Below are 72089 nucleotides of genomic sequence, written 5' to 3' on the forward strand. Positions count from 1 at the left end.
TACTCTCGTTGCTGCTGGTTGGGGTGTTTGTACTTTGTTTAGTTAGTATATCAACTAATTAGGATCTAAGTTTGGGAACAGCTCATTCTGTTGTCCTATTTCCATTGTTTTTGACGCCTATTTAAAAGGGTGTTTAATAAAGCAGACATTTATCCTCAATGGGCCTTTTTAGGAAATTAGGTCGGGATGTTATTTCTTTTGTATATCTTTTCTCTTTTATATCGTAAATTTTTATTCCCATACATTAATTTAACAGATGACTCAAAATTTAAGAATAATGAATGACTCAAAATGAATTTATGAGATAATTCAGCATGCTTGTAGATTTGCCGGTATTCTATGCGGTTGTCATTTCTACCCCTTTAGCTTGAAATTTAGCACAGAGTTAAGGTCTGTCGGACCTTCGCTAGAGCTCTGAACCTTCGGATGCAGATACACCTGTTAATTAGTTCGTTTAGGTACGAAAACGTACCTAAAGTACTATTATTATCTTTAAGCTAGAGCTCTGTTTTTTGGGATGCATGTACTATATACGTAGGGCGACTTGAAGTTTTTTTTTCGTAATGCGTACATTTATGCGCTGGAGTGAACGTCTGAAAATTTTCAGCGGTGGTTATCCCCTTACTAACTCTGGCTACATTTGTGAGGTACTCCGCCATATGTACAAAGAATTCAGCTGCAGCTGTACATATTAATACGGAGTAATTACAACATACCTCCTCAGCATAATGGATTTTATAACTATAATCACTTTAAACATATTAAAAATTAAATTACTTAATTTTAAAGTTAATTCCAACATTTTTTGAACAAAAATAATGTTTTGGCGCTGGCACAGGTTTTATGAAAAAATCGGCCACCTTTTGGTCTGTTAAAATGTGTTGTAGTTCAACAAATCTTCGTTAAACAATGTCCTTTATGAAATGGTGCTTGTAATGAATGTGTTTAGTTCTAGAACGATGAGCACCAAACTTAGCCATTTGTTGTGCACTATGTGAATTAGTAATTAGTTCTTCTTTTAAAAATCCTAGTTCTTCAAGGAAGTATAAAAAATAAAATATGATGCTTCTTTTGTGGATTCCGTTACAGCAATATACTCTGCTTTAGCGCTAGAAGCCGCAACAACTTTTTGTTTTTTAGATTTCCAGGATACTACACTATTTGCGAATACAAGACAATATCCAGATTAAGATTTTCGATCATTTTCGTCTTGAGCCCAACTGGCATCACAAAATCCGGCTTTGATGTTTTCTTATACGTTATAATTGCGTGGCTTGTCGTATTAAAATATTTTAGTACTTGAAAAGCTGCGTTTCAATGTTGCTTCCGTGGATTTTTGGAAAACTGTGATAGCTTGCTAAAAGCACACGCGATATCTGGCCTACTGTGGAGGGATATGTAAAGCAAATATCCAATCTAACCAAAATGTGTCACAATTCATAATAGAATTTGACATTTGTGAGTCGTCAATTATTAAAATGGGTGTCGAACTTGATGAAGATTTGCTGGCTGTTGTTTTGGTTGGTTCGTTGCCATAAAACTTTTCGAAGTTAAAAACTGCGGTGGATAAAACTAAATAATTTCCAAAAATGTCCATTCTGAAGTCGAGATTGCTTGAAATCGTATCACGATTCACACGACGAAACCAATCAAGATTCTTCAATGAAGAAAAATAAGCAATATACATCCACAAGCAATAAAAGAAATGGAGAAGAAGGTATATTCAAGAATGTGATTAAATGTTATCGTTGTAACAAAAAAGGGACATAAGGCCATAGACTTTACAACAAATTTATTCGCTGTGAAAACATGAATATGATTTAAATAGTTTAGGAGCCGTAGAAAAGATTGTTTCTACAAGATCTTGTCACGATTGGACAATAGATAGATAATAGTCGCAGTAAATCAATTTACTTAGAAAATTTGTACCGGACTTGAAACATAGTCTTATATCAACAAGTAAAGCAACTGACCTAGGCTGTGAAATAAAGACAAAAGGTTCCAAAGCGATTATTTCCAGAAATGCAAACATTTTGATAGCAGGATATAAGCGAGAAAAAATCTATATATTTCACATGAGTAACGAAGTAACCAAATCAGTGCAAACATCCAGAGAAAATATTTTTAAATTGTGGCAAAGGCGTTTTGAACATTTAAATGCTAAAGATTTAATTAAATTGTGGTCTATGAAATGGTCTTCGGATTACCAAATATAAGGAACTAGCTGACCCGGGTCCGCTCCGCTGCGCCTTCTTTTACTTAATATGGAACAAAAGTTTCCTTGGAATATTTTTTTTTCGACAATTAAAGAGTTTTTAGTGAAATACCATTCTACGAATATAGTATATCGATTGACTAATTGTTTAACAATATAAGTGCCTTTGTCCGAATCCCATATGATCTTTATAGGTCTACGAATTTAAGTTTAGATGTAAGGTGTACCCCATTCTTAAAATACCTTATTTCAGCCCGATATTCTCATGATATCTGATTTAGTGGTGTTTTCGGTGGTGGGGTGGTCCCCCAGCCACTTGGCCCTAAAAAACTACCAGCAACTTCTTTCAAATACCATTTATTTAAACCCCATATTGCCATTGGTTTTAGGGAGTTTACACGATGAGGCGTCCCCCAAGCACATGACCCAAAATAGGTTATCAAATTCGTTTTCTAATCTTAAATACCACATATTGGCATGTTCGAAACATTTTTTCACTTTTCGGGGTGTTTTGGAGAAGGGGTGATGTCCTAAATACATGGTCCTAAATTTGGATATCAAATTCATATTCTACTCCCAAATACCTTTATTTAAGCCCCATTTTGCGATGGTCACAAAAAAATTGCTGCTTGTGGGGTATTTTGGGAAAGAGGCTGATCCCCAGAAAATTGGTTCCGAAGTGGGTATCAATTCCTGCTCTACCCCCCAATACCTTTTATTTAATCTCCACGTTGACATGGTCGGTAAATATGGCCGATTTAGGGGTGTTTTGGGGATTGGGGTGGTGCCCCAAACACTAAGCCCGGAAAATATATCAGCAACGTGCTCTATTCTCATATATCTATATATCATTTATTTGAACCCCATATTTCCATTGGTAATATGGGGTTCAAATTGGATATCAAATTCGTTTTCAAATCTCATTTAAACTCCTTATTGCAAAAGTCAGCAAATATGTCCGGTATTGGCCCTTAAAACAAAAAATATTTAGTTCCACTCTCTTTACGACCCAAATTGTCTTGGTGAGCAAATACGTCCTATTTGAGAGTTGTTGTGGTGGTGGGACGTCCCCTAGACAGTTGGTCCCTAATGCTGATATCAGATACGTTGTCTATCCCAACTCGTGTTACACTCTAAAAACCCTCTTATTTGAGTCTCATATTGCAAAGTTACCAAATACTTAATATTTGGGTAGTGTTGTGGTTGTGGGGTGGCCCCATTGACACTTTTCCCAAATATTGATGTCAGATTCGTGCTTTACTCCCAAAGACCTTTCATTTGAGACCCATATGGCTATGGTCGTAAATTTGTCACCTTCGGGGGATGTTTTTGGGGAGAGGCGGCCCCCCAAACACTTGGTCCCATATTTGGATATCAGATTCTAATTCTATACTAAAATACCTTTTATTTAGGCCCCATAGACACTTTTCCCGAATATTGATATGAGATTTGTGCTTCACTCCCAAAAACATTTCATTTGAGCCCCATGTGGCTATGGCCGTAAATGTGTCCTCTTTGAGGGAGCTTTTTGGGGAGAGGCGGCCCCCCCAAACCCTTGGTCTCATATTTGGATATCAGATTCTAATTCTACACTCAAATACCTTTTAGTTAAGCCCCATATTCCTATGGTCAGTAAATAAATCCTGTTTGGGGGTTGTTTTGGGGAAGGGGTGGACCTCCAGAAACGTGGTCCCACATTTGGATATCAGATTCGTATTCTACTCGCAAATACCTTTCATTTGAGTCCCATATTGCCATGGTCGGTAATAATCGGATAATAATTGCGACGTCTAGAGGCTCAAGAAGTTGAGATCCCAGATCGGTTTAATGGCAGCTATATTATGTTATGAACCGATTTAACCTTATTTGACACAATTGTTGAAAATAAGAATAAAATACGTCTTGCAAAGTTTCAGCCGAATCGGATAAGAATGGCGCATTCTAGAAGCTCAAGAAATCAAATCCCCATATGACAGCTTTATCAGGTTATGAACCGATTTGAACCATACGTGGCACAGTTGTTGGATATCATAACAAAACACGTCGTGCAAAATTTCAATCCAATCGGTTAAAAATTGCGCACTCTAGAGGCTCAAGAAGTCAAGACCCAAGATCGGTTTATAAGGCAGCTATATCAAAACATGGACCGTTATGGCCCATTTACAATACCAACCGACCTACACTAATAAGAAGTATTTGTGCAAAATTTCAAGAGGCTACCTTTACTCCGTCGGAAGTTAGCGTTCTATCGACAGACAGACGGACGGACGGACGGACAGACGGACGGACATGGCTAGATCGACATAAAATGTCACGACGATCAAGAATATATATATACTTTATGGGGTCTCAGACAAATATTTCGAGTAGTTACAAACAGAGTGACGAAATTAGTATACCCCCCATCCTATGGTGGAGGGTATAAAAAAAAGCAAGCAAAAGCGTGCTAAGTTCGGCCGGGCTGAATCTTATATACCCTTCACCATGGATCGCATTTATCGAGTTCTTTTCCCGGCATCTCTTGTTGGGCAAAACAAGTAAAAAGGCGTTAAGTTCGGCCGGGCCGAACTTTGGATACCCACCACCTCGGGTATATATGTAAACCACATTTCATAACAATCCTGTGAAAATTGCATACTTTATGTCCCAAAACAGTTATATCGAAATATGTTCCGATTTAGACCAAATACTAATAATAACGAGTCATTGTTCAATTGTGTACAACAAAATATTAGTCTTTTTAGTAGCTACAACTAAAAATAAACCGATCTGAACCATATAGGACACGGATGTCGAAGAGCCTAACATAAGTCACTGTATCAAATTTCAGTGAAATCGAATTATAAATGCGCCTTTTATGGGGCCAAGATTTTAAATAGATATATCGGTCTACATGGCAGCTATATCCAAATGTGGACCGATCTGGGCCATATTGCAGAAGAGTTTAACTTAACTCACTGTCCCAAATTACGGCGACATAGGACAATAAATGCGGCTTTTATGGGCATAAGACCCTAAATCGGAGGATCGGTCAATATGGCAGCTATATCCAAATCTGGACCGATCTGAGCCAAATTGACGAAGGATATCGAAGGGCCTAACACAACCCACTGTCCTAAATTTCAGCAAAATCGGATAACAAATATAACTTTCATGGGCCTAAGATCCTAAATCGAAGGATCGGTCTACATGGCAGCTATATCCAAATCTGGACCGATCTGAGCCAAATGGACGAAGGATGTCGAAGGGCCTAACACAACTCTCTGTCCTACATTTCAGCAAAATCGGCTAATGAATGTGGCTTTTATGGACTCAGACCCTAAATCGGAGGATCGGTCAATATGGCAGCTATATCCAAACCGGCACCGATTAGAGCCAAATTGACAAAGGATGTCGAAGGGCCTAACACAACTCTCTGTCCTACATTTCAGCTAAATCGGCTAATGAATGTGGCTTTTATGGACCTAAGACCCTAAATCGGAGGATCGGTCTATATGGCAGCTATATCCAAACCTGCACCGATTTGAGCCAAATTGACGAAGGATGGCGAAGGGCCTAACACAACTCTCTGTCCTACATTTCAGCAAAATCGGCTAATGAATGTGGCTTTTATGGACCCAAGACCCTAAATCGGAGGATCGGTCTATATGGCAGCTATATCCAAATCTGGACCGATCTGAGCCAAATTGACGAAGTATGTCGAAGGGCCTGACACAACTCACTGTCCCAAATTTCAGCAAAATCGGATAATAAATGCGTCTTTATGGGCCTTAGATCCTAAATCGTCCAATCGTCCGATTTAACCCATCTTCGAACTTGACCTGCTTATGGACAAAAAACAGTCTGTGCAAAGTTTCAGCTCAATATCTTAATTTTTAAGGATTGTAGCGTGATTTCAACAGACAGACGGACGGACATGTCTAGATCGTCTTAGATTTTTACGCTGATCAAGAATATATATACTTTATACGGTCGGAAATGGATATTTCGATGTGTTGCAAATGGAATGACAAAATGAATATACCCCATCCTTTGGTGGTGGGTATAAAAAGGATATCAGAAAATATTTGCTCTGTTATTAGAGCGATATTAAGATATGGTCCGATTCGGACCACAATTAAATTATATGTTGGAGACCTGTGTAAAATGTCAGCCAATTCGAATAAGAATTGCGCCTTTGGGGGCTCAAGAAGTAAAATAGAGAGATCGATTTATATAACGAAATACTACGTGCAAAATTTCAGCCAAATCGGATAAGAATTGCGCCCTCTAGAGGCTCAAGAAGTCAAGATTCAAGATCGGTTTATATGGAAGGTACATCATGGTATGGACCAATTAAAACCATACATGGCACAGTTATTAAATGCCATAGCGAAACACGTCGTGCAAAATTTCATTCAAATCCGATAAGAATTGCGTCCTCTAGAAGCTCAAGAAGTCAAGACCCAAGAATGGTTTATATGGCAGCTAATCAGGTTATGGACCGATTTAAACCACACTGGGCAAAGTTGTTGGATATCATAACAAAACAAGTCGTGCAAAACTTCATTTTAATCGGATAAGAATTGCGCCGTCTAAAGGCTCAAGATGTCAAGATCCAAGATTGGTTTATATGACAGCTATATCAAGTTATGGACCGATTTGAACCATACTTAGCACAGTTGTTGGATATCATAACAAAACACGTCGTGCAAAATTTCATTCCAATCGGATCGGAATTGCGCACTCTAGAGGCTCAAGAAGTCAATACCCAAGATCGATTTATATGGCAGCTATATCAAAACATGGACCGATATGGCCCGTTTACAATACCAACCGACCTACACTAATAAGAAGTATTTGTGCAAAATTTTAAGCGGCTAGCTTTACTCCTTCGGAAGTGAGCGTGCTTTCGACAGACAGGCGGACGGACGGATCGACGGACGGACGGACAGACCGACGGACATGGCTAGATCGACATAAAATTTCATGAAGATCAAGAATATATATACTTTATGGGGTCTCAGACGAATATTTAGAGTAGTTACAAACAGAATGACGAAATTAGTATACCCCCACTCCCTACTTTGGAGCGTATAACAAGTTAATATGTATGTAATATGTAGACCACCTTTCGTCAAAATCCAATGAAAAATGCATACCTTTTGCCCCATAGCAGCTATATCGAAATATGTTCCGATTTGGACCAAATACTAATAAGTACAAGTCATTGTTCAATTGTGTATAACAAGCTATTGATTTTTAGTAGCTATATCTAAAAATAAACCGATCTGAACCATATACGATGCAGATGTCGAAAAAATTAACGTAAGTCACTGTGTCAATTTCAGTGTAATCGGTTTATAAATGCGCCTTTTATGTGGCCAAGCATTTAAATCGAGATATTGGTCTATATGGGGGCTATTTCCAAATCTGGACCGATTTTGGCCAAGTTGCAAAAAACTGTCGAAGAGCTTAACATAACTCAATGTCCTAAATTTCGCCGAAATCGGACAATAAATGCGCCTATTATGGCCCAAAATCTTAAACCGAGAGATCAGTTTATATGGCAGCTATATCCAATCCTAGAACCCTTAGTCCAAATCTGGACCGATCAATTGAAGAAGTATAACGAGGGGCTTAACTTAACTCGCTATTCCAAATTTCAGCGATATCGGACAATAAGTGCGCCTTTTACAGGCCCAAAATCTTAAATAGGGAGATCGGTCTATATGGCAGCTATATCCAAATCTGGGCCGATCTGCGTCATGTTGTAGAAGTATGTCGACTGGCTTAACTAAACTCACTTTCCCAAATTTCGGCGACATCGGACAATCTGGCAGATCTATGCCAAAGTGAAGATGAATGTCGAAGGGCCTAACACAACGCACTGTCCCAAATTTCAGCATAATATAATAATAATATCTAAATAATAATATAATAAGTGTGGCTTTTAATGACCTAAGACCCTAAACCGGCGGATCGGTATATGTGGTAGCTATATCCAAGTCTATACCGATCTGCGCCAAATTGAAGAAGGATTTCGAGTGGCCTAACACAACGCACTGTCCCAAATTTCAGCAAAATCGGATAATAAATGTGGCTTTTATGGGGCTAAGACCCTAAACCGGCAGATCGATCTTTATGAGGCTATATCAAGATATAGTCCGATATAGCCCATCTTCGAATTTAACCTGTTTATAGACAAAAAAAGAAACTGTGCAAAGTTTCAGCTCAATATCTCTATTTTTAAAGACTGTAGCGTGATTTCAACAGACAGACCGTCCGTCTGTTCAACATAGCTAGATCGTTTTAGATGTTTACGCTGATCAAGAATATATGTACTTTGTAGGGTCGGTAATGGTTATTTCGATGTGTTGCAAACGGAATGACAAAATGAATATACCCCCATCCTTCGGTGGTGAGTTTAAAAATAGAAGAAAATATTTGCTGTTTATAGCCTACAGCCTTAGCTCCCCTATAATCCGATCTCCCTATATTATTTCTTCAGCCCTAAACTGCACAATTCTTACTAAATTTGGCTGAAATTTTACACAATAACTTCTACTATGGTCTCCAATATTCAGTTCAATTATGGTCCGAAATGAACCATAACTTGCTTTAAGTTAAATTTCATATTGTTCTTTCAATAACTGTGAAGTAATCACCTTAGTAAATCAGAGGTATAAACCTCTATACAAAGTGGAGTCGTTGCGCCGCACGACGCACTATCGTTTAATTAACAAGTAAAAAGGTGTTAAGTTCAGCCGGGCCGAACTTTGGATACCCACCACCTCGGGTATATAGGTAAACCACCTTTCGTCAAATTGCGGTGAAAAATGCATACCTTATATATACCAAAAAAATGTCGAACACAACTCACTGTCCCAAATTTCGGCGACATCGGATAATAAATGTGTCTTTCATGGGCCAAAAACCTTAAATCGAGAGATCGGTCTATATGGCAACAATATCCAAATTTCTTTAAAATCTCTTCTTTGACAGAAAATATTTTTTTTCCCAATTCTTTAATAACATTGCTAATATTAAATTTCATGTTGTCCTTAGAACAAAGTTTTTTTAATATTGCACACTTGCTTTATTATCTATAGGAAATGTTAAGGTATTTCCTTTTAAACATGCACGCATCCTACCTTTTTTAATCTTTTAATCCTTTTAAATTCAGAAATTATCAAGAAATTGTTTTGGACTCTGATAAAATCACACCTGAGAAACATGCTTAATCCTTTGCCTTATTGAAATAAGAACACAAGTCAATTTCGAACCTTTGTCACTTACTGCAAACATTTTTTTCTTGTTTCTTCAATCCAGATCAAATCACAATCAAATTCTTTGCTAGCTTAGCACAAAAGCATACACTTACATATCCCTGTGGTATTTGATGTGTGGTTTTGTGTGTTTGACCTTTATCAACACTTGAACTAAACAAGCGCGCCAAAAGTCTCAATTTTCGCCCTTTTTGCTTATGCTTTTGGCATATCAATATCATGCGGCAGACTCAATACAAGATAAGTGTTTCAATGGGTTAACACATTCAGTGAGACGGGTAAGCTTATAACCTGACAAAACTTTAGCATCTGTTTTGTTGTTCTTTTTCTTTTCCTAGCGACATATGTATGTACATATACATAGCATTCATTGTGTTTTTATACCCACCACCATAGGATGGCGGTATACTAAAACAGTTATTCCGTTTGTAACACCTTGAAATATTGATCTGCGACCCCATAAAGAGTATATATTCTTGATCGTCCGTACATTTCGTGTCGATCTAGCCATGCCCGTCAGTTCGTCTGTCCCTGGAAGCCACAAATTTTTGTCCAATTTTTTAACATTTTGCACATAGTGTTATGTTACGACTACCAACAAACTGTTTCAAACACCTTCGATCAGTCTTTAACCGAATGTAGAACCCATATAAACCGATATTTCGGTAATCCTTGTTAAGTTTCAAGAAGCTTTCATTTTTGCCTGGTTTGGCAAAAAATTAGTACGTAGAGTAAACTTATGCCTTTCAACAAATTTTATTTGTGCCAATTTTATGCACCATCCATGTTGGTAGGTTGCAAAGATTCGTACCGGAAGAACTTAACGCTTTTTTACATGTTCCTTTTTATACTCTTCACCATAGAATCAAAGTACCCATATTCTTCATCGCTATGACACTTTATTATTATTATTATTATTATTATTATAGCAGCAGAGGAGATGGAATCGATCTTTGGAAGAAGATCGAAAGTACATCGATCACCGGTAAATTCTCCACTAGCCTCCGGGCCCAGTGCCGAGAAAGAGAAGGAGGTAAGAAGTATAGCGTTAGACTGTACCCCAGCGGAGAACAACGCGGAGACATGCGAGAACAGCACCAGTTCTCCTAGACAAGAGTTCATCTTGAAGATGCGACTTTCGGAGGAGGAGGCGCTTGGAAAGTGCAAGAAAGTCCTTCGCCAGATGCGACTAGCTAAAGGTAGGCAGAAGAACATTAGCAGGGATGTCCAAAATGGTGTGTCTGAGATAGAGGAAATCTTGGACATTATTGGGAGCTACCGCAAAAACTGGAAGGCCGCGGAGAAGCAGAAACAGCAAAGCAGGCCAATAATAGCGGAGACTCCCACGACATCAACCAACATGTCGACGCCTTCTACGGCGCAAAACAAGAGGAGCGCGCCGAGTCCAGTCGAAGAAAATCCTGGCAAAAAGAAGAAGGATAAAGCTGTAGAGGTGAGACCACCGGCGAAAACAGCCGGAAAGAGGAAGCCCGACAAAGAGGCTGAGAAGAAGAAGCCCGAAGAAGAGGCAAGAACGTCAAGGAGGAACCCGCGGCGAAAACCGCGCGCTCGGAGACCACGGAAACCCAGGCAGCGACCAGAGGCCGTGTTAATCAAGCCGAAGGAGGGGCATAGTTACGCGGACGTGCTCAGGGACCTCAGGCGAAACGCGAAACCGGAGGAAGCCGAGGTCGCCATCCGCTCCGTCCAGAAAACGAGAACGGGTGCAGTTCTTCTCGTGATGGGCAGAGGAGGAAACAAGGAGGTGTTCTGCGAGTCCCTCAAAGGCGTCCTTAAGGAGGCTGCAGTCGTGCAGGACATGAAACCGAAGGCGACAATTGAGATCCGTGACTTGGACTCCCTCTCGACCGCCGACGAGATCACTGAAGCAGTGATCAAGGCAACGGGAACGACAGCTGGAGAAGTGACTGTGCAGCTGACAGCACTTAATTCGAAGGAGCAGAGGAGGGCCTTCGTTTCTCTGCCAACTAGCTGCGTCAATATTTTGTTGAAGACCAGCAGGCTCCTGATAGGAATGACGAATTGTCGGCTAAACTATCGGGATGAAAGAAAGCGCTGCTTCAGATGTTTTGGAGCCGGCCACCTACAGTGGGAGTGCAAGGGACCCGACAGGAAAGGAATGGGACTATGCATTAGATGCGGCGAGAGTGGGCACAAGATGAAGGAGTGCCATAACCCTCGGAAATGCTGTATTTGCTCGCAGAGGGGAAAAGGCCCGACGGATCATCTTCCTGGGTCAGAGAGATGTAAAGGAGGCAAACAGCAGGCATGCTGAGAATACTGCAGGCCAACATGCACAGGTGTAAAGTCGCACATGATCTCCTATCACAGATAGTCGCAGAACAACGTGCTGACATCGTGATTATAAGCGAGCAATATGGAAGGAGAGATCAAGGGTCCTGGCTGGAGGATCCCACAAAAACAGCTGCTATCTGGATCCCATACCGCAATGGCATCTCACCAGTAAAGAGCGGAAGTGGAGACGGTTACGTCTGGGTGCAGTTAAACCACTTTACGCTGTTTAGCTGCTACCTCACTCCTAGTGACAGCATCGACGCCTACGAGGCAAAACTCGATGAGATCGAGGACACAATGCGTGGATTAGACGGCCATCACGTAGTAGCTGGCGATTTCAACTCTCGAGCGGTGGAATGGGGCATGCCAACAACCAACCCAAGAGGGAGACGAGTTCTAGACATGGCCGCAAGAACCGGTTTACTCGTTGTAAACACTGGAGACGTGCCAACCTTTAGGCGACCCGGCTGCGAAGGCACTATACCGGACATCACCCTTGCGTCCGAGGAAATCATCGGAAAAATAACAGAGTGGAGCGTACTGGAAACTTACACGGCAAGCGATCACCAGTACATTATGTTCTCCTTCAATACTGGAGGGAACACAGTTAACGAGGAAAGGAGCACCAGTACACGAAAGTGGAACGTGAGCAAGCTCGACTCCTCAAAACTCCTGGCGGAAATCGACCGGCAAGCCGTGTGGTCAGAGCTGGATGAACTAGACGTTCCGTCGACAGTGGAACGGGTGATGGAAATCATAGAGTACGGATGTAAGAAATCCATGCCAAAACTCAAAAGGCCGAGGGGAAATAAAACCGCAGTGCACTGGTGGAATGATGCCATAGCTGAGCAACGAAGCAACTGCATCAAACTAAGACGCAGATACACGAGAGCTCGTCGCAGGGGCACGGCTGAGACAGAACACGCTCTTTACAAGGAGGCAAAAAAGATACTCGCTGCCGAAATAGAAAGGAGCAAGAAAGAAAAGTGGGAGGAACTAAGAGAAGATATTAACCGAAATCCTTGGGGCCTCGGATACAAAATTGTGATGGAGAAGCTCGGCACACGGAGCCCAACAGCGGTGATGGACGGGAGAACAATGGAGAATATAGTCCATACACTCTTTCCCCGACACGACCGTATAGAAGACGAAGTTAATGAAGAGCCAACGGAAAACATAAACCCGTTCACGAAAGAGGAGCTAAAGAATGCAGCCCGCAGCCTCCAGAGCAGAAAAGCCCCCGGCCCCGACGGAATACCGTCCGAGGTAATCAGGCTGATAGCCGAGAATAGACCCGAATTTCTTCTTGAAATGCTTAATCGGTGTCTAATGGCAGGTGTTTTTCCGGAAGTATGGAAGCGACAAAAGCTGGTGCTCATAAGCAAAGGCAAAGGTGATCCAATATCCCCATCCACATACAGACCACTATGTATGCTGGATACGGCCGGCAAGCTTTTGGAGAGACTACTGAAGCCACGGCTCCAGGACGCCATCATCGAGGGAGGTGGACTCTCAATGAGACAACATGGCTTCCGGACAGGAATGTCCACGATCGGAGCCCTCAGAGATGTGGTGGAGATAGTAGAGGTGGCTAGGCAAAGGAACCACTACTCCAGGCCAATTGTCCTCTTGGCCACACTGGATGTGAAGAACGCTTTCAACAGCCTTAGATGGTCTGACGTCCTCAAATCGCTCAGAGAGGACTTTAATATCCCGGCGTACCTGATGAAAATAATGAGAAGTTACTTGAGTGACAGGGTACTTATCTATAATTCTCAAGATGGAACGAGTGAATATGAGGTCACATCAGGAGCGGCGCAGGGCTCCATACTCGGACCGGACCTCTGGAATGCCAGTTATGATGGAATACTGCGAATGGAAATGCCAGACGGAACCTTTCTAGTAGGATATGCTGATGACATTGCTGCAGTCATCACGGCAAGAGACACGGAAGGCGCTGAGCGCAAATTACGGCAGGTGATGCTAAGGGCAAGGGACTGGCTAGATTCCCATGGCCTACAACTTGCGATGCAGAAAACGGAACTACTTCTCCTAACGAGAAAAAATATCCCAGTGGAAGTGGATATGCGTATAGACGATATACTGGTGAAGACCAAGAGATCGATCAAATATCTAGGAATCCGACTAGATACAAAGCTGACCTACGCAGAGCAAATACGGCACGCGACAACAAAAGCCTCAAAGATAACGGCGCAACTTAGTCGACTGATGGCAAACATAGGTGGGCCTCTCCCAAGCAGGCGCAGACTCTTAATGGAGACATGCAATAGCATCCTCCTCTATGGAAGCGAAATATGGGGCCAGACACTGCAGACGGCATACCGAGCGAAATCCCTGCTCTCGGTACAGAGGACGGCGGCACTTAGAGTCATATCATCCTACCGGACAGTGTCGGAGCCCGCAGCCCTTGTAATAGCCGGAATGGTTCCGATAGACCTGCAGGCCATGCAGCGCGCCAGGCTCTACACCGAGAGGTCCAACACTCAAAGAATACAGGACGGGGCCCAAATGGATCATACACAGGCCATACGAGAGGAGACTACCGAGAGATGGCAACAAAGGTGGACTAGCGAAAATCGGGCCAGATGGACGCGACGATTAATACCCGATGTACGGATATGGAAAGAAAGGAAGCACGGCGACGTCAACTATTACGTCACACAGATGTTAACAGGACATGGTTACTTCCGGAAATACCTGCATAAAATGGGCAAATGCTCCTCAAGCAAGTGTATTTATGAGGAGGTTGAAGTTGAAGACGATGTGGAGCACACTTTTTTCCACTGCGAGCGCTGGGTTGAAAGACGCAGCGAGTTGGAAGCAGCGATTGGCGACGTTACGCCTGAGACAATAGTCCAAAAAATGCTGGAGGACGAGAGAAAGTGGGAGGCGGTGAAGAGATATGCCGAACAAGTACTGCGCAGGAAGAAAGCTGACCTGGACGCAGCGGCGTAGAGTATAAATGCGGAGGTCTGGACGCAGACACAATGAAGACGAAATGGATAATCACCAGATATGGGGTCCACCTCGAAGTAATGCGAAAGCGGTTCCGAGGTGGAATTAACTCCCAGGGGTGTCACAGGGTGGGTTTTTAGCCGGTACCGTTGACTACGGAGCCCGGCATAAGGCGAGAGACGTACTCGTCACATGCGTAAAGCATTTTCCCATCCTGACCCGCAAAAAAAAAAAAAAAAAAAAAAAAAAATTATTATTATTATTAGAGTCATATCATCATATATCATTATTATTATTATTATTATTATTATTATTATTATTATTATTATTATTATTATTATTATTATTATTATTATTATTATTATTATTATTATTATTATTATTATTATTATTATTATTATTATTATTATTATTATTATTATTATTATTATTATTATTATTATTATTATTATTATTATTATTATTATTATTATTATTATTATTATTATTATTATTATTATTATTATTATTATTATTATTATTATTATTATTATTATTATTATTATTATTATTATTATTATTATTATGGCATCTCACCAGTAAAGAGCGGAAGTGGAGACGGTTACGTCTGGGTGCAGTTAAACCACTTTACGCTGTTTAGCTGCTACCTCACTCCTAGTGACAGCATCGACGCCTACGAGGCAAAACTCGATGAGATCGAGGACACAATGCGTGGATTAGACGGCCATCACGTAGTAGCTGGCGATTTCAACTCTCGAGCGGTGGAATGGGGCATGCCAACAACCAACCCAAGAGGGAGACGAGTTCTAGACATGGCCGCAAGAACCGGTTTACTCGTTGTAAACACTGGAGACGTGCCAACCTTTAAGCGACCCGGCTGCGAAGGCACTATACCGGACATCACCCTTGCGTCCGAGGAAATCATCGGAAAAATAACAGAGTGGAGCGTACTGGAAACTTACACGGCAAGCGATCACCAGTACATTATGTTCTCCTTCAATACTGGAGGGAACACAGTTAACGAGGAAAGGAGCACCAGTACACGAAAGTGGAACGTGAGCAAGCTCGACTCCTCAAAACTCCTGGCGGAAATCGACCGGCAAGCCGTGTGGTCAGAGCTGGATGAACTAGACGTTCCGTCGACAGTGGAACGGGTGATGGAAATCATAGAGTACGGATGTAAGAAATCCATGCCAAAACTCAAAAGGCCGAGGGGAAATAAAACCGCAGTGCACTGGTGGAATGATGCCATAGCTGAGAAACGAAGCAACTGCATCAAACTAAGACGCAGATACACGAGAGCTCGTCGCAGGGGCACGGCTGAGACAGAACACGCTCTTTACAAGGAGGCAAAAAAGACACTCGCTGCCGAAATAGAAAGGAGCAAGAAAGAAAAGTGGGAGGAACTAAGAGAAGATATTAACCGAAATCCTTGGGGCCTCGGATACAAAATTGTGATGGAGAAGCTCGGCATACGGAGCCCAACAGCGGTGATGGACGGGAGAACAATGGAGAATATAGTCCATACACTCTTTCCCCGACACGACCGTATAGAAGACGAAGTTAATGAAGAGCCAACGGAAAACATAAACCCGTTCACGATAGAGGAGCTAAAGAATGCAGCCCGCAGCCTCCAGAGCAGAAAAGCCCCCGGCCCCGACGGAATACCGTCCGAGGTAATTGTAGTGGGAAATATTCGACTTTAGAGCTCAATTTTCTTTGATCTTTATATATACTTTGCTGCAGATGGGTTATGAAGTTTTGAAATTTAACGGTCGACCTCTGTTAAGAATATCCAAATAAGGCGCATAACATTCATTGGGTGAGAAGAGTAATCAGCTGTAAGCATTGTTTATTGATCTGCCGATTGTGAGCTTTGAATAATTGATTGATGTTATCCGATAGCAAGTAGTTTTTTTTTCGTGTTTTTTTTTCTTGTGGTGTTGTTGTTAACGGAGATATTGGACATCACACAGTAAGAAGTATGCCATGCTTGGCGACAAAATTCTTCCACATTTCAATTGTGATTTCAAAGTCTTAAGAAGTGGTTCTCAGTCGGTCTGATTAGACAGATAATCTTATAAGAGTCTTTGTACAGTAGGACAAAGAGTTCTGTGGTCGAATAGCCAAGTTGGGCAAGTGGTTTTAAACTACATCGTGTTTGGCAGAAATTTACCTAAATAAAAGAATAGTTGAAAGATCTGAGGGTAAGTTTTTCTTGGAAAGAAGGAAGAAAGAAAAAGCATTATCTTAAATAAAATTCTGTTTTTAGACGTATTGGCTGGCGGGACGGTTGATAAGACCACGTGTTACCTTGGTGTGACTGTGGTAACTGCTCCCCAGAATTCTCAAGCCATATATACTATACCCTATTTGCCTTCTGAAGAAAGTAAACTTCCCTAAATTTCTTGGGATCTGGAGAAGGAATAAGCATAATACAATAGATTTCTCCTATACTCTTCAAATTTGTACACCACCTAACCCTGACCCAAATAAAGTAATTTGATTAAGCGAGCCTCATAAAGTGCAGACCTCTGAAAATCACACTAAAACCCTAACTGGTAGAGGAAGAGCGGAACACGTGAGAGCTGAACGGTACACACCAATTGGAAACGTGATGGAATATGCCTCTAAATATTAAGATAATTCTTTAAGCTACTAAACTCCTCGGTGTGAAAAAGGAATTTTCCTGGTATAAACCTGGAAATGGTATATACATATAAAATTTGTAATCTCTTACAGCTTTAAGCAAATCTTCATCAGAAACGATATCGATGGGCCCAACGATGGAGTAAGAAACAATGTGATGAATGAAATGTGAGTAAAAGACAATTCAAATAGTTACCTTTTATGAATATATACCATTTCACCAATATAAGATACCTCGGAAATTATTCCTATAAATTTTGTGTGGGAAGCCCTATATGGCAATCTACCTTTATATTTTGGTAATTTCTTTTGGCACCATGTAGATACTTTCCCATAGATTTTGGTTAGACTCTAACATGTTTCCAATTACTAGCTTTCATTCATGAATGTCACCAAATTTCTCTCTGAGTAATAAGCCTTTCTTTTTTTTATTGAGAACTTGAATTGTAATACAAAAAAAAACAAAAAAAAAGAAGTATAACACTTTTGCTACAACTTTTTCTCATTCTTTATGATACTCTAGAATTTTTGTTTTGCTACTCTCTTACGTACTCTCTTTAGTTAGGCAATTATGATTTTAATTCAATACATACCTTAGATGAACGTACATACCTACCTATAAGTTACTATTATTTTGTTTATTTACCTTTTTCTTTCTTCATTCATTGAATAAATACTAGAAATGTACTCTCTTAAGAAATTATTTGATTTTGTTATGCGCTGGTAAATTGTTGTTAGGTCTGTCCAAGTAGTCAGCTGTCCCATAAATATGATCGGTTAAGCTAACTTGTTGTTAGTATGATTTAGGGCGATCGATGATATTTATAAACGGTCGCAAGGCAGGGAGGGTAGTGGATATTTGTACTCAATGAGATCTGGAGTACATGGAAGTGATGAAAGGTGAACGCAATTAGTATACTGGTGTCCGTTATTGAGTCCGTCCGTATGCCAATTTCGGCAGTTTGATAAGGTCTAAGAATGGCTTTGTAATTTTCTTTGAGAGTGCGGATTTATTTTGTTTTGGTTATTTTTTTTTTGTTAAGTATCCAAGTGCACCTAAAAAAATTGTGTTCGGTGGTTGTATGTTGGACTGGGCACGCGACGAACCCATGAATAAGACGAGCTAGCTAGTGCGAAGCTAGAGGTGCATAGCTGTGTTTTTGAGTCCAAATTAAATAAGGTAACATACGTTTTTTTTATGATTATCAGATTAGCCCCCCCTCTTGGGTGGATAAAACATCAACCACACCACATTAATGGCGCCCAACGTGGGGCCCAAAACTTGTAAGGTTATTTGCTCTGTTTAGGCATGGCATTTACTTTCGGTATGTTTTGGGATTCTCGTATATTGTGCAGATCATACCTCTTCACAATTCATTTGTTTGATTATTTTCCATTTTGATTTGATGAATTTGATGCTAGAAATTGTTTGTTGAATTTCTGTTAAATTTTTTTGTATGGAATAAGCGATAGCAATTCGGTTCCGGATTGGTCGACCCGAAGAATTTTCTGAGAATAAATTTACATATCTGGCCTGATTTATCTTTCAAATATTTCCTTTCGGATCTACTGATTTTGCTTAGATTTTGTTTGCTTGGATTTATCGGAAATTAGAGTAGTCTTTGATTCTCTGACCACATTACAGATTTTGGGTTTTCGGCGGGTCCTTGTAACTATAAAACTTTAACTGCAATAGAATTTAGTTCACCAAAATACTTCTTTTTAGAATATATCCAAATTTCATCATATTAGGGATTCAGCAGATTATGAGGATAGACGTTTGATTACTTATATTTATTATATTATCGTTATATTAAAATGTCTGTAAGACATAGCAATGAAGATTTGTCCAATAGCGGGTCAGCTGCTATCTGTACTATTTGCAAGGTGTCTTTAGGCAACGAAAGACCTTTGGCTGTAACCCACTGTAAACACACTTTTCATAGAACTTGTGCTCGATCTTGGCTTGGTGAGACCCAGAACTGTCCAACTTGTAAGACACCTTGCCTATTGTCGCAAGTCGATTTCCCGGATCAGTCCGCGGAGTTGCTACTAAATCTTCTATCCTCAGATGAGGGGAATCGTGATGCTCAGGGAGGGGTTGATGATGCTAATCGAAACACTGGGACTAAACCTAAGTCTAAGAGTAGTAGAGGGAAGACAACTTTCGGTCGTCCTGTTACCCGTTCCATGAATTTTCAAGGGAACTTGGCTGAAGCGGTCATGAGGGATTCTAATTGTGGCACTCAAAGAGTTAAGTTTACCGATAAAGACGATGACCGGAACCAATGTAGATCTGAGAATAGGTCTCAAGTGGATTACGATTTGATTAGAAACATAGTATGTGCAGAACAGGAGAGGAATTTCCGCGGCCTTGCAGCATCACTGAATGACATGATTGAAAGGCAAGTTAGGGCGTGTTTTGATAATATGACCATTTCGGAGTCCCCTCGGGGTTCCAATATATCTGAATATGATTGGCCCAGGGAGATGCCTAGTATGGGGGCTGGCGTTCGTAACTTTTCTTCTAATAGGGATGACCATCCTAGCGTGGATAGACGGAACACACATACCAGCAATAGGACACGATGTTCTGTTGTTCCGGAGAAGGTATCATCGCTAATTCAGAATTGGCATCTGAAGTTCGATGGCTCGAAAGACAGCATATCGACCGATGAATTCGTCTACAGGGTTGAGGCACTAACGAGGCAGAATCTTGAAGGAAATTTTGAGCTATTGTGCGATAATTTGCATGTTTTGTTGTTTGGCAAGGCAGATAGATGGTTTTGGAAGTTTCACAGAAGAAATCCTCGGTTTGATTGGGATACTTTTCGTTTTGAATTGCATAGGAAATTTGACGACAACTTATCGGACTTGGACATATGGGAAAGAATAAGGAAGCGCCGCCAGAAAGAGAGCGAGACCTTCGAGGATTACCAGACTGCTGTCGAGGAGTTGGTTGAAAAGCTCTCATCCGTCGTATGTGAACGTGACTTGGTCGAGATTCTCCTGAGAAACTCCAAACCAGGGCTAAGATACGAATTGCTTCATTTGCGGATAGACTCCTTGGCCCGTCTTCGTGAAGAAGTGGGTCGTCATGAAACATTCTTCTCTGAGTCATACCCCCAGGCTAGTCGCATGCGAGGTTTTCGGGGAAATATTTCTGCTATACAGGATTCTGACGGCGATGACATATTTGAGGACGATGTTGTGGCTGATATGCAGCACAGAAACGGGAATGTTACATGCTGGAATTGTGATTCCAAGGGTCACCGATACGATGATTGTCTTGAGCCCAGGAGGATTTTTTGCTATGGTTGCGGGACCAAGGATGTATTCAAGCCTAGATGCCGAAAGTGCAATCCTTCGGAAAACCGGAGGAGGGATGCGGCAACCAACACCAAACTGTCGCATCCGGATTGTCCTCAGTAGCAGTACAAACAGGGGAGATATCTATAGATTTGCCTGCCAGGAATTTTAGTACTAGGAACCCACTTTTGAGGACTTTATTACCATATCACGAGAGGCTTAAAAATTATTTAGAAGTAAGGCAACGAATTTTTTCCAACTCTACACCTTTGAGGAATACTCCGAAACGCTCGACAAGGCGATTGCGCAGATTTTGGAAGGATGTGATTTCTACCAGATCCCAGTTGGTTTCAGCAGTAGTTTTCGGCAATGATAGCAGGTTGTACATAGATATCGATTTATTTGGTAGAAATTTTTTAGCACTTCTTGATTCTGGTGCTACCATCAGTTGCGTTGGATTTGAGGCGGCAAAGTTTGTTTTAAATGAGAGGAAGTTCAAGAAATGTAGAGGCAATGTTAACACGGCCAATGGATCTCCTAATGAGGTCGTAGGAAAATTTACCACTGAATTGACGTACAGGAATATTTCAACGGAAATAGAATTTTTTATAGTTCCATCTTTGAGGCAAGACATATATTTGGGAACAAATTTCTGGAAGAAGTTCGGTCTTTTTGATGCTGTGGCTAATATTGGGGATGTTCCGGTGGTCTCTGAACTCGATGTAGGGAAGGATATTAAACCTGGGGGCCCGGCGATGGTGCATGACCTTACCATGGGACAGAAAGGAAGGCTTAATGAGGTGATAGCTACTTTCCCCTCGTATGAGAAGAATGGGCTTGGCAGAACGGATCTTATAACGCACACGATCGATGTGGGTGGAACTAAGCCAATCAAACAGCGGCATTGGCCCGTGTCACCGGCCGTCGAGAAGATAATGTTTGATGAAGTTGATCACATGTTGGCCTTGGGGGTCATAGAGGAGTCCACCAGCCCGTGGAGCAGCAATTGCGTGCTTGTTAGGCGAGGGGATAAGAAGAGGCTATGTTTAGACTCCCGTGAAATTAATAAACATACATTGAAGGATGCCTACCCCCTGCCACACATAGATGGCATTTTGAGTCGACTACCTCCTGCTAGATTCATTACTGGTCTGGACATGAAACACGCGTTCTGGCAGATTCCGTTGGACGAAAGGTCTCGCCAGGTGACAGCGTTCACAATTCCAAATAGGCCACTGTACCAATATACAGTAATGCCATTTGGATTGTGCAACGCGCCCCAGACGTTATGTCGCCTCATGGACCGTGTGATACCGTCACATTTGCGCAGTAGAGTTTTTGTTTATTTAGACGATTTACTCGTATTATCTGATGATTTTGATTCGCATTTGATCTTGTTGCGTGAAGTGGCTTTGTGCTTATGCAAGGCCAATCTCACCATAAATATTTCTAAGTCGAAATTTTGCATGACGGAGGTCAGGTATTTGGGCTTTATTGTGGGGAATGGGCAGATAAAGACCGATCCCGAGAAGATAAGGGCGATTATAGACTTTCCTGTACCTTCCTCTGTGAAGCAGCTAAGGAGTTTCCTAGGACTCTCAGGTTGGTACAGGAGGTTTATCAACAACTTCGCGTCCATTTCCTTCGACTTGACGGAACTTCTGAAGAAGGGTAAGACTTTTTGTTGGAATGAAAGAGCGCAGGCGTCCTTCGAAAGATTGAAGTCCATGCTGACATCGACACCCGTTTTGGTCACTCCTGACTTCAACAAGAGATTTATATTGCTGTGCGACGCGAGTTTGAATGGTCTGGGCTGTGTTTTGGCTCAGGAAAACGATGAGGGAATCGAATTACCCATAGCATTCATGTCGGTTAAACTGACCAAGGCACAACGAAATTACTCGGTAACAGAGCTTGAATGTCTCGCCGTCGTCCAGGGGATCAAAAAGTTTCGCGCATATATCGAGGGCCAGGAGTTCTGCGTCATAACTGATCACGCTAGCCTTCAGTGGCTAATGAGGCAGCGTGATCTCTCTGGCCGGTTGGCGAGATGGGCACTCAAGCTCCAAGGGTTTAGATTTACCATATTGCACAGGAAAGGATCCGCCAATGTTGTTGCCGATACACTTTCTCGTATACCCGGTGAGGAGATAGATGCAGTTGAGGATGATGGTCCTATTGTCGATTTGTCTTCGGATCAATTTAGGTCGAAGGAGTATGAGGTGCTTAAGGAAAAGGTCCTACAGGCGGGTTCTAGGTATCCCGATTTGAAGGTTGTTGACGATTTTCTCTACAAGAGGACGCAGTTTTCTAGCAGTATAGATGACCAAGGAGACTGCTGGAGATTATGGATTCCGAAAAGTCTGGTTCCTAGTGTACTTCATCGCGCCCATAATCCACCTTCGTCTGCGCACTGCGGAATAGCCAAGACCATGGAGAAGATAAAAAGGTACTTATTTTGGCCCAAAATGACCTTGCAGATTCGGGACTATGTTTCTAAATGTGAGACCTGTAGATGCACGAAAAACCCTAACGTTATTTTGAGACCGCCTATGGGTAGGCCCATGACATCTGAACGCCCATTCCAAAAGCTTTTCCTTGATCTACTCGGACCTTACCCTCGATCGAAAAGTGGTAATATTGGAGTGCTCATAATCGTTGACCATTTGACTAAGTTCTTATTTTTGCAGCCTTTGCGTAAATTCACTTCCGGATTGATTTGCGACTACTTACGAAAATTTGTTTTCCCTGTATTTGGTGTACCAGAAACCGTTCTGACGGATAATGGGAGCCAATTTAGATCTGGGATTTTCGAGTCGTTTCTCACTGGATTTGGAGTGAGACATGTTTGCACCGCAATTTACTCTCCCCAGTCTAATTCGTCTGAACGGGTGAATAGGTCGGTGCTGGCATCCATCCGGGCGTACATTGGGAACGATCACACCAATTGGGATTGCAATCTGCCAGAGATATGTGCGGCTCTTAGATCAACGGTTCATAGAAGTACAGGTTATTCGCCATACAGTCTGGTATTTGGTCAGGAGATGATTTTAAATGGTAAAGATTATGAAATGCTGCGCGGGATAGGGCTTGTTTCAGAGGACACCCGATTAAAGTACCCCGACTATCTTCAACTTATGAGGGAACAAGCCAAACGAAAGATCTCAGATTCTTACATGGAAAATGCTGTTAGATATAATCTGCGTAGTAGACCTGTCCAGTATACCAAAGGTGAAATCGTATTGTCTAGGAATTTTGTTCAAAGTAATGCAGCTAAGAAGTTTAATTCGAAACTAGCCCCTACATTCCGCAAGAGTATTGTTAGTCGCAAAATAGGCAATTCCTACTATGAGCTAAAGGATGACACTGGCAAAGAGCTCGGGGTATACCATGCCAAAGATCTTCAAAAATTGCCGAGATAACGAATTTCCCTTTTTCCAGCTAAGTCTTCTCTTGAATGTCCTTCACATCCTCATCTGTTTTGTAGTGGGAAATATTCGACTTTAGAGCTCAATTTTCTTTGATCTTTATATATACTTTGCTGCAGATGGGTTATGAAGTTTTGAAATTTAACGGTCGACCTCTGTTAAGAATATCCAAATAAGGCGCATAACATTCATTGGGTGAGAAGAGTAATCAGCTGTAAGCATTGTTTATTGATCTGCCGATTGTGAGCTTTGAATAATTGATTGATGTTATCCGATAGCAAGTAGTTTTTTTTTCGTGTTTTTTTTTCTTGTGGTGTTGTTGTTAACGGAGATATTGGACATCACACAGTAAGAAGTATGCCATGCTTGGCGACAAAATTCTTCCACATTTCAATTGTGATTTCAAAGTCTTAAGAAGTGGTTCTCAGTCGGTCTGATTAGACAGATAATCTTATAAGAGTCTTTGTACAGTAGGACAAAGAGTTCTGTGGTCGAATAGCCAAGTTGGGCAAGTGGTTTTAAACTACATCGTGTTTGGCAGAAATTTACCTAAATAAAAGAATAGTTGAAAGATCTGAGGGTAAGTTTTTCTTGGAAAGAAGGAAGAAAGAAAAAGCATTATCTTAAATAAAATTCTGTTTTTAGACGTATTGGCTGGCGGGACGGTTGATAAGACCACGTGTTACCTTGGTGTGACTGTGGTAACTGCTCCCCAGAATTCTCAAGCCATATATACTATACCCTATTTGCCTTCTGAAGAAAGTAAACTTCCCTAAATTTCTTGGGATCTGGAGAAGGAATAAGCATAATACAATAGATTTCTCCTATACTCTTCAAATTTGTACACCACCTAACCCTGACCCAAATAAAGTAATTTGATTAAGCGAGCCTCATAAAGTGCAGACCTCTGAAAATCACACTAAAACCCTAACTGGTAGAGGAAGAGCGGAACACGTGAGAGCTGAACGGTACACACCAATTGGAAACGTGATGGAATATGCCTCTAAATATTAAGATAATTCTTTAAGCTACTAAACTATTATTATTATTATTATTATTATTATTATTATTATTATTATTATTATTATTATTATTATTATTATTATTATTATTATTATTATTATTATTATTATTATTATTATTATTATTATTATTATTATTATTATTATTATTATTATTATTATTATTATTATTATTATTATTATTATTATTATTATTATTATTATTATTATTATTATTATTATTATTATTATTATTATTATTATTATTATTATTATTATTATTATTATTATTATTATTATTATTATTATTATTATTATTATTATTATTATTATTATTATTATTATTATTATTATTATTATTATTATTATTATTATTATTATTATTATTATTATTATTATTATTATTATTATTATTATTATTATTATTATTATTATTATTATTATTATTATTATTATTATTATTATTATTATTATTATTATTATTATTATTATTATTATTATTATTATTATTATTATTATTATTATTATTATTATTATTATTATTATTATTATTATTATTATTATTATTATTATTATTATTATTATTATTATTATTATTATTATTATTATTATTATTATTATTATTATTATTATTATTATTATTATTATTATTATTATTATTATTATTATTATTATTATTATTATTATTATTATTATTATTATTATTATTATTATTATTATTATTATTATTATTATTATTATTATTATTATTATTATTATTATTATTATTATTATTATTATTATTATTATTATTATTATTATTATTATTATTATTATTATTATTATTATTATTATTATTATTATTATTATTATTATTATTATTATTATTATTATTATTATTATTATTATTATTATTATTATTATTATTATTATTATTATTATTATTATTATTATTATTATTATTATTATTATTATTATTATTATTATTATTATTATTATTATTATTATTATTATTATTATTATTATTATTATTATTATTATTATTATTATTATTATTATTATTATTATTATTATTATTATTATTATTATTATTATTATTATTATTATTATTATTATTATTATTATTATTATTATTATTATTATTATTATTATTATTATTATTATTATTATTATTATTATTATTATTATTATTATTATTATTATTATTATTATTATTATTATTATTATTATTATTATTATTATTATTATTATTATTATTATTATTATTATTATTATTATTATTATTATTATTATTATTATTATTATTATTATTATTATTATTATTATTATTATTATTATTATTATTATTATTATTATTATTATTATTATTATTATTATTATTATTATTATTATTATTATTATTATTATTATTATTATTATTATTATTATTATTATTATTATTATTATTATTATTATTATTATTATTATTATTATTATTATTATTATTATTATTATTATTATTATTATTATTATTATTATTATTATTATTATTATTATTATTATTATTATTATTATTATTATTATTATTATTATTATTATTATTATTATTATTATTATTATTATTATTATTATTATTATTATTATTATTATTATTATTATTATTATTATTATTATTATTATTATTATTATTATTATTATTATTATTATTATTATTATTATTATTATTATTATTATTATTATTATTATTATTATTATTATTATTATTATTATTATTATTATTATTATTATTATTATTATTATTATTATTATTATTATTATTATTATTATTATTATTATTATTATTATTATTATTATTATTATTATTATTATTATTATTATTATTATTATTATTATTATTATTATTATTATTATTATTATTATTATTATTATTATTATTATTATTATTATTATTATTATTATTATTATTATTATTATTATTATTATTATTATTATTATTATTATTATTATTATTATTATTATTATTATTATTATTATTATTATTATTATTATTATTATTATTATTATTATTATTATTATTATTATTATTATTATTATTATTATTATTATTATTATTATTATTATTATTATTATTATTATTATTATTATTATTATTATTATTATTATTATTATTATTATTATTATTATTATTATTATTATTATTATTATTATTATTATTATTATTATTATTATTATTATTATTATTATTATTATTATTATTATTATTATTATTATTATTATTATTATTATTATTATTATTATTATTATTATTATTATTATTATTATTATTATTATTATTATTATTATTATTATTATTATTATTATTATTATTATTATTATTATTATTATTATTATTATTATTATTATTATTATTATTATTATTATTATTATTATTATTATTATTATTATTATTATTATTATTATTATTATTATTATTATTATTATTATTATTATTATTATTATTATTATTATTATTATTATTATTATTATTATTATTATTATTATTATTATTATTATTATTATTATTATTATTATTATTATTATTATTATTATTATTATTATTATTATTATTATTATTATTATTATTATTATTATTATTATTATTATTATTATTATTATTATTATTATTATTATTATTATTATTATTATTATTATTATTATTATTATTATTATTATTATTATTATTATTATTATTATTATTATTATTATTATTATTATTATTATTATTATTATTATTATTATTATTATTATTATTATTATTATTATTATTATTATTATTATTATTATTATTATTATTATTATTATTATTATTATTATTATTATTATTATTATTATTATTATTATTATTATTATTATTATTATTATTATTATTATTATTATTATTATTATTATTATTATTATTATTATTATTATTATTATTATTATTATTATTATTATTATTATTATTATTATTATTATTATTATTATTATTATTATTATTATTATTATTATTATTATTATTATTATTATTATTATTATTATTATTATTATTATTATTATTATTATTATTATTATTATTATTATTATTATTATTATTATTATTATTATTATTATTATTATTATTATTATTATTATTATTATTATTATTATTATTATTATTATTATTATTATTATTATTATTATTATTATTATTATTATTATTATTATTATTATTATTATTATTATTATTATTATTATTATTATTATTATTATTATTATTATTATTATTATTATTATTATTATTATTATTATTATTATTATTATTATTATTATTATTATTATTATTATTATTATTATTATTATTATTATTATTATTATTATTATTATTATTATTATTATTATTATTATTATTATTATTATTATTATTATTATTATTATTATTATTATTATTATTATTATTATTATTATTATTATTATTATTATTATTATTATTATTATTATTATTATTATTATTATTATTATTATTATTATTATTATTATTATTATTATTATTATTATTATTATTATTATTATTATTATTATTATTATTATTATTATTATTATTATTATTATTATTATTATTATTATTATTATTATTATTATTATTATTATTATTATTATTATTATTATTATTATTATTATTATTATTATTATTATTATTATTATTATTATTATTATTATTATTATTATTATTATTATTATTATTATTATTATTATTATTATTATTATTATTATTATTATTATTATTATTATTATTATTATTATTATTATTATTATTATTATTATTATTATTATTATTATTATTATTATTATTATTATTATTATTATTATTATTATTATTATTATTATTATTATTATTATTATTATTATTATTATTATTATTATTATTATTATTATTATTATTATTATTATTATTATTATTATTATTATTATTATTATTATTATTATTATTATTATTATTATTATTATTATTATTATTATTATTATTATTATTATTATTATTATTATTATTATTATTATTATTATTATTATTATTATTATTATTATTATTATTATTATTATTATTATTATTATTATTATTATTATTATTATTATTATTATTATTATTATTATTATTATTATTATTATTATTATTATTATTATTATTATTATTATTATTATTATTATTATTATTATTATTATTATTATTATTATTATTATTATTATTATTATTATTATTATTATTATTATTATTATTATTATTATTATTATTATTATTATTATTATTATTATTATTATTATTATTATTATTATTATTATTATTATTATTATTATTATTATTATTATTATTATTATTATTATTATTATTATTATTATTATTATTATTATTATTATTATTATTATTATTATTATTATTATTATTATTATTATTATTATTATTATTATTATTATTATTATTATTATTATTATTATTATTATTATTATTATTATTATTATTATTATTATTATTATTATTATTATTATTATTATTATTATTATTATTATTATTATTATTATTATTATTATTATTATTATTATTATTATTATTATTATTATTATTATTATTATTATTATTATTATTATTATTATTATTATTATTATTATTATTATTATTATTATTATTATTATTATTATTATTATTATTATTATTATTATTATTATTATTATTATTATTATTATTATTATTATTATTATTATTATTATTATTATTATTATTATTATTATTATTATTATTATTATTATTATTATTATTATTATTATTATTATTATTATTATTATTATTATTATTATTATTATTATTATTATTATTATTATTATTATTATTATTATTATTATTATTATTATTATTATTATTATTATTATTATTATTATTATTATTATTATTATTATTATTATTATTATTATTATTATTATTATTATTATTATTATTATTATTATTATTATTATTATTATTATTATTATTATTATTATTATTATTATTATTATTATTATTATTATTATTATTATTATTATTATTATTATTATTATTATTATTATTATTATTATTATTATTATTATTATTATTATTATTATTATTATTATTATTATTATTATTATTATTATTATTATTATTATTATTATTATTATTATTATTATTATTATTATTATTATTATTATTATTATTATTATTATTATTATTATTATTATTATTATTATTATTATTATTATTATTATTATTATTATTATTATTATTATTATTATTATTATTATTATTATTATTATTATTATTATTATTATTATTATTATTATTATTATTATTATTATTATTATTATTATTATTATTATTATTATTATTATTATTATTATTATTATTATTATTATTATTATTATTATTATTATTATTATTATTATTATTATTATTATTATTATTATTATTATTATTATTATTATTATTATTATTATTATTATTATTATTATTATTATTATTATTATTATTATTATTATTATTATTATTATTATTATTATTATTATTATTATTATTATTATTATTATTATTATTATTATTATTATTATTATTATTATTATTATTATTATTATTATTATTATTATTATTATTATTATTATTATTATTATTATTATTATTATTATTATTATTATTATTATTATTATTATTATTATTATTATTATTATTATTATTATTATTATTATTATTATTATTATTATTATTATTATTATTATTATTATTATTATTATTATTATTATTATTATTATTATTATTATTATTATTATTATTATTATTATTATTATTATTATTATTATTATTATTATTATTATTATTATTATTATTATTATTATTATTATTATTATTATTATTATTATTATTATTATTATTATTATTATTATTATTATTATTATTATTATTATTATTATTATTATTATTATTATTATTATTATTATTATTATTATTATTATTATTATTATTATTATTATTATTATTATTATTATTATTATTATTATTATTATTATTATTATTATTATTATTATTATTATTATTATTATTATTATTATTATTATTATTATTATTATTATTATTATTATTATTATTATTATTATTATTATTATTATTATTATTATTATTATTATTATTATTATTATTATTATTATTATTATTATTATTATTATTATTATTATTATTATTATTATTATTATTATTATTATTATTATTATTATTATTATTATTATTATTATTATTATTATTATTATTATTATTATTATTATTATTATTATTATTATTATTATTATTATTATTATTATTATTATTATTATTATTATTATTATTATTATTATTATTATTATTATTATTATTATTATTATTATTATTATTATTATTATTATTATTATTATTATTATTATTATTATTATTATTATTATTATTATTATTATTATTATTATTATTATTATTATTATTATTATTATTATTATTATTATTATTATTATTATTATTATTATTATTATTATTATTATTATTATTATTATTATTATTATTATTATTATTATTATTATTATTATTATTATTATTATTATTATTATTATTATTATTATTATTATTATTATTATTATTATTATTATTATTATTATTATTATTATTATTATTATTATTATTATTATTATTATTATTATTATTATTATTATTATTATTATTATTATTATTATTATTATTATTATTATTATTATTATTATTATTATTATTATTATTATTATTATTATTATTATTATTATTATTATTATTATTATTATTATTATTATTATTATTATTATTATTATTATTATTATTATTATTATTATTATTATTATTATTATTATTATTATTATTATTATTATTATTATTATTATTATTATTATTATTATTATTATTATTATTATTATTATTATTATTATTATTATTATTATTATTATTATTATTATTATTATTATTATTATTATTATTATTATTATTATTATTATTATTATTATTATTATTATTATTATTATTATTATTATTATTATTATTATTATTATTATTATTATTATTATTATTATTATTATTATTATTATTATTATTATTATTATTATTATTATTATTATTATTATTATTATTATTATTATTATTATTATTATTATTATTATTATTATTATTATTATTATTATTATTATTATTATTATTATTATTATTATTATTATTATTATTATTATTATTATTATTATTATTATTATTATTATTATTATTATTATTATTATTATTATTATTATTATTATTATTATTATTATTATTATTATTATTATTATTATTATTATTATTATTATTATTATTATTATTATTATTATTATTATTATTATTATTATTATTATTATTATTATTATTATTATTATTATTATTATTATTATTATTATTATTATTATTATTATTATTATTATTATTATTATTATTATTATTATTATTATTATTATTATTATTATTATTATTATTATTATTATTATTATTATTATTATTATTATTATTATTATTATTATTATTATTATTATTATTATTATTATTATTATTATTATTATTATTATTATTATTATTATTATTATTATTATTATTATTATTATTATTATTATTATTATTATTATTATTATTATTATTATTATTATTATTATTATTATTATTATTATTATTATTATTATTATTATTATTATTATTATTATTATTATTATTATTATTATTATTATTATTATTATTATTATTATTATTATTATTATTATTATTATTATTATTATTATTATTATTATTATTATTATTATTATTATTATTATTATTATTATTATTATTATTATTATTATTATTATTATTATTATTATTATTATTATTATTATTATTATTATTATTATTATTATTATTATTATTATTATTATTATTATTATTATTATTATTATTATTATTATTATTATTATTATTATTATTATTATTATTATTATTATTATTATTATTATTATTATTATTATTATTATTATTATTATTATTATTATTATTATTATTATTATTATTATTATTATTATTATTATTATTATTATTATTATTATTATTATTATTATTATTATTATTATTATTATTATTATTATTATTATTATTATTATTATTATTATTATTATTATTATTATTATTATTATTATTATTATTATTATTATTATTATTATTATTATTATTATTATTATTATTATTATTATTATTATTATTATTATTATTATTATTATTATTATTATTATTATTATTATTATTATTATTATTATTATTATTATTATTATTATTATTATTATTATTATTATTATTATTATTATTATTATTATTATTATTATTATTATTATTATTATTATTATTATTATTATTATTATTATTATTATTATTATTATTATTATTATTATTATTATTATTATTATTATTATTATTATTATTATTATTATTATTATTATTATTATTATTATTATTATTATTATTATTATTATTATTATTATTATTATTATTATTATTATTATTATTATTATTATTATTATTATTATTATTATTATTATTATTATTATTATTATTATTATTATTATTATTATTATTATTATTATTATTATTATTATTATTATTATTATTATTATTATTATTATTATTATTATTATTATTATTATTATTATTATTATTATTATTATTATTATTATTATTATTATTATTATTATTATTATTATTATTATTATTATTATTATTATTATTATTATTATTATTATTATTATTATTATTATTATTATTATTATTATTATTATTATTATTATTATTATTATTATTATTATTATTATTATTATTATTATTATTATTATTATTATTATTATTATTATTATTATTATTATTATTATTATTATTATTATTATTATTATTATTATTATTATTATTATTATTATTATTATTATTATTATTATTATTATTATTATTATTATTATTATTATTATTATTATTATTATTATTATTATTATTATTATTATTATTATTATTATTATTATTATTATTATTATTATTATTATTATTATTATTATTATTATTATTATTATTATTATTATTATTATTATTATTATTATTATTATTATTATTATTATTATTATTATTATTATTATTATTATTATTATTATTATTATTATTATTATTATTATTATTATTATTATTATTATTATTATTATTATTATTATTATTATTATTATTATTATTATTATTATTATTATTATTATTATTATTATTATTATTATTATTATTATTATTATTATTATTATTATTATTATTATTATTATTATTATTATTATTATTATTATTATTATTATTATTATTATTATTATTATTATTATTATTATTATTATTATTATTATTATTATTATTATTATTATTATTATTATTATTATTATTATTATTATTATTATTATTATTATTATTATTATTATTATTATTATTATTATTATTATTATTATTATTATTATTATTATTATTATTATTATTATTATTATTATTATTATTATTATTATTATTATTATTATTATTATTATTATTATTATTATTATTATTATTATTATTATTATTATTATTATTATTATTATTATTATTATTATTATTATTATTATTATTATTATTATTATTATTATTATTATTATTATTATTATTATTATTATTATTATTATTATTATTATTATTATTATTATTATTATTATTATTATTATTATTATTATTATTATTATTATTATTATTATTATTATTATTATTATTATTATTATTATTATTATTATTATTATTATTATTATTATTATTATTATTATTATTATTATTATTATTATTATTATTATTATTATTATTATTATTATTATTATTATTATTATTATTATTATTATTATTATTATTATTATTATTATTATTATTATTATTATTATTATTATTATTATTATTATTATTATTATTATTATTATTATTATTATTATTATTATTATTATTATTATTATTATTATTATTATTATTATTATTATTATTATTATTATTATTATTATTATTATTATTATTATTATTATTATTATTATTATTATTATTATTATTATTATTATTATTATTATTATTATTATTATTATTATTATTATTATTATTATTATTATTATTATTATTATTATTATTATTATTATTATTATTATTATTATTATTATTATTATTATTATTATTATTATTATTATTATTATTATTATTATTATTATTATTATTATTATTATTATTATTATTATTATTATTATTATTATTATTATTATTATTATTATTATTATTATTATTATTATTATTATTATTATTATTATTATTATTATTATTATTATTATTATTATTATTATTATTATTATTATTATTATTATTATTATTATTATTATTATTATTATTATTATTATTATTATTATTATTATTATTATTATTATTATTATTATTATTATTATTATTATTATTATTATTATTATTATTATTATTATTATTATTATTATTATTATTATTATTATTATTATTATTATTATTATTATTATTATTATTATTATTATTATTATTATTATTATTATTATTATTATTATTATTATTATTATTATTATTATTATTATTATTATTATTATTATTATTATTATTATTATTATTATTATTATTATTATTATTATTATTATTATTATTATTATTATTATTATTATTATTATTATTATTATTATTATTATTATTATTATTATTATTATTATTATTATTATTATTATTATTATTATTATTATTATTATTATTATTATTATTATTATTATTATTATTATTATTATTATTATTATTATTATTATTATTATTATTATTATTATTATTATTATTATTATTATTATTATTATTATTATTATTATTATTATTATTATTATTATTATTATTATTATTATTATTATTATTATTATTATTATTATTATTATTATTATTATTATTATTATTATTATTATTATTATTATTATTATTATTATTATTATTATTATTATTATTATTATTATTATTATTATTATTATTATTATTATTATTATTATTATTATTATTATTATTATTATTATTATTATTATTATTATTATTATTATTATTATTATTATTATTATTATTATTATTATTATTATTATTATTATTATTATTATTATTATTATTATTATTATTATTATTATTATTATTATTATTATTATTATTATTATTATTATTATTATTATTATTATTATTATTATTATTATTATTATTATTATTATTATTATTATTATTATTATTATTATTATTATTATTATTATTATTATTATTATTATTATTATTATTATTATTATTATTATTATTATTATTATTATTATTATTATTATTATTATTATTATTATTATTATTATTATTATTATTATTATTATTATTATTATTATTATTATTATTATTATTATTATTATTATTATTATTATTATTATTATTATTATTATTATTATTATTATTATTATTATTATTATTATTATTATTATTATTATTATTATTATTATTATTATTATTATTATTATTATTATTATTATTATTATTATTATTATTATTATTATTATTATTATTATTATTATTATTATTATTATTATTATTATTATTATTATTATTATTATTATTATTATTATTATTATTATTATTATTATTATTATTATTATTATTATTATTATTATTATTATTATTATTATTATTATTATTATTATTATTATTATTATTATTATTATTATTATTATTATTATTATTATTATTATTATTATTATTATTATTATTATTATAAGTACTCATAAGGTCTTGCGTCAACCCTCGCGAGGACCTCACTGCTTGCAAAGGGACCCTCGGGGTCATCGCTCTGCGAAAGGGCGACTACATTATCGGACACAGACAACGGCTCTAAGTGGGGACCCGATTAAAATGGAAACACCCATTAACATAGCAGCAGAGGAGATGGAATCGATCTTTGGAAGAAGATCGAAAGTACATCGATCACCGGTAAATTCTCCACTAGCCTCCGGGCCCAGTGTCGAGAAAGAGAAGGAGGTAAGAAGTATAGCGTTAGACTGTACCCCAGCGGAGAACAACGCGGAGACATGCGAGAACAGCACCAGTTCTCCTAGACAAGAGTTCATCTTGAAGATGCGACTTTCGGAGGAGGAGGCGCTTGAAAAGTGCAAGAAAGTCCTTCGCCAGATGCGACTAGCTATAGGAAGGCAGAAGAACATTAGCAGGGATGTCCAAAATGGTGTGTCTGAGATAGAGGAAATCTTGGACATTATTGGGAGCTACCGCAAAAACTGGAAGGCCGCGGAGAAGCAGAAACAGCAAAGCAGGCCAATAATAGCGGAGACTCCCACGACATCAACCAACATGTCGACGCCTTCTACGGCGCAAAACAAGAGGAGCGCGCCGAGTCCAGTCGAAGAAAATCCTGGCAAAAAGAAGAAGGATAAAGCTGTAGAGGTGAGACCACCGGCGAAAACAGCCGGAAAGAGGAAGCCCGACAAAGAGGCTGAGAAGAAGAAGCCCGAAGAAGAGGCAAGAACGTCAAGGAGGAACCCGCGGCGAAAACCGCGCGCTCGGAGACCACGAAAACCCAGGCAGCGACCAGAGGCCGTGTTAATCAAGCCGAAGGAGGGGCATAGTTACGCGGACGTGCTCAGGGACCTCAGGCGAAACGCGAAACCGGAGGAAGCCGAGGTCGCCATCCGCTCCGTCCAGAAAACGAGAACGGGTGCAGTTCTTCTCGTGATGGGCAGAGGAGGAAACAAGGAGGTGTTCTGCGAGTCCCTCAAAGGCGTCCTTAAGGAGGCTGCAGTCGTGCAGGACATGAAACCGAAGGCGACAATTGAGATCCGTGACTTGGACTCCCTCTCGACCGCCGACGAGATCACTGAAGCAGTGATCAAGGCAACGGGAACGACAGCTGGAGAAGTGACTGTGCAGCTGACAGCACTTAATTCGAAGGAGCAGAGGAGGGCCTTCGTTTCTCTGCCAACTAGCTGCGTCAATATTTTGTTGAAGACCAGCAGGCTCCTGATAGGAATGACGAATTGTCGGCTAAACTATCGGGATGAAAGAAAGCGCTGCTTCAGATGTTTTGGAGCCGGCCACCTACAGTGGGAGTGCAAGGGACCCGACAGGAAAGGAATGGGACTATGCATTAGATGCGGCGAGAGTGGGCACAAGATGAAGGAGTGCCATAACCCTCGGAAATGCTGTATTTGCTCGCAGAGGGGAAAAGGCCCGACGGATCATCTTCCTGGGTCAGAGAGATGTAAAGGAGGCAAACAGCAGGCATGCTGAGAATACTGCAGGCCAACATGCACAGGTGTAAAGTCGCACATGATCTCCTATCACAGATAGTCGCAGAACAACGTGCTGACATCGTGATTATAAGCGAGCAATATGGAAGGAGAGATCAAGGGTCCTGGCTGGAGGATCCCACAAAAACAGCTGCTATCTGGATCCCATACCGCAATGGCATCTCACCAGTAAAGAGCGGAAGTGGAGACGGTTACGTCTGGGCGCAGTTAAACCACTTTACGCTGTTTAGCTGCTACCTCACTCCTAGTGACAGCATCGACGCCTACGAGGCAAAACTCGATGAGATCGAGGACACAATGCGTGGATTAGACGGCCATCACGTAGTAGCTGGCGATTTCAACTCTCGAGCGGTGGAATGGGGCATGCCAACAACCAACCCAAGAGGGAGACGAGTTCTAGACATGGCCGCAAGAACCGGTTTACTCGTTGTAAACACTGGAGACGTGCCAACCTTTAGGCGACCCGGCTGCGAAGGCACTATACCGGACATCACCCTTGCGTCCGAGGAAATCATCGGAAAAATAACAGAGTGGAGCGTACTGGAAACTTACACGGCAAGCGATCACCAGTACATTATGTTCTCCTTCAATACTGGAGGGAACACAGTTAACGAGGAAAGGAGCACCAGTACACGAAAGTGGAACGTGAGCAAGCTCGACTCCTCAAAACTCCTGGCGGAAATCGACCGGCAAGCCGTGTGGTCAGAGCTGGATGAACTAGACGTTCCGTCGACAGTGGAACGGGTGATGGAAATCATAGAGTACGGATGTAAGAAATCCATGCCAAAACTCAAAAGGCCGAGGGGAAATAAAACCGCAGTGCACTGGTGGAATGATGCCATAGCTGAGCAACGAAGCAACTGCATCAAACTAAGACGCAGATACACGAGAGCTCGTCGCAGGGGCACGGCTGAGACAGAACACGCTCTTTACAAGGAGGCAAAAAAGATACTCGCTGCCGGAATAGAAAGGAGCAAGAAAGAAAAGTGGGAGGAACTAAGAGAAGATATTAACCGAAATCCTTGGGGCCTCGGATACAAAATTGTGATGGAGAAGCTCGGCACACGGAGCCCAACAGCGGTGATGGACGGGAGAACAATGGAGAATATAGTCCATACACTCTTTCCCCGACACGACCGTATAGAAGACGAAGTTAATGAAGAGCCAACGGAAAACATAAACCCGTTCACGATAGAGGAGCTAAAGAATGCAGCCCGCAGCCTCCAGAGCAGAAAAGCCCCGGCCCCGACGGAATACCGTCCGAGGTAATCAGGCTGATAGCCGAGAATAGACCCGAATTTCTTCTTGAAATGTTTAATCGGTGTCTAATGGCAGGTGTTTTTCCGGAAGTATGGAAGCGACAAAAGCTGGTGCTCATAAGCAAAGGCAAAGGTGATCCAATATCCCCATCCACATACAGACCACTATGTATGCTGGATACGGCCGGCAAGCTTTTGGAGAGACTACTGAAGCCACGGCTCCAGGACGCCATCATCGAGGGAGGTGGACTCTCAATGAGACAACATGGCTTCCGGGCAGGAATGTCCACGATCGGAGCCCTCAGAGATGTGGTGGAGATAGTAGAGGTGGCTAGGCAAAGGAACCACTACTCCAGGCCAATTGTCCTCTTGGCCACACTGGATGTGAAGAACGCTTTCAACAGCCTTAGATGGTCTGACGTCCTCAAATCGCTCAGAGAGGACTTTAATATCCCGGCGTACCTGATGAGAATAATGAGAAGCTACTTGAGTGACAGGGTACTTATCTATAATTCTCAAGATGGAACGAGTGAATATGAGGTCACATCAGGAGCGGCGCAGGGCTCCATACTCGGACCGGACCTCTGGAATGCCAGTTATGATGGAATACTGCGAATGGAAATGCCAGACGGAACCTTTCTAGTAGGATATGCTGATGACATTGCTGCAGTCATCACGGCAAGAGACACGGAAGGCGCTGAGCGCAAATTACGGCAGGTGATGCTAAGGGCAAGGGACTGGCTAGATTCCCATGGCCTACAACTTGCGATGCAGAAAACGGAACTACTTCTCCTAACGAGAAAAAATATCCCAGTGGAAGTGGATATGCGTATAGACGATATACTGGTGAAGACCAAGAGATCGATCAAATATCTAGGAATCCGACTAGATACAAAGCTGACCTACGCAGAGCAAATACGGCACGCGACAACAAAAGCCTCAAAGATAACGGCGCAACTTAGTCGACTGATGGCAAACATAGGTGGGCCTCTCCCAAGCAGGCGCAGACTCTTAATGGAGACATGCAATAGCATCCTCCTCTATGGAAGCGAAATATGGGGCCAGACACTGCAGACGGCATACCGAGCGAAATCCCTGCTCTCGGTACAGAGGACGGCGGCACTTAGAGTCATATCATCCTACCGGACAGTGTCGGAGCCCGCAGCCCTTGTAATAGCCGGAATGGTTCCGATAGACCTGCAGGCCATGCAGCGCGCCAGGCTCTACACCGAGAGGTCCAACACTCAAAGAATACAGGACGGGGCCCAAATGGATCATACACAGGCCATACGAGAGGAGACTACCGAGAGATGGCAACAAAGGTGGACTAGCGAAAATCGGGCCAGATGGACGCGACGATTAATACCCGATGTACGGATATGGAAAGAAAGGAAGCACGGCGACGTCAACTATTACGTCACACAGATGTTAACAGGACATGGTTACTTCCGGAAATACCTGCATAAAATGGGCAAATGCTCCTCAAGCAAGTGTATTTATGAGGAGGTTGAAGTTGACGACGATGTGGAGCACACTTTTTTCCACTGCGAGCGCTGGGTTGAAAGACGCAGCGAGTTGGAAGCAGCGATTGGCGACGTTACGCCTGAGACAATAGTCCAAAAAATGCTGGAGGACGAGAGAAAGTGGGAGGCGGTGAAGAGATATGCCGAACAAGTACTGCGCAGGAAGAAGGCTGACCTGGACGCAGCGGCGTAGAGTATAAATGCGGAGGTCTGGACGCAGACACAATGAAGACGAAATGGATAATCACCAGATATGGGGTCCACCTCGAAGTAATGCGAAAGCGGTTCCGAGGTGGAATTAACTCCCAGGGGTGTCACAGGGTGGGTTTTTAGCCGGTACCGTTGACTACGGAGCCCGGCATAAGGCGAGAGACGTACTCGTCACATGCGTAAAGCATTTTCCCATCCTGACCCGCAAAAAAAAAAAAAAAAAAAAAAATTATTATTATTATTATTATTATTATTATTATTATTATTATTATTATTATTATTATTATTATTATTATTATTATTATTATTATTATTATTATTATTATTATTATTATTATTATTATTATTATTATTATTATTATTATTATTATTATTATTATTATTATTATTATTATTATTATTATTATTATTATTATTATTATTATTATTATTATTATTATTATTATTATTATTATTTTTGGGTTGCCCAAAAAGTAATTGCGGATTTTTTAAAAGAAACTAAATGCATTTTTAATAAACTTTGAATGAACTTTAATCAAATATATAACTGCCATTTTTTTCGATAACCTTTTGCCATCTTCCTGGCAAATTTTGTATTCCACGCTCATAGAACTTCTGGCCTTTATCTGCAAAAAACTGAACCAAGTGCGATTTTATAGCCTCATCATTGCCGAAGGTTTTACCATTTAAGGAGTTCTGCAAAGATTGAAATAAATGTAAATCTGATGGTGCAAGGTCAGGGCTATATGGTGGATGCATCAAAAGTTCCCAGCCAACCTTGTCCTGGTGGAATATGACACCTTTACGATTGACCAATTCTGGTCGCTTCTCCTTGATGGCTGTATTCAATTTGTCCAATTGTTGACAGTAAACATCCGAATTAATCGTTTGGTTCCTTGGAAGCAGCTCAAAATATACCACACCCTTCCAATCCCACCAAACAGACAGCATAACCTTCTTTTGGTGGATATCAGCCTTTGAAGTGGTTTGAGCTGGTTCACCATGCTTGGACCATGATCGTTTTCGACTAACGTTGTTGTAAACAATCCATTTTTTATCTCCAGTTATGATTCGTTTTAAAAACGGACCGAATTCATTGCGTTTAAGATGCATATCACAAGCGTTGATTCGGTGTGTTAAATGAATTTCTTTCAATACATGTGGTACCCGAATATCAAGCTTTTTCACCAGTCCAAGACTTTTTATGTGATAATGAATGGTTGATTTTGGTATATTTAACTTCTCTCCTATCTCACGCTCAGTTACATGACGATCCAATTCGATTAATGCTTAATATTTGCTTAAAATTAGTCAACGCCGACTATATGAAAAATCAGCAATTACTTTTTGGGCAACCCAATATTATTAACCGAATTGGCTGATATTTAACACAATGACTTCTTCTTCGGTCTCCAACATTCAGTTTAATTATGGTCCAAATCGGACCATAAGTTGATATAGCTCCAGCATGGCAACTTTTATCCATTATATTTTGTATACCGGACAAAGAACTCAACAAATCCAGTCCATGGTGGAGGGTATTTTAGATTCGGCCCGGTCGAACAAAGCATGCTTTTACTTGTTTTCATTGAATTTTCCTTGTTAATATTTTATTTTCGTTTTGCGGCTCATTGACTACTCACATAACACATTTGCGTGCCGGAAAACAGACATTTAAATGAATACAAAGTAGAGTAAAATCAGTATCCGGAATAGGGCAACGCGACAGGCTATGGTATACGTCATTGCACTCCCTTACAGAAAATAAGCAGTACACATCTACAGCAAGGATTACAACTTCCAATGGTTTACAAATTTATTTAGTGTAAGCTACATCTAACGTTTCACATGTACGGAATATTGAAAAGATAATTAAGTCACCTTGACTTAAACAGCTACCTGTTTCTCGAAGATTATTTTGGAATCCAAGTAATTGATCTGGTTTTAAGGGAATTTGGAAATGTTTCACTTTTTAGATAACTAGAGCTGAAGGTCTCCCATCCAGTTTTCAAAGTATTGTACGTTGATGCAGATGCAAATTGACCTACATACAAGCTTAAGAGCCTGTATGTAGGTCAGATTATATAGCAACTAAAAACCATTTTGGCCCGTAGAAGAACTCAACAAGCGTTTGCCAAAAATATGCATCTGCGCCAAATTTCAGCTTAGCATCTTAATATTTGTAAGCTGTAGCGTGATAACAATAGACGAACGGACAGACTGACACACGCACATCGTTAAATAGTCTTTAAATTTTAAAGCGATCAGAAATATATATACTTTGCAGGATCAAATTCAAATTTGCCCATAGACATTTCCTTAACAGACAAGAACAAACTTCTCATATATCAAGGTTCAATGATAAGTGGCCTCGTTTTTTAAGACGAGTCCGAACGGCACGCTGCAGTGCAACACCTCTTTTCGGAAAAGTTTTTTCGTGGCATGGTGCATTACAAATGTCAGGTGACCACCGATAAAAAATTTCTTCCCAGGATTCGAACCCAGGCGTTCAGCGTTATAAGCGGACTTTCTAACCTCTGCGCTACGGTGGCCTCCAACTTCGCTGGGTCGGTAGTAAATATTTCGATTTGTTTAATGAATGACTATTCCTCTAGTCCAAAAATATAAGGAATTTGCCTGGGACTTATTTCGCTTTTTCTTTGGAAGTTATTGTATTTCGTTGGAGTTTATTTCATATAACTGCTAAAATAGATCCATCAACCATGTTACGACTGTGAGTACATGGATATCAGCACTAAAACTATTGTACGCCTGTGTTTCTACACAGGCAACATATTTTTCGTAGTTCATGTTCATAAATACCTTTTTGTCGTCTCTGTTTGCTGAAACCAATAATAATGACATCGTTGTTGTTGATAATGTTTTGTTCAATTTCATGAATTTTTAATTTTTCACGTTTAACCATACAAATCAATATATTCACAAATTCAAAACCTCCAAAAACAATCAATATAATAAGCTTCTCGTATAAAACCAGTCAACATGTCACCCAAAGTATAAATTTTTTTAACGCATATGGCGATTTGTTATTTCCTGCTTCCGGTTGTTAATGAATAACAAAAACTATACAAATTTATTTAGTGTAAGCTACATCTAACGTTTCACATGTACGGAATATTGAAAAGATAATTAAGTCACCTTGACTTAAACAGCTACCTGTTTCTCGAAGATTATTTTGGAATCCAAGTAATTGATCTGGTTTTAAGGGAATTTGGAAATGTTTCACTTTTTAGATAACTAGAGCTGAAGGTCTCCCATCCAGTTTTCAAAGTATTGTACGTTGATGCAGATGCAAATTGACCTACATACAAGCTTAAGAGCCTGTATGTAGGTCAGATTATATAGCAACTAAAAACCATTTTGGCCCGTAGAAGAACTCAACAAGCGTTTGCCAAAAATATGCATCTGCGCCAAATTTCAGCTTAGCATCTTAATATTTGTAAGCTGTAGCGTGATAACAATAGACGAACGGACAGACTGACACACGCACATCGTTAAATAGTCTTTAAATTTTAAAGCGATCAGAAATATATATACTTTGCAGGATCAAATTCAAATTTGCCCATAGACATTTCCTTAACAGACAAGAACAAACTTCTCATATATCAAGGTTCAATGATAAGTGGCCTCGTTTTTTAAGACGAGTCCGAACGGCACGCTGCAGTGCAACACCTCTTTTCGGAAAAGTTTTTTCGTGGCATGGTGCATTACAAATGTCAGGTGACCACCGATAAAAAATTTCTTCCCAGGATTCGAACCCAGGCGTTCAGCGTTATAAGCGGACTTTCTAACCTCTGCGCTACGGTGGCCTCCAACTTCGCTGGGTCGGTAGTAAATATTTCGATTTGTTTAATGAATGACTATTCCTCTAGTCCAAAAATATAAGGAATTTGCCTGGGACTTATTTCGCTTTTTCTTTGGAAGTTATTGTATTTCGTTGGAGTTTATTTCATATAACTGCTAAAATAGATCCATCAACCATGTTACGACTGTGAGTACATGGATATCAGCACTAAAACTATTGTACGCCTGTGTTTCTACACAGGCAACATATTTTTCGTAGTTCATGTTCATAAATACCTTTTTGTCGTCTCTGTTTGCTGAAACCAATAATAATGACATCGTTGTTGTTGATAATGTTTTGTTCAATTTCATGAATTTTTAATTTTTCACGTTTAACCATACAAATCAATATATTCACAAATTCAAAACCTCCAAAAACAATCAATATAATAAGCTTCTCGTATAAAACCAGTCAACATGTCACCCAAAGTATAAATTTTTTTAACGCATATGGCGATTTGTTATTTCCTGCTTCCGGTTGTTAATGAATAACAAAAATGTTCATTTCAATACTAACAAAAATTAATGATACAAAAATTTACCTTTTAGCACCATAATAAACAATCTACACCTAATTGCGCAATGCAATCTAAATGAAGTGTAAATATATATATGACCCATAACCTGTGCGCTACAGTGGTCTCCACATCCAGAAACCAAAGAGGATTTATTTGAAAGCCATATCTGGGCTTACAGCCCATTTAGATAAGATTGGCTGACGTGGTGGTTTGGTATTATTTACAACAACTGTGCTAAGTATGCAAACCGATCTGGGATCTTGTCTTCTTTATCCAATAGAGGGCGCCATTCTCATCCGATTTTGCATGAGTTATGTTGTGACTTCCAACAACTGTGCTTGGTATGGTTCAAATCGGTGAATAACCAGATACAGCTGTCATATAAACCGTTCTTGGATCTTGATTTCTTGAGCCAGTAGAGGACGCAACACTTTTCCAATTTGGCAGAAATTTTGCATGAATTTATTTGTTATGTCTTCCAACATACTTACACTTCTTTAGCCACTAGAAGGCGCAATTCTTATCCGATTTTGCTGAAAATTTGTATAACGGCAGTCTCCCATATAATCTGATCTTCTGATTGTGCTTCCTGAGCCCCTACAAGGCGCAATTATTTATCCGAATGGACTGAAATATTATCCAATGACTTCTATTATGATCTTCAACATTCAATTCACTTATGTTCCGAAGCGGACTATCACTTAATGCATCTCCAATTGCATTATAAATCTTATCCATTATTCTTTGTTTGACTAAAAAAAGATACCGCGCAAACAACTCGACAAATACGATCCATCATGGAGAGTATATAATATTCGGCCCATCCGAACTTAGCACGCTCTTACTTGTTTCAATTTGTTTGTATAAAATTTTATGGAAATAAAAGTAATTTAAAATCAATCGACCGACACAAACAATAACCGGTTAAGATCATAAAACTAGTTTTAGAGAAATTAAAATGAGCGTAAAAGAAACAATTTCATCAAAATACTTCTTTGTTTGCCTAAAAAGAGATGCCGCGCAAAGAACTCGAAAAACACGATCCATGGTGGAGGGTATATAAGATTCGGCCCTGCCGAACTTAGCACGCTTTTACTTGTTCTTTGTCAATTTCTACCAGATTAAGACTGATCGAAAGATCGAATTTTGTCGAATTTTTATCATATTGTGGACCAATTTGGACCTAATTTCAACCATATCTGCTAAAAACTGTGTCTTTAGAAGGTTTAATTAGTGTATCTATACCATTAATTTGTATGTTTCCTTTTCAAATTAACACTCCTCAGATATAATACACTAATCTCAACGCTTTTTCCGAATCGAAAAGTAGTTGTGGTATGATCTTTGGTCATATAAACTAGTTGTGGTAGGTTCATGAACATACACTTTTTTTGGTTTTTCAAAATTATATGATTTTGTATAGTTTTTGTAAAAATTTTTTTAAATTTTGCTGCAGTGGAAATCTTAGTTTTTCATATCGTAAAAATAATAAATTTCTGGCGGCTTTCAAACTTTTATATTTTATTTTAAGAAAAACATGGAGGTAAAGTTAACTATTCAAACGAATCCAGCTTCGAATCCCGGTTTTTCTAATTCAGTGGATCCTCGACTATACGCATGTTCAAAAAGTTTTGCCCGGTTTTGCCCCACTTGGATTTTTCGAGCTTTTTTATACCCTTCACCATAGAATAGGGCAGGTTAAGAACTTAAAGACAAAATTCCCTTGCTATTTTTCTTGAAGACAATATTTCAACAAAAAATTTTCTATAGACTACATTTTAATGGTTACTTGCTAAAGACTATACTTCAGTGAAAATTTTTTTAAAGACAAACTTTTGCCCAGCCTACCTCGAAATTATTTTATACAGCCAAAATTTCACTAAAATTTGTTTGTGCCTGCCCAATGCATTTTGCGACACTACATTTTGCCTTAACATTTTTAAAGTTTTTTGTACCCTTCACCAAAGGATGGGCGTATACTAATTTCGTCATTCCGTTTGTAACACTAAGTATGATTCAAATCGGTCCATGTTTTGATATAGCTGCCATATAAACCGATCTTGGGTTTTGACTTCTTGAGAGTCTAGAGGGCGCAATTCTTTTCCCATTTGACTGAAATTTTGCAGGTGGTGTTCTGGTATCATTTATAACAACATCGCTAAGTATGATTTAAATCGGTACATGTTTTGATATAGCTGCCATAAAAACCGGTCTTGGACCTTGACTTCTTGAGCCTGTAGAGGGCGAAATTCTCATCCGATTTGAATGAAATTTTGCACGTAGTGTTTTGGTATCACTTCCAACAACTATTATAAATCAAATCAGTTTATAATTTGATATAGCTGTCATATAAACCCATCGTGGATTCTTGAGCCAATAGAGCGCACAATTCTCATCCGATTTGGCTGAATTTCAGCATGAGGTGTTTTGTTATGACTTCCAATAACTGTGCAAAGTATGGTGCTAATCGGTACATAACCTGATATAGCTGTCATATAAACCGATCTGGTATTTTGACTTCTTGAGCCTCTAGAGGGCGCAATTCTGATCCGATTTAGAAGAAATTTTGTACAACGGCTTCTCCCATGACCATCAACAAACGTGTCCAATATGGTCTGAATCGATCAATAGTTTGATACAGCTCCCATATAAACCGATCTCCCGATTTTGCTTCTTGAGCCCCTACAAGGCGCAATTCTTCTCCGAATGAACTGAAATATTACACAATGACTTCTACAATGTTCAGCATTCAATTCATTTATGGTCCGTACCGGACTATAACTTGATAAAGCTCCAATAGGATAACAGTTCATATTCACTATACTTTGTTTGCCTAAAAAGAAATACTGCGCATAGAACTCGACAAATGCGATCCCTGGTGGAGGGTATATAAGATTCGGCCCGGCCAAACTTAGCACGCTCTTACTTGTTTCAATTTGTTTGTATAAAATTTTATGGAAATAAAAGTAAATTAAAATCAATCGACCGACACAAACAATAGCCTGTTAAAACCATAAAACTAGTTTTAGAAAAAACAAGTAAAAGCGTGCTAAGTTCGGCCGGGCCGAATCTTATATTCCCTCCACCATGGATCGCATTTGTCGAGTCCTTTTTCCGGCATCTCTTCTTAGGCAAAAAAGGATATAAGAAAAGAGTTGTTCTGCTATTAAAACGATATCAAGATATGGTCCGGTTCGGACCACAATTAAATTATATGTTGGAGACCTGTGTAAAATTTCAGCCAATTTGTATAAGAATTGCGCCCATTGGGGCACACGAGGTAAAATAGAGAGAACGATTTATATGGGATCTGTATCGGGCTATAGACCGATTCAAACCATAATAAACACGTTTGTTGATGGTCATGAGAGGATCCGTCGTACAAAATTTCAGGCATATCGGATAATAATTACGACCTCTAGGGGTCAAGAAGTCAAGATCACAGATCGGTTTATATGGCAGCTATATCAGGTTACGAACCGATTTGAACCTTATTTGACACAGTTGTTGAAAGTAAAAATAAAATACGTCATGCAACATTTCAGCCAAATCGGATAGGAATTGCGCCCTCTAGAAGCTCAAGAAGTCAAATCCGCAGATCTGTTTATATGACAGCTATATCAGGTTATGAACCGATTTCAACCATACTTGGCACATTTGTTGGATATCATAACCAAATACTTCGTGCAAAAATTCATTCAAATTGGATTAGAACTGTGCCCTCTAGAGGCTCAAGAAGTCAAGACCCAAGATCGGTTTATATAGCAGCTATATCAGGTTATGAACCGATTTAAACCATACTTGGCACACTTTTTGGGTATCATAACAAAACACGTCGTGCGAAATTCCATTCCAATCGGATAAGAATTGCGCCCTCTAGAGGCTCAAGAAGTCAAGACCCAAGATCGGTTTATATGGCAGCTATATCAGGTTATTGACCGATTTGAACCATACTTGGCACAGTTGTTGGATATCATAACAAAACACGTCGTGCAAAATTCCATTCTGATCGGGTAAGAATTGCGCACTCTAGGGGCTCAAGAAGTCAAGACCCAAGATCGGTTTATATGGCAGCTATATCAGGTTATGGACCGATTTAAACCATACTTGGCACAGTTGTTGGATATCATAACAAAACACGTCGTGCAAAATTTCGTTCTGATCGGGTAAGAATTGCGCACGCTAGAGGCTCAAGAAGTCAAGACCCAAGATCGGTTTATATGGCAGCTATATCTGGTTATGAACCGATTTGAACTATACTTGGCACAGTTGTTGGAAATAATATTAAAACACCACGTGAAAAATTTCATTCAAATCGGACGAGAATTACGACCTCTAGAGGCTCAAGCGCAAACCTTTACTCCCTCGAAAGTTAGCGTGTTTTCGACAAACAGATGGACGGACGGATAGCTAGATTGACTTAAAATGTCATGACGATGAAGAATATATATACTTTATGGGATCTTAGACTCATATTTCGAGGTGTTACAAACATATAAATCGATCTGGGATCTTGAATGTTTGAGCCTCTAGAGGCTGCAATTCTCATCCGATTTGGAAGACATTTTGTACAATGACATGACCTTCCACATACGTGTCCCATATGGTCTGAATCGATAAATAGCTTGATACAGCTCCCATATGAACTTCTTATCCGAATGGACTGCAATATTACACAATGTCGTCCACAAAGTTCAGCATTCAATTCATTTATGGTCCCAATCGGACTATAACTTAATATAGCATCAATAGCATAACAGTTCTTATTCATTATTCTTTTTTGGTCAAAAGGAGATACCGCGCAAAGAAATCGTCAAATGCTATCCATGGTGGAGGGTATATAAGATTCGGCCCGGCTGAACTTAGCACGCTCTTACTTGTTTTATATAAGTCGATGCCAAAAAACATCTTTTTCGTTTATAATGCTGTTTGTATTGCTTGTATGCCAATGGGCACATATTTAAAATAAAGATTATTAAAGCTTGAAAAAGTGTATTAAGATTTTATGCAGACCTATTTTCTTATTTTTATACACACCACCGAAGGGGGTATATTTATTTTATCATTCCGTTTGCAACACATCGAAATATTCTTCATCGTCGTAAAATTCTAAGACAATCTAGCCATGTTCGCCCGTCTGTCTGTTGAAATAACGCTACAGTCTTTACAATAGATATACTAGATTACACCGATTTAAATTCGAAGATGGGCTATTTCGGACTATATCTTGATATAGCCCCCATATAGACCGATCCGCCGATGTAGGGTCTTAGGCCAATAAAAGCCACACTTATTATCCGATTTTGCTGAATCCGAAGCCGAGTTCGAATGGTCTCGCCAGGATTTGAACCCAGGCGTTCAGCGTCATAGGCGGACATTCTAACCTCTGCGCTAACGGTGGCCTCCAAAATTATGCTAGTTTATATTTTGTAATATATTCGATAAGCAGCTCACCCTTTTCGTTGACATACGAACTTTCCCATATCTGGGAATGTGCATTAGTATCACTTCCTATAATGAGAATCTTTTTCCCTGCAGAAGCGGCTTCAGCCTGCAACTTAAGGCTTGAAGGCGGCATCTCTGATTCGTGTGCCATGTATAGGAATGCCAGCCAGTAATGATACTTATTTATTTCAAGGCTGGCCACTACAGTGTTTAGCGACGGAAGAAAAAAAAACATTTAGACAACCCTTGGCAAGAATACAAGCTCTGTGTCTCCCATTCCCCCTACCCTTGAGTAGTTTAAATTTCAGAATTCTTTGTCCGCAAACCATTCCTCCACACACACATTGTTACTGGATAAGATCCACGTCAAATCCCCTTGCCATCAGGAGGGCCTTTGGTGCCGTCAGTTTGTCTGCAGAAACCGGACTATGGTCAGGATTCCGAATTTCCAACACTATTGCGTTAGCACCGTTTTCTGTGTCCGCTAGGAGTTTCTTTTCTTTGCATCCAGGGGCAGTTGAGAAAGTAGTGGAACCACTCTTCCTATGGACACTGGACACTTGTGGGGCGGACGATTCCTCCTTAGAGCCCCACTAGCTACTGTTGTCGTAGTACTTTTTGAGCTCCGTCCTTCCCCGCTAGCGTACACCTTGAGTCCAGTCCAAAGTTAATCTTACAGGCTATATTTGGATATAACCGGCTTCTCAACGATTTAAGGTCTTGGGCCCATAAAAGGCTAATCTATTGTCCGATGTCGCCGAAATTTTGGACTGTGAGTTGTGTTAGGGCTTTAACACCCTGCTTAAATTTGGCCCAGATCGGTCCAGTTTTGAATATAGCTGCCATATAGACCGATCTTTCGATTTGAAGTAATGCCCCATATAAGGCGCATTTTTAATCCAATTTCGACACAGTGGCTTATGTTAGGCTTTTCGACATCCGTGTTGTATATTGTTCAGATGAGTCTATATTTGGATGTGGCTACCAAAAAGACCAATATTTTGTTCTACAAAATTGAACAATGACATGTACTTATTAGACCACTCAATGTCCGTGCCAAATTTTGTCCAAATCGGACAACACTTCGATACAGGTGCTATGGATAAATAAAGCATTTTTCGCCGGATAATGACGAAAAATGGTTTTCACATATACCCGAGTAAGTGGGTATTCAAAGTTCGGCCACCCACCACTATAGGATGGTTCTGCATCGATCTAGCCGTGAATGAACACATTTCGAACCGAACACTGATTTTGGTAATAAAATTCAATGATTTGCAAGCGTTGCTCGTTAGTAAGTCTATTCATGATGAAATGTCAAAGCATACTGAGCATCTTTCTCTTTGACACCATGTCTTAAATCCCACGTGATCTGTCAAATACTAATGCATGAAAATCCTAACCTCAAAAAAAATCACCCTTTACTTCTTATTAGTGTAGGTCGGTTGGTATTGTAAATGGGCCATATCGGTCCATGTTTTGATATAGCTGCCATATAAACCGATCTTGGGTCTTGACTTCTTGAGCCTCTAGAGGGCGCAATTCTTAGCCGATTTGAATGAAATTTTGCATCACGTATTTTGTTTTGATATCCAACAACCGTGCCAAGCATGGTTGAAATCGGTTTATAACCTGATATAACTGTCATATAAACCGATCTTGGGTCTAGTCTTCTTGAGCTTCTAGATGGCGCAATTCCTAACCGATTTGGCTGAAATTTTGCAAGACGTATTTTATTCTTACTTTCAACAACTGTGTCATATAAGGTTCAAATCGGTTCATAACCTGATATAGCTGCCATATAAACTAATTTGGGATCTTGACTTCTTGAGCCACTAGAGGTCGCAATTATTATCCGATTTGCCTGAAGTTTTGTACGACGGATTCTCTCATGACCATCAACATACTTGTTTTGCCTAAGAAGAGATGCCGGAGAATGAACTCGACAAATGCGATCCATGGTGGAGGGTATCCAAAGTTCGGCCCGGCCGAACTTAACGCCTTTTTACTTGTTAAATTTTGTATGACTAATGTGTAATATTACTAAGCCAAAAGAGGATTACTTTGATAGTTAGGGATGAATAAATAAATAGTCATTAAAAATTAAGAACAAGTAAAAGCGTGCTAAGTTCGGCCGGGCCGAATCTTAGGGAGGGTATCACCATAGATCGCATTTGTCGAGTTATTTTCCCGGCATCTCTTCTTTGGCAAAAAAAGACATAAGAAAAGAGTTGCTTTGCTATTAAAACGATATCAAGATATGGTCCGGTTCGGACCACAATTAAATTATATGTTAGAGACCTGTGTAAAATTTCAGCCAATTCGTATAAGAATTGCGCCCATTGGGGCTCATGAAGTAAAATAGAGAGAACGATTTATATGGGATCTGTATCGGGCTATAAACCGATTCAGACCATAATAAACACGTTTGTTGATGGTCATGAGAGGATCCATCGTACAAAATTTATTCAAATCGGATAATAATTGCGACCTCTAGGGGTCAAGAAATAAAGATCCCAGATCGGTTATGAACCGATTTGAACCTTATTTGACACAGATGTTGAAAGTAAAAATAAAATAAAATACGTCATGCAAAATTTCATTCCAATCGGATAAGAATTGCGCACTCTAGAGGCTCAAGAAGTGAAGACCCAAGATCGGATTATATGGCAGCTATATCAGGATATGGACCGATTTGATCCATACTTGGCACAGTTGTTGGATATAACAACAAAACACGTCGTGCAAAATTTCATTTCAATCGGATAAGAATTGCGCACTCTAGAGGCTCAAGAAGTTAAGACCCAAGATCGGTTTATATGGCAGCTATATCAGGTTATAGACCGATTTCAACCATACTTGGCGCACTTGTTGGATATCATAACAAAACACGTCGTGCAAAATTTCATTCTGATCGGGTAAGAATTGCGCCCTCTAGAGGCTCAAGAAGTTAAGACCCAAGATCGGCTTATATGGCAGCTATATCAGGATATAGACCGATTTGAACCATACTTGGCACACATGTTGGATATAACAACAAAACACGTCGTGCAAAATTTCATCCCAATCGGATAAGAACTGCGCACTCTAGAGGCTCAAGAAGTCAAGACCCAAGATCGGTTTATATGGCAGCTATATCAGGTTATAGACCGATTTGAACCATACTTTGCACACTTGTTGGATATAACAACAAAACACGTCGTGCAAAATTTCATTTCAATCGGATAAGAATTGCGCACTCTAGAGGCTTAAGATGTCAAGACCCAAGATCGGTTTATATGGCAGCTATATCAGGTTATAGGCCGATTTGAACCATACTTGGCACACTTTATGGATATCATAACAAAACACGTCGTGCTAAATTTCATCCCAATCGGATAAGAATTGCGCACTCTAGAGGCTTAAGATGTCAAGACCCAAGATCGGTTTATATGGCAGCTATATCAGGTTATAGGCCGATTTGAACCATACTTGGCACACTTTATGGATATCATAACAAAACACGTCGTGCTAAATTTCATCCCAATCGGATAAGAATTGCGCACTCTAGAGGCTCAAGAAGTCAAGACCCAAGATCGGTTTATATGGCAGCTATATCAAAACATGGACCGATATGGCCCATTTACAATAGCAACCGACATACACTAATAAGAAGTATTTGTGCAAAATTTCAAGCGGCTAGCTTTACTCCTTCGGAAGTTAGCGTGCTTTCGACAGACAGACGGACGGACGGACAGACGGACGGACATGGCTAGATCGACAGAAAATGTCGCGACGATCAAGAATATATATACTTTATGGGGTCTCAGACGAAGATTTCGAGTAGTTACAAACAGAATGACGAAATTAGTATACCCCCATCTTATGGTGGAGGGTATAATAGCGGTTATTTTTTTATAGACCTCATGTAAGACCTCTTCAATTAACGACTGAGACTTCCGATCAGATTGGCACTCTCTTCTAATTAAGTCAAACGCTGAATGTACTCTTAATTGAAACAAGTAAAAGCGTGCTAAGTTCGGCCGGGCCGAATCTTATATACCCTCCATTTGTCGAGTTCTCTTTCCCGGCATCTCTTCTTAGGCAAAAACATCTCTTCTTAGGCAAAAAAGGATATAAGAAAAGATTTGCTCTTCTATTAAAACGATATCAAGATATGGTCCGCTTCGGACCAAAATTAAATTATATGTTGGAGACCTGTGTAAAATTTCAGCCAATTCGTAAAAGAATTGGGCCCATTGGGGCTCACGAAGTAAAATAGAGAGAACGATTTATATGGGATCTGTATCGGGCTATAGACCGATTCAGACCATAATAAACACGTTTGTTGATGGTCATGAGAGGATCCGTCGTACAAAATTTCAGGCATATAACCTGATATAGCTGCCATATAAACCGATCTTGGGTCTTCACTTCTTGAGCCTCTAGAGTGCGCAATTCTTATCAGATTGAAATGAAATTTTGCACGACGTGTTTTGTTATTATATCCAATAAGTGTGCCAAGTATGGTTGAAATCGGTCTATAACCTGATATAGCTGCCATATAAACCGATCTTGGGTCTTGACTTCTTGAGCCTCTAGAGTGCGCAATTCTTATCCGATTGAAATGAAATTTTGCACGACGTATTTTATTTTATTTTTACTTTCAACAACTGTGTCAAATAAGGTTCAAATCGGTTCATAACCGATCTGGGATCTTTACTTCTTGAGCCTCTAGAGTGCGCAATTCTTATCCGATTGGAATGAAATTTTGCACGATGTGTTTTGTTATGATATCCAACAACTGTAGCAAGTATGGTTCAAATCGGTTCATAACCTTATATAGCTGTCATATAAACCAATCTTGGGTCTTGACTTCTTGAGCCTCTATAGGGCGCAATTCTTAGCCAATTTGAATGAATTTTGGCACGTAGTATTTTGTTATGATATCCAACAACTGTGCCAAATATGGTTCAAATCGGTCCATAACCTGATATAGTTGTCATATAAACAGATCTTGGGACTTGACTTCTTGAGCTTTTAGAGGGCGCAATTCCTATCCGATTTGGCTGAAATTTTGCATGACGTATTTTATTTTTACTTTTAACAACTGTGTCAAATAAAGTTCAAATCGGTTCATAACCTGATATAGCTGCCATATAAACCGATCTGGGATCTTGACTTCTTGACCCCTAGAGGTCGCAATTATTATCCGATATGCCTGAAATTTTGTACGACGGATCCTCTCATGACCATCAACAAACGTGTTTATTATGGTCTGAATCGGTCTATAGCCCGATACAGATCCCATATAAATCGTTCTCTCTATTTTACTTCGTGAGCCCCAATGGGCGCAATTCTTATACGAATTGGCTGAAATTTTACACAGGTCTCCAACATATAATTTAATTGTGGTCCGTACCGGACCATATCTTGATATCGTTTTAATAGCAAAGCAACTCTTTTCTTATGTCTTTTTTTGACAAAGAAGAGATGCCGGGAAAAGAACTCGACAAATGCGATCCATGGTGGAGGGTACGCTTTTACTTGTTTCAAGTAGAATACTTTCATCATTTTCAAAATTATTGTTCTTAAATAATTATTTGTTTAAATTATCTAATTAATAGGTATAATCAAGTAGAATCTCTTGATGAAATATAAAACATAATTTTATTACCGTTAAATCTATTCTTACGATATCAACTGGTAGGAAGTCCAAGAGAAAAGCGCTGATGGTCACAGAAAAAAACATATATTTAAAAACTCTGCCACAATTCATGTGCTATATGATTAATCAATCTTCATTATTTTCTATTCTCTATTCTAAGCATTAACATATGATATCTTTTATCATCAAACCACATTTCTTAAATGACAATACCTCTATTATCTATAATGCGCTACTTGTAAATGTGAGCACATGTTCATTAATATCGATATTGTTCATCCTTGGGCCGTTAAGACAAAATTGCACAAACTGAGAATAACATATCTTAATCAAATCAAATAGTGAAATATGAAACAGCGTTGGAAACGAACTGTAAAATTATAATACCCTGTATGGTCAAGAGTTAAGACGGCATTTCTTTTCTGTGTCATAAAGGAAACATGCATCTATGCTTATAGCAGAGCTAATAACTATAACTCATCATTTCCAAATTACTAACAAGCAAACGAAACATTGGCAAAATATAGCCATACTGCTGGCTATTTTCGCAAACAATAGCATATTTTTAAAAACAAGTAAAAGTGTGCTAAGTTCGAATGGGCTGAATTTTATACACCCTCCACCATGGATCGATATCTCTTTATGGGAATACTTGGTTCGGATGTTTAAGACCATTGTAGAAGTCATTGTGTAAAATTTCATTCAAATCGGATAAAATTTGCGCCCTAAAGGTGCTCAAGAAGTAAAATCGGAAGTCGGAGCAAAATCCAATAAAACTTGCACCCTCTAGAAACGTAAGAAACATAATCGGGAGATCGGGTTATATGAGAGCCATATCAGGTTATTAGCTGATTTATACCAAATCTGGCATAGATGTTGGAAGCCAAAACAAAATACTTCATGCTTAATTTCAACAAAATTGGATAATAATTGCGCCCACTAAAGGCTCAAGAAGTCAAGATCCGAGATCGGTTTATATAACAATTATATATATCAAGGCATGGACCTATACTGACAGGAAGGATATGTTAAAAAATTCAAGTGCATAGCCTTTTTATTCGAAAGTTAGCGAGCTTTTGACAGACAGACTTACAATACCAAGACTATCAAGAATGTACTCAAAAATTTTGAATCTCAACAAAAGTTAAAATGAAATGCATTTAGAAAATATTGAACATCCAATGGTGCTAATGAAGTATATACTCGCTACGAGTTCAAAAATTTCATACAACTAAGAATTTCTTTTAGCATAGTATTACAATAGATCACTTATAATTTCCCACAAGTAAAATATGAACTAACGAGCATTGAAACTGAAAGGTAATATTTTTGACAAAAATTCGCTATTTTGGAACTCTTCAGAGCATCCAATTGGGGATTGGTGGACACATCTAAATTACACAACACATTTGTTTCGTATTCTTTGTTGCAGTAGAGAGTTGAACCAAGTTCTGTTCACAGGGCAGACTATCTACGCATTCATCCACAGCACTATTGTTTGAATCTGAAACTATTTTTATACCCACCACCGTAGGATAGGGGGTATATTCATTTAGTCATTCCGTTTGCAACACATCGAAATATCAATATCCGACCATACAAAGTATATATATTTCGGATCATCGTAAAATTCTAAAACGATTTTACGACGTCCGTGTGTATGTCCGTCTATCCGTCTTTCCGTCCGTCTGTTGTAATCACTCTACAGCCTTCAAAAATTGAGATATTGAGCTGAAATTTGGCACAGATACGTCTTTTTGATGCACGATGGTTAAGTTCTTCAACGGGCCAAATCGAACCATATTTGGGTATAGCTGCCCTTTATGGGTTGGGTTATGCTTTATTTTTCATCCGATTTCGCTGAAATTTGAAACAGAGAGTAGTTTTAGGCCTTCCGACATATGGTTCATATCGGACTTTAATTATATATAGCTGCCATATATATACTTATCTGCCGATAAAGGGTCTGAAGCCCATAAAAGCTTTAATTATTACCAAATTTAGCAGAAATTTTAAACAGAGGTTTATCTTAGGCATCCTGTTATCCGACATAAATATGGATCAAATCGTACCAAACTTAAGTATAGCTGTCATATAGACCGATCTCCAGATAAAGGGTCTAAAGTCCATAATAGTTTTATTTTTTAACCGATTTCGCAGAAATTTGAAACATTGAGAAGTTGTACGCCTTCTGACATAGGACCTAAATATATTTCAAATCGGACTATATTTAGATATAGATGCAATATAGACCGATCTGCCGATAAAGAGTCTGAAGCCCATAAAAGCTCTATTTATTACTCGATTTCGCTGAAATTTTAAACAATGGGTAGTCTTAGTTCTCCCTTCATCCGTTCAAAATATGGTTCGGATAGGAACATATTTAGATATAGCTACCATACAGACCGATATCCAGGTAAAGGTTCTGAAGCGAATAAACGCTTTATTTTTTATCCGATTTCGCTGAAATTTTAAACAGTAAGTTGTTTTAGGTCACCCGCTATCCGACCAAAATATGGTAAAAATCGGACTGTATTTAGATATAGCTGTAATGTAGACCGATGTGCCGATGAAGCGTCTGAAGCTCATAAAAGTTTTCTTTATTACCCGATGTTGTTGAAATTTGAAATACAAAATTCAAAAGTGACTTATATTTATTAGCCCACTCAATATCCGTGTCGAATTTGGGTGCATAAGTTATCCAATTTTCACCGGATTGTGCCGAAAGGGGGTTTTCATATATACCCGAGGTGGTGGGTGTTCAAAGTTAGGCCCGGCCGAACTTTGTGCCTTTTCAATGTTTGCTAACAACACAAAAAAAAAATTCCTTAAATCGATTCATCGGAATCGGAAGTAGTCTCCTCAAAGGCAAATATCCGTATTTCGGATTAGGTACTGCCTATTACGTAGAAATTTTAAAGCCTTTTTGGAGTAGGCAGACGAAGAGACCATCACCCACTCCCAAGAAGCCCATCTAATGGGGGACCAATGATTGAGGTCATCTAGATAAACTTTCACCGGAGCGAGACAGTTACCCACGCTCTGATGGAGAAAATCAACAAGGGCCAGATTCGTATTGCCTTAATTCAGGAGCCATGCACGACCCGGAACATAGTTGCTGGACTGAACCATATCAACTAACAATTATTCTATGCTAACACCGGAACTCGGCAGAGGATCTGCATTAGTTATAAAAATTTAAATTATGTATTTTCCCCAGAGTTGCCAACGTCGGGTGCAACAGTGATCAGACAGGGAGACAGTGGAGCATACCTGGCATCACGTTATCTGCCTTTCGACGTTGGAGCTGCAACGGTTGGTGAGAAAAGCAAAACGGACAGGAAATGAGGTAATAATAGGGTGCGATTCGAACTCTCATAATATTTCGTAGGGTAGTACCAACATTAATAAGCGGGCCAAGCCCTGACAGAATTCGTGAATACTAACGATTTAATAACACTTAATACAGGTAACACCGCTAACTTTGTTAATAGGATTAGGAAGGGAGGTTTTGGATGTGACAATAATTTTCTAACTCTTGAAGAATTTTTAACTTATCGTGGATAAATATCATGAACTATTTTGTATTATGTAACTAATTCAAAGATACAATGAGCAGTTTTCTCAGTGTTGACATTTGTTCTTTGATGGGTCTCAGATCAATGTTTTTCAGCGTTACAAACGGAACTACGATATTAGTATACCCCCATCCTATGGTGGAGAGTATAAAAATCTCTTTAAATTTACAATTGCTTATTGTATTTGTTCCGTTCTCTTATATGCCCATGCAACAATTGACCTTTGAGTGAAGTTAAGCATCAACTTACATTCCATATCCATTCTCAATTAGAAGTTAAAATTTCTCCTAAAATATGTGCAATCGTTTTCGCATTATTATTGTATGAATTCTCATAAATTTGTTTTGTTCCGAATTTGTGCAGACAATAGAAACTTAAATCATGTAGGTACATAAATGTTTTGTGTTTTTGGCAAGGCGCTTTTTATTTTTGCATATTTTGCAATCATACAAGGCAAAAAATGCTGTTTTATTGATGTATGGGAATTGATGTTATTTTTGCATATAAACCAACCGCACAATTGCACACAAAATCGTTCACATAAGTGTGAGGCGTTAAATGCTAAAGTAACCTAAGATCCAACTAAGAAAATAAGGTAAGAGTATATTAACCTCGTTATTGCCTTTGAAATTCTCGAAAGATTGCTTTGCTACCTTCCAAAGAATATATATTTCTGACAATACTAATCGATCTATCCACGACCGTCCGCCTCTTGAAATAATAGTAGCACTCGAGGGAATGATGCTTCAAGCATGAAATTGGGTAAATGCAAACAAGCCCCACTGGTCAATATTTGGATATAGATGCGAAACACACTTTTCATATGAACCATCATAGGATGGGGCTATTCTAATCATTCCGTTTATAACAACTCGAAATTTTCGTCTAAGATCTCATTAAGTACATATATTCTTGATCGTCGATAAAGCTATATCCGACCGTCCGTCTGTCGAAATCACGAAGCGATCGAAGGCGTAAAGCTTGCCGCTTGAAATATTTTTTGAAATACTTAATATTGATGTTGTTCATTGGGCCAAATAGGCCATATCGGTTCAGATTTAGATATATCTCCCACATAAACCGATCTGCCGATTTGACTTCTTGAGCCCCAGTTAGCTGGAATTTTTGTCAGATTTTTGCTTAAAATCCCTTTCGTTATAACGGTTTTTTGATATTTTGAAGGTCACATAATTATTAAGGTAAAATTTTCCCACGAATATTTGTTTAAGGAACGGAGGGTAAACTTCACACATATCAATGAGTGCTATCCGATTCAAGCTTAAGCTCAATGATAAGGTATCTCCTTTTTATAGCCGAGTCTGAGCGGTGTGCCGTACCTCTTTGGTGAGAAGTTTTTTTATCGCTTAACTATAAAATTTCGCAAAAAAAGTCAAAATTTCAATAAAATTATATTTTTAAAGTTTCCTTTTCCCACCTTTCTGAAAGTTAGCTACCTTTATAAAATGTTGAATAACATTTAGTTAAAGTTTTGTTCTTGGAGAAGTTTTTATAAAATTTTATTAATGATTTCATAGTTATTTTGTGTTGAAGGACAATTTCGGTTAAACTTTGTTTTAGGAGAAAATTTCATGAAAATTTTGTCACTAGAGATGATTTTATTGATATTTTGTATTTAAAGAAACTTTAATTGAACTTTTGTCTAAATTATTGAAAATAATAGTAAACAACAAAGAGCAGCCCTCGTTATATGAGCTTCGAGAGATCTTCTACCCACCGAAAATTGAAAAATCTTAATGAAAAAGTCGAATTTTTGGTGTGACGATTTTAAGAAGTTTTTTTTGGAAAAAAGTTGACAATTTTCTTTTTCTCAATTTTGACGATTTTTTTGAAAAACACCTGGCAGCACTGCATTCAACATCCATTTAAAAATGGCCCAGATCCAAAATATCATATTAACCGATCCCTCGTCCCTTCTTGAGCTCCAATTTACCCAATGAAATGAAAATGTAGTATTTGATGCATACAGAGGAGCTGACACAAATTGTTAACAAGTAAAAGCGTGCTAAGTTCGGCCGGGCCGAATCTTATATACCCTCCACCATGGAGCGCATTTGTCGAGTTCTTTTACCGGCATCTCTTCTTAGGCAAAAAATGATATTAGAAAAGATTTGCTCTGCTATTAGAGCGATATCAAAATATGATCCGGTTAAGACCACAAATAAATTATATGTTGGAGACCTTTGTAAAATGTCAGCCAATTCGATTAAGAATTGCGACCTTTGGGGGCTCAAGAAGTAAAATAGAGAGATCGATTTATATGGGAGCTGTATTGGGCTATAGACCGATTCAGACCATAATAAACACGTATGTTGATGGTCATGAGAGGATCCGTCGCACAAAATTTCAGGCAAATCGGATAATAATTGCGACCTCTAGATGCTCAAGAAGTCAAGATCGCAGATCGGTTTATATGGCAGCTATATCAGGTTATGAACCGATTTGAATTATACTTGGCACAGTTGTTAGATATTATAACAAAACACGTCGTGCAAAATTTCATTCCAATCGGATAAGAATTACGCCCCCTAGAGGCTCAAGAAGTCCCAATTTGAACCATACTTGGCACAGTTGTTGGATATCATAACAAAACACTATTTGCAAAATTTCAGTCAAATCGGATGAGAGTTGCGCCCTCTAGAGGCTCAAGAAATCAAGACCCAAGATCGGTTTATATGGCAGCTATATCAAAACATGGACCGATATGGCCCATTTACAATACCAACCGACCTACACTAATAAGAAGTATTTGTGCAAAATTTCAAGCGGCTAGCTTTATTTCTTTGGAAGTTAGCGTGCTTTCGACAGACAGACGGACGGACGAACGGACATGACATAAAATGTCGCGACGATCAAGAATATACATACTTTATGGGGTCTCAGACGAATATTTCGAGTAGTTACAAACAGAATGGCGAAATTAGTATACCCCCCATCCTATGGTGGAGGGTATAAAAATTTAAACATCATATTTTTTTGTGGAAACATTTTTATTCCCTCCACCGAAGGATTGTGGATATATTCATATAGTCATTCCCTTTACAACACCTCGAAATATCAATTTCCGAACCTATAAAGTATATATATTTTCTTAATCTACTTAAAAATCTTAAACGGTCTAGACATGTTCGTCCGTCTGTCTATTGAAATCACGCTACAATCTTTAAAAATAGAGATATTGAGCTGAAACTTTCCACAGATTCTTTTTTTGTCCGTATACAGTTTAAGTTCAAAGATGGACTTTATCGGACTATATCTTGACGAAACCCTTATAAAGACCGATCTTCTTATTTAAGTTTCTGGAAACACAAAAGCGCATTTAAAATTCGATTTCGCTTTGGCATAGTGAGTTTTGCTATTCCCCTCGACTCTTGTGCCGAGTATGGTCTATATCGGACTATATTTGGATATAGCTGTCATATATATCGATCGCCCGATTAAAGTTCGCTGAAATTGTGTTGTATGCGGCTATTCAAAGTCCCTGTTTCAAATGGTCTTGATTGGTCAGTGCTCGAATACAGCTGACATATATACCGATCTCTCGATTTAAGGCCTTGAGTCCATAAAAAACACATTTATTAGCAAATTCCGCTGAAATTTGCAACAATGAGCTCTGTTAGATGCTTGGATGCCTGTGCATTATTTGGTTCAAATTGATCCATATTTGGATATGCCGAGACAGGTGATATCCAGGGATCATTGCCTAAGATATGTTTCAATCAACCTCTTAACAGTCGTCAGCATAATGGATGACAGACTAATAGGACGAAAATCTTTCGCCATCGTGAGGTAAAGTTTTCCTGCTTTCGGAATGAAAATTACCTTCGTGACCCTCCAGCGTATTAGCATATATGACATGATGATACAAGCAGAGGAACCATCCCAAGGAACTAATCTATCAGACACAGCTTGTAATTCAACCAGCGATACATATTTAAGGCCTGGCGACTTAATGGAGTCGAAACTTCTTATCGCCAAAAGGATATTCGTCTCAGACACAATTTTCCTAATAACCTCCGACTGCATACCAGCGACAACCTCTTTGGGGCCACGTTGTCCATTAGAGAATTTCCCGGGAAATGTGTATCAACGAGTAGTTCTAGTGTTTTCTCACTAGACATTGTCCATACATTCTCTAACTTCTGAGTATACCGCACCGTAATAGAACTCGCTGACAGAATCTTCCAAGCCTAGAGCCCTCAGATGTATGCTCTACGGAGCTGCAGAAACACTAGGGTTTTTTCTGAACCTTTAATTTCTACTACTCAGCCTGTGTACCCAATGCGGTGTAGGGCATTAAAAAGTTGTCCTTGGCCGTCGTTACTTGTTTCTTTGCCATTGGCATATCAAGCTCGAACATGACACGGCAGCTCCAAGTAGACTTTTTTTGATTTAAAAAAAAAAAACAAGAAGTCAAGATGCCAGATCGGTTTATATGGCAGCTATATCAAGTTATGAGCCGATTTAAACCTTATTTGACACATTTGTTGAAAGTAAAAATAAAATACGTCATGCAAAATTTCAGCCAAATCGGATAGGAATTGCGTCCTCTAGAGACTCAAAAAGTCAAGACCCAAGATCTGTTTATATGACAGCTATATCAGGTTATAGACCTATTTCAACCATACTTGGCACAGTTGTTGGATATCATAACGAAATACTTTGTGCAAAAATTCATTCAAATCGGATAAGAATTGTGCCCTATAGAGGCTCAAAAAGTCAAGACCCAAGATCGGTTTATATGGCAGCTATATCAGGTTATGGACCGATTTGAACCATACTTGCCACAGTTATTGGACGTAATAACAAAACACGTCGTGCAAAATTTCATTTCAATCGGATAAGAATTGCGCACTCTTGAGGCTCAAGAAGTCAAGACCCAAGATCGGTTTATATCGCAACTATATCAGTTTATAGACCGATTTGAACCACATTCGGCACAGTTGTTGGATATCATAACAAAACACTTCGTGCAAAATTTCATTTTGATCAGATAAGAATTGCGCACGCTAGAGGCTCAAGAAGTCAAGACCTAAGATCGGTTTATATGGCAACTATATCAGGTTATAGACCGATTTGAACCACATTCGGCACAGTTGTTGGATATCATAACAGAACACGTCGTGCAAAATTTCATTCCAATCGTATAAGAATTGCGCATTCTAGAGGCTCAAGAAGTCAAGACTCTAGATCCTTTTATATGGCAGCTATATCAAAACATGGACCGGTATGGCCCATTTACAATACTAACCGACATACACTAATAAGAAGTATTTGTGCAAAATTTCAAGCGGCTAGCTTTATTCCTTCGGAAGTTAGCGTGCTTTCGACAGACGGAAGGACGGACGGACGGACAGACGGACGGACATGGCTAGATCGACATAAAATGTCGCGACGATCAAGAATATATATACTTAATGGGGTCTCAGATGCAGTATATCAGATAAGTATACCCCCCATCCTATGGTGTAAAATTGCAAAATTGCAAATTTTGCCCATGAACATTCCACTAAGGAACAGGGGCAAACTTCTCACATATCAATGAGTGCAGTCCGATTCAAGTTTAAGCTCAATGATAAGGGGCCTCCTTTTTATAGCCGAGTCCGAACGGCGAGCCGCAGTGCGACACCTCTTTGAAGAGAAGTTTTACATGGCATAGTACCTCACAAATGTCGCCAGCATTAGGAGGGGAAAACCACCGGTGAAAAAAAATTTTTTTTTTTTCTGATGGTCTCGCCGTATTCGAACTCAGGCGTTAAGCGTAATAGGCGGACATGCTAACCTCTGCGCTACGGTGGCCTCCTATGGTGTAGGGTATAAAAATTAGGTAATTTGGTCCGATTTCTTCTAAAACTTTTTTTTATACCCTCCACCATAGGATGGGGCGTATACTAATTTCGTCATTATGTTTGTAACTCCTCGAAATATTCGTCTAAGACCCCATAAAGTAAATATTTTCTTGATCGTTATGACATTTTAAGTCGAACTATCAATGTGCGTCCGTCTGTCTGTCGAAAGCACGATAACTTTCGAAGGAGTAAAGCTAGCCGCTTGAAATTTTGTACAAACACTTCTTATTGGTGTAGGTCGGTTTGGATGGTAAATGGGCTATATCGGTCCATGTTTTGATATAGCTGCCATATGAACCGATCTTGGGTCTTGACTTCTTGAGCCTCTAGAGTGCGCAATTCTTATCCGATTGGAATGAAATTTTGCACGACGTGTTTTGTTATGATATCCAACAACTGTGCCAAGTATGGATCAAATCGGTTCATAACCTGATATAGCTGCCATATAAACCGATCTTGGGTCTTGACTTCTTGAGCCTCTAGAGTGCGCAATTCTTATCCGATTGGGATAAAATTTTGCACGACGTGTTTCGTTATGATATCCAACAACTTTGGCAAGTATGGTTCAAATCGGTTCATAACCTGATATAGCTGCCATATAAACCGATCTTGGGTCTTGACTTCTTGAGCCTCTAGAGGGCGCAATTCTTATCCAATTTGAATGAATTTTGGCACGTAGTATTTTGTTATGATATCCAACAACTGTGCCAAATATGGTTCAAATCGGTTCATAACCTGAAATAGCTGTCATATAAACAGATCTGGGGACTTGATTTCTTGAGCTTCTAGAGAGCACACTTCTTTTCAGATTTGGCTGAAATTTCGCATGAGGTGTTCTATAATGACTTCCAACAACTGTGCTGAGCATGGTTGAAATCGTTCCCTAACCTGATGTAGCTGTCATATAAACCTACCTGGGTCTTGACTTCTTGAGCGTATAGATTGCGCAATTCTCATCCGATTGCGATAAAATTTTGCACGACGTGTTTTGCTATGATATCCAACAACTGTGCCAAGTATGGTTCAAATCGGTCCATAACCTGATATAGTTGCCATATAAACCGACCTTGGGTCTTGATTTCTTGAGCCTCTAGAGTGCGCAATTCTCATCCGATTGCGACAAAATTTTGCACGACGTGTTTTGCTATGATATCCAACAACTGTGCCAAGTATGGTTAAAATCGGTCCATAACCTGATATAGCTGCCATATAAACCGATCTGGGGTCTTGAATTCTTGAGCCACTATAGGACGCAATTATTATCCGATTTGGCTGAAATTTTGCATGAGGTGTTCTGTTACGACTTTCATCAACTGTGCTAAGAATAGTTCAAGTCGGTCCATAACTTGATATAGCTGCTATATAAAACTATTTGGTGTCTTGACTTCTTGAGCCTCTACAGAGAGCAATTCCTATTCGATTTGGTTGAAATATTTCATGACGTGTTTTGTTATGCATTCCAACAATTGTGCTAAGAATAGTTCAAATCGGTGCATAACCTGATATAGCTGTCGTATAAACCGATATGGGATCTTGTCTTCTTGAGCTTCTAAAGGGCGCAACAATTATCCGATTTGGCTGAAATTTTGTACAACGATTTCTCCCATGACCTATAACATACGTGTCGAATATGGAATGAATCGGTTTATAGCCTAATACAGCTCCCCTATAAACCGATCTCCCTATTTTACTTCTACAGGCCCTTAAGTGCGCAATTCTTACTAGATTTAGCTGAAATTTTACGCAATGACTTCTACTATGGTCTGCAATATTCTATATTCTTTTATCCTTTGTTTGCCTAATAAGAGATACCGTGGAAAGAGCTCGACAAATGCGATCCATGGTGGAGGGTATATAAGATTCGGCCCGGCCGAACTTAGCACGCTTTTACTTGTTTATTATATTTATGGAAGGATATACTTAATGAGTGTAGAATTATCAAAAAGTAATAATGTTTTCTTTGAGCTTCTCCGGGTAAAAGTACCCATCTTTCATTATTTTTCAAGATATAACAAAATATGCCCAAGAAAACCCTTGCTAAACAAATAAAAGCGTGCCAAGTTCGGCAGAGCCGAATCTTGGAAACCCACCACCATGGATTCTGCTAAAATATGGGAACTATATCTGGTTAAAGACCGATTTGGACCGTACTTGGCACAGTTGTTCAGAGTCATAACAAAACACTATATGCAAATTTCCGCCAATTCGGATGAAAATTGGGGCTTCAAGTGGCTCAAGAATTCAAATCAGGAGATCGGTTTATACGGGAGCTATACAGGTTTTACACAGGTTTGGAATGTTCTCGGCACAGTTGTTGCAAGTCATAACAGAACATTATGTGCAAAATTTCAGCCACATCGGACAAAAATTGCGGCTTCCAGCTGCTCAAGAAGTCAAACTGGTTTATATGGGAACTATATCCAAATATGAACCGATAAAGCCCATTTGCTATCCCCAACGACCTACATCAATATTAGGTATCTCTGCAAAATTTCAAGCGGCTAGCTTTACGCGTTCGATCGCTATCGTGATTTCGACAGACGGACGGAGGGTCAAGGGTAGTTCGACTCCTCAGAACGTTCAGACGATCAAGAATATATATACTTTATGGAGTCCTAGTTCAGCATTTCGAGGTGTTACAGATGGAATGACCAGTTTCGTATACCCCCATCCTATGGTGGGGGTATAAAAATGCAAACAAGACAAGTCCAAGAAGTGTTTGGAGGAATAATTCTATAACATTTGAACGGAGAAGAATAGTTACACGAAACTTGGAGATGGTTTCCAATAGTTATGCAAAACTTGGAGACCCTAGTAGGTCCAGGGACTGACATGGGCCGTGAATGTAATTCACTTCTAACATTTCAAATTTTGAAGTGCTGCCAGGTAAGCTTTCATAGGCCGATTGTCATGATTCTTTCTTCAAAAACAGAGCTCTTAAAATACATAGATGTCTGGAACAACTATAACTTTTTAAGATATTGGAGTTCAATTTTTTTTAAGATTCCTGTCAAATTATCGTCTTCGTTTATGGAATTGTTGCACTAGTTTTTACCAATTACGTATCTGATAGAACACTGGAAAGGTCACAAAATTCTCAAAACTTCAAATTTCCGAAAAAAAAACTAAATTACGAATTGTGATGAATGCTTTACAGAGAATTAAAAAAATTTTGAAAACATTTTTTTAAGTCCTATTCTATTCTACCATTTTTCCACAAACTTTGAATTTCATAAGCCATAATTCCTTGGAAAATTTATTTTCGACAATTTAAGATCTTTTAGTGAAATACCATGCTAACTTTACTAACAGTTTGACATTATAAGTGCCTTTATCTGAATCCCATATGATCTGTCTGGGTCTAACAATTTAAGTTTGGATGTAAGGTGTACTCCATTCTTAAAATACTTCTTTTCAGCCCGATATTCTCATGATGTCTGATTTAAAAGTGTTTTCGGGGGAGAGGTGGTCCTCAGATACTTGGCACTGAAAAAATATCAGCATAGTCGTGCTCTTCTCTCAAATACCAATTATTTAAACCTCATATTGCCATTGGCTTAAGAGGAGTTCACAGGATGAGGCGTCCCCCAAACACATGGCCCCAAAATAGGTTATCAAATTCGTTTTCTAATCTCAAATACCTTTCATTTGAGCCACATATTAATAGCATGGTCGAAAATTTTTTTCCTATCCCCTAAAACCTTTCGTTTAAGCTCCACATTGACATGACATCCAAACACTAAGCCCGGAAAATATATCATCAACGTGTTTTATTTTATTCTCATATATCTATATATCACTTATTTGAACCCCATATTGCCATTGCCCTCAAAATTGGATATCAAATTCGTTTTCTAATCTCAATTAAACTCATTATTGCAAAAGTCAGCAAATATGTCCGGTTTAGGGTATTGGCCCTAAAAACTATGAATATTTAGTTCCCCTCTCTTTAAGACACAAATTGTCTTGGTGAGCAAATACGTCCTATTTGGGGCTTGTTATGGTGGTGGGACGTCCGTTAGACAGTTGGCCCCTTGGCCTACTCCCACATACCTTTAATTTGAGCCCCATATTTCCATAGTCGGCAAACATTACCGGCTTGGGGGGTGTTTTGGGGGATGGGCGGCCACTCAGTGAGTTGGCCTTGAAAATATATATCAGATTCGTGTTCCACTTTAAAAACCCTCTTATTTGAGCCTCATATTGTAATAGCCAGAAAATACTTACTATTTGGGTGGTGATGTGGGGGTGGCGCGGCCCCGTACACATTTATCCCGAATATTGATATTAAATTCGTGCTTTGCTCCCAAAGACCTTTCATTTGAGCCCCATATTGCTATGTTCGTAAATTTCTCCCCTTGGGGGGATTTTTTTGGTGAGAGACGGCCCCCTAAGCACTTGGTCCCATATTTGGATATCAGATTCGTATTCTACATTCAAATACCTTTTATTTTAACCCCATTTTGCATTGATCAGTAAATAAGTCCTGCTTGGGATAGGGGTGGATCCCCAGAAACGTGGTCCCACATTTGGATATCAAATTCGTATTCTACTCGCAAATACCTTTCATTTGAATCCCATATTGCCATGGTCGGTATATATGTCCGATTTTGTGGTGTTTTTGGGCTTGGGGTGGTCCCCCTAGCTCTTAGTCCGACAATTAGATATCATACACGTTTTCATATCCTAAAAACCTTTCATTTTAGTCCCATATTGTCGTGATTGGTCTAAGTATATGTTTGGTAGGTTTTAGGGTGGGGCAGCCCCCTAGGTACCCCATCCGAAATTTGGATACCAAATTTTTATATTTGGGGTACTATATGAGAGCACACAAAATTTAGCTTAAATCGCACCACCTATCTCCGAGATCTGGCGTTTCTGAAAAAGGGGGAGGCTCCACCCGCCTTTCACATTCCAAAAAATGTAGTACCCTATTTTTACCACGGGATCATTATTCACCATCTGTGAAAATTTAGAGGAAAATCGGTTCCGCCGTTTCTGAGTCTATATGGAACACACAAACACACAAATATATAAACAAACAAACAAACAAACCTACAAACAACAGAAATTGATTTGTATACCCACCACCGAAGGAAGGGGGTATATTCATTCTGTCATTCCGTTTGCAACACATCGAAATATCCATTTCCGACCCTATAAAGTATATATATACAGATTCTTATTTTGTCCATAAGCAGGTTAAGTTCGAAGATGGGCTATATCGGACTATATCTTTATATAGGCCCCATACGGACCGATCGGCCGATTTAGGGTCTTAGGCCAATAAAAGCCACATTTATTATCCGATTTTCTGAAATTTGGGACAGTAAGTTGCGTTAGGCCCTTCGACATCATTCATCAATTTGGCCTGAGCGGTTCAGATTTGCCATATCTCTGCCATATAGACCAATCTCTCGATTTAAGGTTTTGGGCCCATAAAAGGCGCATTTATTATCCGATTTCGCCGAAATTTGCGACAGTGCGTTATGATAGGTACTTCGACGTTTTTCTGCAACTTATCCCAAATCGGTCCAGATTTGGACATAGCTGACATGTAGACCTATATCTCGATTTAAAGTCTTGGCCCCATAAACTGCGCATTTATAATTTTCGATTTCCGA

The 72089-nt window shown here is 33.6% G+C and overlaps 3 protein-coding genes across 3 annotated transcripts; all 3 read right to left on the reverse strand.

Annotated features, from left to right (window-relative positions):
* Nucleotides 1-27503: 27503 nt before the first annotated feature.
* LOC131996284 (probable serine/threonine-protein kinase clkA) lies at nucleotides 27504-28340 on the reverse strand (the record flags this gene model as incomplete). The annotated part of the gene is made up of 1 exon (XM_059365830.1): nucleotides 27504-28340. A coding segment is annotated over one exon (837 nt), but the record flags the coding sequence as incomplete, so codon positions are not given.
* Nucleotides 28341-30140: 1800 nt separating this feature from the next.
* Nucleotides 30141-30653, reverse strand: LOC131996285 (myb-like protein D; the record flags this gene model as incomplete). Its single annotated transcript, XM_059365831.1, has 1 exon — nucleotides 30141-30653. A coding segment is annotated over one exon (513 nt), but the record flags the coding sequence as incomplete, so codon positions are not given.
* Nucleotides 30654-36413: 5760 nt separating this feature from the next.
* Nucleotides 36414-36926, reverse strand: LOC131996286 (myb-like protein D; the record flags this gene model as incomplete). The annotated part of the gene is made up of 1 exon (XM_059365832.1): nucleotides 36414-36926. A coding segment is annotated over one exon (513 nt), but the record flags the coding sequence as incomplete, so codon positions are not given.
* Between the last annotated feature and the right edge of the window lie 35163 nt (nucleotides 36927-72089).

Source organism: Stomoxys calcitrans, chromosome 3, assembly GCF_963082655.1.
Source record: "Stomoxys calcitrans chromosome 3, idStoCalc2.1, whole genome shotgun sequence".
Taxonomy (NCBI): Eukaryota; Metazoa; Arthropoda; class Insecta; order Diptera; family Muscidae; genus Stomoxys; species Stomoxys calcitrans.